The 71,208-nt window shown below is 43.5% G+C and overlaps 4 protein-coding genes and 1 pseudogene across 13 annotated transcripts; 1 reads left to right on the top strand and 4 right to left on the bottom strand.

Moving 5' to 3' along the window:
- Window positions 1–7,419: 7,419 nt before the first annotated feature.
- On the bottom strand, window positions 7,420–8,121 carry LOC133912896 (large ribosomal subunit protein uL15y-like). The gene has a single exon (XM_062355865.1). The coding sequence runs from the start codon at window positions 8,044–8,046 to the stop codon at window positions 7,609–7,611; it is 438 nt and encodes a 145-aa protein (XP_062211849.1). The 5' UTR covers window positions 8,047–8,121; the 3' UTR covers window positions 7,420–7,608.
- Window positions 8,122–9,984: 1,863 nt separating this feature from the next.
- On the bottom strand, window positions 9,985–18,167 carry LOC133910679 (uncharacterized; annotated as a pseudogene).
- Window positions 18,168–36,850: 18,683 nt separating this feature from the next.
- LOC133912895 (protein DETOXIFICATION 29-like) lies at window positions 36,851–42,572 on the top strand. 2 transcript variants are annotated; one of them, XM_062355863.1, is made up of 8 exons: window positions 36,851–37,358; window positions 40,293–40,834; window positions 40,956–41,042; window positions 41,137–41,193; window positions 41,311–41,549; window positions 41,666–41,784; window positions 41,923–42,009; window positions 42,108–42,572. In XM_062355863.1, the coding sequence occupies exons 1-8, from the start codon at window positions 37,158–37,160 to the stop codon at window positions 42,207–42,209; spliced, it is 1,434 nt and encodes a 477-aa protein (XP_062211847.1). In that variant the 5' UTR covers window positions 36,851–37,157; the 3' UTR covers window positions 42,210–42,572. The 2 variants fall into 2 exon arrangements, with proteins under 2 accessions (XP_062211847.1, XP_062211848.1); XM_062355864.1 differs by having other exon boundaries at window positions 37,228–37,358; window positions 40,307–40,834.
- Window positions 42,573–47,226: 4,654 nt separating this feature from the next.
- Window positions 47,227–54,827, bottom strand: LOC133912894 (protein DA1-related 1-like). 7 transcript variants are annotated; one of them, XM_062355856.1, is made up of 19 exons: window positions 54,391–54,820; window positions 54,123–54,225; window positions 53,917–54,022; window positions 53,732–53,808; window positions 53,440–53,608; window positions 52,354–52,500; window positions 52,197–52,281; window positions 51,971–52,093; window positions 51,420–51,507; window positions 50,728–50,781; window positions 50,174–50,339; window positions 49,375–49,495; window positions 49,213–49,296; window positions 48,982–49,101; window positions 48,536–48,748; window positions 48,386–48,445; window positions 48,157–48,275; window positions 47,953–48,011; window positions 47,227–47,840 (listed from the first exon to the last, which is right to left on the bottom strand). In XM_062355856.1, the coding sequence occupies exons 6-19, from the start codon at window positions 52,398–52,400 to the stop codon at window positions 47,515–47,517; spliced, it is 1,665 nt and encodes a 554-aa protein (XP_062211840.1). In that variant the 5' UTR covers window positions 52,401–52,500; window positions 53,440–53,608; window positions 53,732–53,808; window positions 53,917–54,022; window positions 54,123–54,225; window positions 54,391–54,820; the 3' UTR covers window positions 47,227–47,514. The 7 variants fall into 7 exon arrangements, with proteins under 7 accessions (XP_062211840.1, XP_062211839.1, XP_062211841.1 ...); XM_062355855.1 differs by having other exon boundaries at window positions 54,435–54,820; XM_062355857.1 differs by lacking the exon at window positions 50,728–50,781 and having other exon boundaries at window positions 54,435–54,827.
- Window positions 54,828–58,160: 3,333 nt separating this feature from the next.
- Window positions 58,161–60,632, bottom strand: LOC133912892 (type IV inositol polyphosphate 5-phosphatase 11). 3 transcript variants are annotated; one of them, XM_062355853.1, is made up of 8 exons: window positions 60,453–60,632; window positions 60,226–60,333; window positions 60,012–60,142; window positions 59,844–59,920; window positions 59,575–59,700; window positions 58,969–59,156; window positions 58,765–58,902; window positions 58,161–58,665 (listed from the first exon to the last, which is right to left on the bottom strand). In XM_062355853.1, the coding sequence occupies exons 1-8, from the start codon at window positions 60,516–60,518 to the stop codon at window positions 58,501–58,503; spliced, it is 999 nt and encodes a 332-aa protein (XP_062211837.1). In that variant the 5' UTR covers window positions 60,519–60,632; the 3' UTR covers window positions 58,161–58,500. The 3 variants fall into 3 exon arrangements, with proteins under 3 accessions (XP_062211837.1, XP_062211836.1, XP_062211838.1); XM_062355852.1 differs by having other exon boundaries at window positions 60,226–60,376; window positions 60,453–60,629; XM_062355854.1 differs by lacking the exon at window positions 60,453–60,632 and adding an exon at window positions 60,418–60,436.
- Between the last annotated feature and the right edge of the window lie 10,576 nt (window positions 60,633–71,208).

Below are 71,208 nucleotides of genomic sequence, written 5' to 3'. Positions count from 1 at the left end.
CCCTGATGATCCGCGGAGTCTAAGTACCGGGATGAAAAGTGCTCGGGCCGGTGCCAGGTCATCCCCGAGCACCCTAGTTCCCCGATGACCAGAAGAGTTGAAGTGCTCGGGAGAGAGTGCTCGGGGTTGCACGTGGCAGCCCCAGAGCACTCGGTTCCCCGAAGGTTCGTGCGAGAGTGCTCGGGAGAGAGTGCTCGGGGAGGTAAACAGTACCCCCGAGCACTCGGTGCCCCGACGACCCAGTAAGGCTCCCGAGGGGCCCACCGATGAGGTGTCCGTCAGTCAGAGGCCGAAGCCGCATTTAATGAGCGCGCGTGGTCTGATACATCCAACTGCTCCCGCCGAAGTGTCAGTCCCTGCCATGCTTTGGCAGGGGGGCGTGGGGCTATTAATTGCACAGGTCCCGTCCCATATCATCCGGTGTGTCTCGGGATAACGTTGCCGGGATCAAGGCGTTCCGCTTGTCACCCTGCCATGGCAGAAGAACAAGACAGGGTGGGCGTGCCGGATGCCTCTGTGGCTGCCCGGTGGGCCCTCTCAACGGCGCCCGCCGCTGGGGCGTCCACAGCGGCGAGCGATCGGGCGACGCGCCGCTTTTTTCCACCGCCCCTGTCACTTCGCCCAGAGGGAATGGTGACGCCTTTCTCAGTCGTGGCGTCTCGGAACTTGTGCCTCCTCTTTCCCGTTCGGGGTATGTCGTGGCCGGCGAGTGCATAAAAGGCCCCGAATCAGAGAGATCGAAGATAGACCAAATCAGAGACGCGACCAAGACATCGAAACATCGAAGGAGAGAACAAGCCCAGACACTCGACGGTGCCGCACTTAGAAAAAGAACACGGCAAGCATGCCTGAGCAGAGCTAGAACAAGGAGCCTCAAGCTCTTAGTTAGACGATATATTCCTGTAACCAGACGTTTTCCTTGAGGGATCCCCTCCGGGGAAAGTTGTTGCATCCATATAGGAGTAGGGTATTACGTCCCCGTGCAGCCCGAACCTGTCTAAACCCCGGTGCATTCGCTTCCCTTTGCACTAGGTCGATCATCCCCCACCACCAGCCGTTGCATTTATTTCCACTCCCATTTATTTCTCCGACGAACATATTCAGGATCACCCCCCCGGCCGAATCTTTAAAAAGGGGTCTCTCGGGATCCCTGCGACAGGAGTTAATCCTCCGACAGCGGCACACCACTGGCATGTGTTAAGTGTCTTGCAAACACAGCAACATGGAATTCACTGACTCGTGGGGAAAGCTGGACAACCTCTGTAGAGTGTAAAACTGTTATAACAGCCGTGCTCACGGATATGAGAGACTTGGATCCTCACATGATTAGAGGGTGGATGGTTCTGGTTCTGGTACAGGGAGTACTAGATGGTGTGGTTTTGGTTGTAGTACAGGGAGTACTAGACAGTTATGGTGTGCAAAGTGGGGAGCCTTGTATACTAGGTATTGGATTGTATGGGTTACATTCACATAATAATTGCTTAATGCTTTTGAGTCCAAATGTGTTTTCATTACTCACATTTACGCAATTATACCATGTGTTAGCCTATTCTTGATATAAGTCTGCATGTCATTACTTTCCCACACTTGCTGAGTACTTGATGTGCTCACCCTTACTTCCTCCTACAAAAATATATGCTGCTCAGTGGAAGACTTTGAAGATTTCCAAGACGACAACCTGGTGTTCTAAGGAGCGTGTCTTCCAGTCGGTGCCTGTGGAGTGTTTGGTCGCCATTGTTTTCATCCCGCTGTCGTCATTTAGATGCTGTCGTTTAGTTTAATATTTGAGGTTGTTTAGGTGAAGTCTTTTATTTGTAAGAAGTGAACGTTTATTTAATTAAAGTATTGCTTTTGCTACTTCACCTATGACGTCCTTATGTGTGTTAAATTCCTGAGCACACATAAGCCACACTTAGTTTTGTCCGTTAAAACCGGGTGTGACAATAAAGTTTTATCTAATTTTTCCGCATTTGTAGGTTCTTTTTCCGCAAAAACACAATTCTGAGCAGATTTATGAACATCATGATTGTATTCTCCGACGGACTTAAAGTCCTGGAGTCGGAGATGTGTCCATTCATGACATGCATCGGGCAGAATGACTGACTTTGTTGTTCATATATGCTTTTGAGAGCTAGCCACAAAGTTCTCGGATTTTCCATCAGATACTCAGACTTGGGATCCAGATGGATATGATGACTTATGTATAATGCGCCATATATAACATGATCTTGTAGCAGTGGTTCTCCCTCTTGGGGAGGTAGTAGTGCCACTATTATTCTGTGGGACACAAGACTAATCTTGACGTCTGTCGGAGGGTTAACTCCAGTCGCAGGGATCCCGAGGGACCCATTTTTAGAGATTCGGCCGGGGGATGATCCTGAGTATGTTCGTCGGAGAAATAAATGGGAATGAATGCAATGGCCGGTGGTGGCGGAGATGACCTAGTGCAGGAAGGAGTAAATGCATCGGAATTTAGACAGGTTCGGGCCGCACGGGGGCGTAACACCCTACTCCTGTATGGATACTATAACTGTCCTGAGGAAGTCCCTTAAGGATGTTGCTGGTTACAAGAATCTTGATCTATCTAAGAGCTTGGGGCTCTTTGCTCTTCAACCGGTCTAGTGCTGCTCACCTCTCAGCCTCTTTTTTCCGTCTGTGTTTTCTCGTCATCCATTCTTCTGTGCCGCCGGCTGCTCTAATACCCGCCGGCAGCAACGTGCCCCCTATGGGAGGGGGGCACGAGTTTCGAGACACCATAAATGGAAAGGGCGTCATCATTTCCTCTGGGCGAAGTGACTGGGGGTGGAAAATACGGCGCATGCCCGGTCATCCGTCACCATAAATGCTAGGGCAACGGGTGCCGTGGAGAGGGCCCACCGGGCAGCCGCAGAGCGATCCGACGTGCCCGCCCTGTCTTGTTCCCCTGCCACAGCAGCGCGGCAGGCGGAACGCCTTGGTCCTTACGATGTTATCCTTAGACAGGCCGGATGGCACGGGACGAGACCCGTGCAATTAATAACCCCACGCCTCTCCGCCAGAACGTGGCAGGAACTGACGCTGAGCGCGACGGGAGCAGTTGGAGGTGACAGGCCACACACGCTCATTAAATGCGGCATCGAGCCTTTGACTGGTTGACACCTCATCGGTGGGCCCCTCGGGGGCCTCCACCAGGGGACTTTCTGGGTCGTCGGGGTACCGAGTGCTCGGGGGTACTGTTCACCTCCCCGAGCACTCTCTCCCGAGAATGCTCCTTCTAGTCCTCAGGGAACCGAGTGCTCGGGGGTATTGTTCACCTCCCCGAGCACTCTCTCCCGAGCACTCTGGCACGGATCCTCGGGGAACCGAGTGCTCGGGGGCTGCCGCATGCAGCCCCGAGCACTCTCTCCCGGAACTTAGCTCTCCTGGTCGTCGAGGGACTAGGGTGCCCGGGGGTGACCGTACACCTCCCCGAGCACTTCCTTCCCGGCACTTGGATTCCGTGGATCATCGGGGAACTGGGATACTCGGGGGCCACCGACTGTGGCCCCGAGCGCCCTCTCCCGGGACTTGATCTTTTCTCATCTTGCAGGAGAGACCCCGCGGGATGGCGCTATGTGGCGGATGGCTGGCCTGGCCTCGAAATTCGGGGACCCCCGGTTCCTAATACACCGACAACGTCCATAGTCCATGTTGGATAATTGTGACCGTCAAGTGTGAGTTCATCGAACTCTTTGCCGGTCTTTGTATCATACATGGATTTTGACCATAGATTTGATTAATTTACAGTAGGTAAATTAAAAATCATTATGGTAATGTTGTAATAATAATGCAAAATTTGTAAAGTCAAGTTGAAACTTGAATTACATAGTGTAGACCTCAAATTATGTAGCTAACACGTTGAAGATAATCATGAGATGTGGTGTATATCTCACAATAGTAGGAGGCATAATTTGACATTTGTCAGTAGATGCCTATGTTTCTATTACTTTGTGTTAACACTTTAAAGGTAATCACCAAAATGGTGTAGACCTTTATTTAATTCATATTCAAATTGGGTACGCACATTGAGGATAGTCACTATGTGCTAAACATAGTGTAGATCACATAGTAGTACTTAGGTACTACCTTGTGTATGGCCAATATGAGATATGAATTAAGGTAATCACCTGAAAAGGTGTAGACATTTGTTCCAAATTTAATATTGGGTGCGCATTTTAAGGATAGTCACTATGTGTTAGATATAGTGTAGATCCCGCAGTAGTATTAGAGTACTACCTAATGTATGGCTAATATGCAAAGGTTTGTAACATTCTGTTATATCAAGTGGAAGAGGAAATAATCTTATTTGCATTAATAATCAAGCGAAGAACGATAAGAATACGCGGTCTCCAACGTCATCAAGGTTGAAAGTATGGCATCAATGAGTACCGGATGGCCTTCGTGCCTCTGTTCTAGATAGCCAGAATCGATTTCTTCTCTGTGTTGATGCCGATGAACGCCTTGTAGAGCGCGAGTGCATCGTCTTTGTAGCACAGAGTAGATCGTCTGTTTGTAATGAATGACGAAGATACGGGGGCTCCTGAGGATTGATCGCAGCAGAAGACGATGGAGTTCATAAGGAGAGTGGAATCACAACCCATCTCTCTATTCTTGCCGACGGTGTTCTTCTATTGTGACCGATGTCTCGGTGGAGAATATTCGTGTTGATAACGTGTTATAATGTAGATAGTAATTGAGAGAGACAAAGAAGTAGAGAATAAAAACAATGAACTCTTATATTTATTGATCATTGTGTTTACATATTTATACATGATGAAAAGATATGATGAAAGAATGTCTATTGAAAAGACATCTATCTTCTCAATAGACACAAGTAATTGATCACATGGTTATCTAGAAGTGTCTATTCATAACATGACTAAAACCCTTAATTAACAAGATCTCCATGTGGAGGCCACGTGTCACACATGAGCGATTGCCGTCTCGGCGAAAACATTGGGCGTGTTTGGTTTGGCTGCTCCACTCATGCAGGACGCGCACGTGCAGCCAGACGGAGAGAGACTAATGTTTGGATGGCTGCACCGGTGGGAAAAGCTGCACCCGCTGGTGCAAATGCATCCGCTCAGCCAAGCCGGCGGGAAACGTCGGATTCGACCGTTTCTCCTGGGCCTGGCTGGCGGGATGCAGCAGATTAGCACTAATGACGAATAATTAGTGAATATTAGCTCATATTAATATTTTTTAAATTAGATTAAAATTTAATATGATAAATTAATTATTATAGAGTGTATTTATGTTAAATAAACATCATATTAATACTTGTTTTTATTTCAATCTAATGTAACGTATACTCGTGCGGGCAACCAAACGCAATCTCTTCTCAGCCAGACTGAACACATGCAGCCAACCAAACAGACCCTACTGTATCTCCTCAGCCTGTCTCAACTCAGCCTGCATGAGCCATACGAGCCAGGCTGAGGACGTTCGGGCAACCAAACACACCCATTGTGAATGCGGCTTGCCGGTCAAGGCATGGCCAACGCTCCAGACGCCAACCCTGTGTTCAGATGCTGAAATCTGTGTTTGGTTCATGTGTCGACCAGACCAAACCTGCACAGCTCGTAAGCATCGAGTGCCGCTGCCGGCGGCGACCCGACAGATGGATGGGGGAAAGCAGACGCACGTCCCCCGGTGAGCGATTTGAACCGTTTCCGGGTGACACTGCTGGGGTGGAGAAAAGTTCTCGCAGGGGTGCCAACCTATCAAGCCACTCCGGAGCTGGCATACCAGCTGTGTGGACGCTCCATGCCATTCGTGTGATTCGTCTCGTCGCCGTCGTCGATCGGTCACCAGAGTTGGCGGTAACAGGAATATGCATCATGATTCACGCCTGTGATGACTAGTTCAATCTTGAAATACAAGTTTGAAACAGCAACAATAAATCATCAAAGCATGAAACTATACAGCAACGGAAGAGTCTCAGATTCGACAGGAACTTTCAAAGAAACTTCAAAATTATTTCAGAATATTTTCGGCCAGTGATGGAAGGCAATTGGACTCAAACACGAAACAGAAGTTAATGCAAATATGCATGTCATGCAATGGCTACAAGGCAATGCAAAAGTGGCCTGCTATGTAGATCTCCATCATAATAGCGTGCCACACCGTTTAGAAGCAGCAAGTACACAAAAGCATTGTCCAACTTTAACTGCCATATCCTTGTAACATGAGGCGCGTATTAGATATACACAATGAGCCAAAAATATAATCACCATTCATGGGCATATACTTTTGATACCAAAGTTTCATAGTTCAGTCAAATATCAACATTGGCTATTAGGCAAAGCTTACAAGATACCCACGACATATAACAAAACATAACATGTGAAACGACTCATGAAATTTCTTTAAAACAAGGCTATGACAATACAGGAGTACATAAATGCATTAATTAACATAGACAATAGAAACAAAAAGGAATGTAAAAGGACTACAAGGCATCATAGTTTGGTCTATGCAATGCAAATATAGCATATTATCAGGCTTTTCATTAAGGTTTTGAGTTTTGAGTTAGGGTTTGAGGTCATAAATGGGATATAGTGAGCTTCAAACTGAGGCACTGGTTCTGGTCCAAGAAACAGGAAATTGGTTAAGATAGATCAATGAAGTACCAAGGTGTATCATGGCCAACAAGCAGTTAATAGCAAAACCTAAAACTCTAGTAACTTGCAACACCAACCTGCGTGTTGATCACATGAGTTTACAATCAAGAGCAATGGTAATCGTAGTAGTTCATAACTACATATTTCCTAAAGATCACCATAGCAAAAATAGTTCACATAACCTACCAAGCAACAGAACTAAAAAACTGAAATTATTTTCAAACATGGGATATATCTCAGCCAAAAGATGCTAATATATCTAAAAATATTTTAACCAAAAGTTTGTCCACACGAGTTCGAGGTGTACCAACTTACAGGCTACAACAAAATTAAGTCCTTATGATCAAACAAGCGCTACAGCACAACCAAAATGCATCAGTAAGAAACAATCTGCAAATAGCATGCCATCCAGAACATACGAGACGTCATAAAGCTAGGCACAGAACTCTACAAGCAGCAGAATTATCTAAAGAATTGTTTGTTGCAATACGTTCACTAAGGCTGTCTAATAACAGAATAGAATTTTAGGTCTGTCTAAACATGGATCATTTCTTCTAACTTTCTAAGCTCCAGTAAGTACAATCGACAGAACCAAGGTCGCATCAGAATGACATGAAGATTTGGCTTACCTATTCACACGGTACAGCATTGGTCATATCGACCATGTAACACTCATTTCACATCGTTTCTAAGAGCACGACAATCTAGTAATGCAAGCAAAATAATAGATGAAGTAGAATACGAATACCAGAACATGCATCGCGGAACAATCGCAACAAATCACAACTGGTAGCACAGATAGATAATTGATATATAACTGAAATATTAGATACGAGCGGGCATCACAAAGTGCAAAAAATTTCATACGCCACTGTCAAGTCTTCTTAGCACAAATAGTTGAAACAAGAAACCACTACTAGTTCAGGTAAAGATCTCAAAACCAAGAGACGACCGGGAGGATCAAACCCTAGGCGGTGAGCACGACGGCGCCGCCGGCGGCCTTGATCTTCTTCTCGGCGACCTTGGAGATGAGCTTGGCCTTGACGACGATGGGCTTGGCCGGCAGCATCCCCTTGCCGAGCACCTTGAAGTAGCCGAACTGCGTCACGTCCACCAGCGGGGCCTTGTCGGCGCCGGCCGACGCGGCCATGTCAGCGGGCACCATCGACCAGAGGCGCTCGACGTTCACGGCCGGGCAGTAGAACTTGTTGCGTAGCTTGTGGAAGTAGCGCATGCCGACCTTGCCGAAGTAGCCCGGGTGGTACTTGTCGAAGAGGATGCGGTGGTGGTGCATGCCTCCGGCGTTACCTCGACCTCCCGGGTGCTTGCGGTGCTTGCCGATGCGGCCGTGCCCGGCGGACACGTGGCCGCGCTTCTTCCGGTTCTTCCTCAAGCTCGTTGTCATGGCCTCCGCCGACTTGGACTCACCTTTGGCAGGGAGGAGTGGAGGCGGACTGGGTGGTGAAAAAAACCCTAGCGCTGGCAGCGGGATCTTATAAAGCGGGTGTGTTGTTCGGCGGCCGTTGGATCGAAAATGGGGGAGCCGAAGCCGTTGGATGTGGCAGGTTTTCTAGGGCTTTTGCTTTGGTGCTACTGGCTGTGATGGGCTATTGGGCTGGACTGGGCCTCATTAGGTTGGGAGAGAGATCATCTGACGTAACTGCAACGCTTGAGGTCGCCGCTAATGCGTGAGACTCACTGAAGACTGAAGAGTTGGTCCACATGTCTCACCGGTGCAGTTACGTCAGAGGAACCACGTCCCAATACCATTGGGCTGGAGGCAAGAAAGTTTGGGAATGAATTATGTAAGCACCGAGGAGGCTATCTTCTGATATTTCAATGGGGCAAAAAAGTTGTCACCTTCAACCTGAGAATGGAAATCCTGTAATGTGAACTTCTGAGGTAAGCAAATAACAACAGAACAAAACAAAAAACTAATTAGTCCTAGATCAAATTACAACAAGAAATATTTTTCCCATTCGAAAAGATAAAAAGAAGGAAGGAAAAAATACATGAGAAGAATGACATATATTCCCCCTTTGGATCAAACACTATTACGAAATGGTTTGGTTGAAATTTAACCACCAACAATCTTAATACATCCATGATTCAATGCATGTGACTCGACTGGCAGGAGAAATCAAATTCCGGGATTCCTTTTATGCCGATGACGCTATGGTCGTTGTTAATCTGTAAGGTGACTGAATTTCACATTGTCAAGAGGATCCTTCTAGTCTTGCAGCTTCGGAATTACAAACAAATTTAGAGAAATGTTCAGCAGCACCAGTCACCTGCTCCTGCTCGCCGGAGGATTTGCAGGTGACCACAGAGAGTTTTTTTTCTTTTGAGAGGACAACATAGAGTTTTAATTGTTGACAAAGTAGCGGCAAGCTGCCCAAATGGAGATAAAGTTTAGTTGTGGTCAAGTCAGGCCTTCAGCCATGTTGATCTTTCAATCGTTGGCTACGAAAATGCCTTAATGGGTGGTAAGTTTTCGACAAAAAAGCATAAAAGTTTTAGTTGGTCCAGAGAAGACGGCATGATTATTTGTATTTACAGCATGTGTCTTGTTCTGGTTTCCTAACAGTATCTGCATAGTTCTCTATTTCAATAACCAAATGTATCACTGGAGGGCGCCCTGCTCCCTTTCTGAAGTAAGAAAATCGCATTTCCCAGAACAACTGCAGCATTTCCACACCTTAAATATGTGAAAGCAGAGCCGTTGTTCACACTGATACAAATGATGCATCCAAAATTTGCAGTATGCCTTACATCCAAAATTTGACACACTGATTCATTCAAACATGACTCACATACAAATTAGAACATTAGTTCTCTCAACTTATCCACAAATTACAATTTGCTAGGTACATGAATTGCTTACAAGACATGTAATCGCGTTCTGATATTGTTACAATGTTCAGGTATTGCTTGACACACTGTAGGGAGGGAATCAAATGAAGTCGGAATCGCGGGAGAGCAGCCCGCCACCCCTACGACGCCACTGGAAGTGATGGGCATAACGCTGCCTGTCGCTTCCGGACAGCCCAGGATGGGATGGGCAGTCTCTGCGCTTGCCGCGTCTCGGCTCCATTTCACCATCTTCAATTGTGTAGCGGTCGCGCCTAGATTCGTCTAGCGCTCTACCCAGGGCCGTCTCTAAGAATTTAAGGTCCGGATACAAAATACAAAATAAGGTTTTAAAATTGAAAAATTCATATAACAAAAACATACTTTCACTTAATTATATAATTTCAATGTATGTTATTTCTTACCATACTTAGGAATATATCAAATATTAATGGTAAAAGAGTAAAGATAGTACTCAAGCAATAAACTGACCTTATGTTCTACTGAAAAGCATTATCCTTTTACTATTTCTTGAAATGAAATCTTCAATTATATCTTCATACTTAATCTTCTCCAAGACATCATTTTCAAGTGCTATTATCGTCAATCCATTGAGTCTTTCTTGTATCATAGTAGAACGCAAGTAGAACTTCAACAACTTAAATTTAGAAAAGCTCCTTTCCGCAGATACAACAGTCACGGGAATGGTTAACAAAATTCTGTATGTAATAATGGCATTAGGGAAACAACATAGCTATTTCAAATACTTCAAAATATCAAGAGGGCCTATAGATTCCTTAAATAAGATCCTGGATGAACTTTTACTCCACATACAATTCTTTTCAGTCAATATCTGAATGTTTTCCACTCTTAAGTGCAGCCTCAAGATTAACAGAAAAAGAAAACAAACTCTTATCATCCAAGGAGCGCAGCTTATCTGAATTAAACAAGAAACCAAAAGTATTTTCGTACCCCTGATATTGTTCAAATCTCCTAGTAAGTGAAGCTATAGCTTGATCACCAACAACTATAAAATAATTGACCCTAAATGACTCTTGTGCAGATTGTGAAGCAATAGATGCATCATGAGTACTCTCATCAAATTGTCCTTTTCTTTTGATTTTACGCTTGGTGCGGAATTCTGGAGCAATATTCATCTCAAGTGCAATTTCTTTTGCAGCTTCTAATGCATTTGAAAAGCCGGTTTCTCTATACTTATTGAAAAAGAAAATCAACTCCTATACTTTCTCAATTGCAATATCAATAAGCATATCCTTTGCTTGTAGTTGCTTGCTGACCAAATTAATAGCAGATAATATTTCATACCAGATGATTATTGTCACTAAAAACTCAAAGCCACCAAGTCCATTATCCGCCAAGGATTTAGCTTCACTACTTGTCAATAGATCATTATCACTTTCAGTCACTTGTAGTAAAGCCTCCCTTATTTCATGAATCTGAAACCTTATAGCCTTAACACTATCAACACGACTCTCCCAGCGAGTAGATGACAATGACTTGAGAGTCAATCCTGTTATGTTATCTTTAAGAATTTGCCTTTTCTTAATAGAATTAGCAAATGTTATATAGATACATTGTATAACTCCAAAAAAATCTTTTGCTTTATCATAAGACTTTGCCATATCACATAGTGTTAAATTCAGACTATGACAACCACAAGCTAAATAAAAAGATCTAGGATTTATATCCAATAATTTCTTTTGTACCCCTTGATATTTTCCTTTCATATTTGACCTATTATCATATCCCTGTCCTCTCATATTGTCTACATCAAGGTCAAGATTCTTCAATTCATTTTGTAGAACATCAAACAATCATTGTCTAGTTGTATCATTTACATCCAAAAAACCTAAAAAGGATTCTTCAATGCAAACAGAATCTGAAGATGCATCAACATACCTTATAATCAAAGATATTTGTTCTTGGTGGCTTGCATCAGGCGTACAGTCAAGGATAACTAGGAAGTACTTCGCTTCTTTTACCTTTCCAATGATTTCAGACCTGATTGTAGTAGCAATCAAATTTATTAACTCATTCTGGATGCCAGGACCAAGATAATGAATATAAATTTCATCATTCATGATACGTTGAACATGCTGTTGGATAACTGGATCAAATTCAGCCAACATTCGAACCAATCCTAAGAAATTACCATTGTTATCTTGGTACAACCTGCTATTAGTGCCATAAAATGCTAGATTATGTTCTGCAAGAAATTTTACAATCAAGATAATTCTAAACAAAACTTTTCTCCAATAGTCCCTTTCTTTTTTAAGTTCTCGCTAAGCAACTTTATCAATTGTTTGATTCTTTTGCAACCTGAGACGCAAGTCATACCAAATAGCCATATTGATAACATGTTCTGCACTAGTTTCATGCTCTTTAAGTCTAGTGCCAAGATGATGTCAGTTATTGAAACCCTCATTTGCTAACTGACCTTTCCCATGCCTCTTTCTCAATAATTTGCAACAAAAACAAAATACTCTGTCAAGCTCTTTGCTGTATACAAGCCATTCTTTATCATGCTTTTCTCTATTTGAGAGAACTCTAGTGTATGATACTGCAGAAAACCTTCTAGAGAATTTGTCTTTAGAACCTTTCTCAATAGACAAGTCTCTTTTAGGACCTTTTTGCACCAAAATATCAATCATTTTAGGATCAAGTGCATCCAAAGTTCTTGGATCAAATATATCAGGCTGAAAAGAAGTATTGATGTCATTGTTACTTTCAATACTTGGTGATCTATCCAAGCTGGGATTAACTTCATTAGTATGTCCATTAACTTCATCGGCAATATTAGCATCATCACCTTGAACAATTTCTACAGTGTGCGCCTCAACTTCCACTGCAATGTTAGCATCATCACTATGACCCTCATCAATATTATCAGCTAGAGTTTGATATTCAGAATTAAATTGAGATTTTTTGACAACAAATCTATCAAGAGCACCCTTTTGAGTTTGAGCTGCTGCTTCTAGTCTTTGTTTCTTCTTACGCTTTTCATAACCAGAATCATACTTCCTATTTCTAGAAGATATGATGACGATTGAGAAAATAAACGTCTTCTTGTTTTATAAATCAAATAACACTAATAATTTAAACAGTACATGAATTCTAAGCTTAGCAAGATAAGAAAAAGATCAAAAGAAAAGAAGATCGAACCTGCGTGAAACGTGTCTCCCAGCACTAGTTCGTTCGCCGGCGCACCGAGGTGGTCAATGCTGTTCTCAACGGCGACGGACACAGCCTGCACTGAACGGTCATCATTGCACGCATATGTAAGCTCATGTCACAGTCAAAATCTATTTTTTTTAAACATGCATTGATGCATACCAATTGCCAAGTGATCGATTGACGATTGTGCGGTGCCTGACTGCCTGTGAATTGTGATTCCTGTGAATCGATTGACAGTGAGTCGGTGACCCAGCGGAACACGATCGGCATTTGGTAGGGCCCGTCGACTGTCCTGGTGTGTGGCGTCGTCGAGTCAACCTAAACGGTTGAACTGAATACCTGATGAAGCCAGCCGCCAGGTCGCCAGCGCCCCGCACCCAGCGCCCAGCGCCCAGGCCCCAGCGGCTACGACCTGCATGTGCATAATGCGTCGCGTACTCGCGTGTCGCGTCTGCCGGTCGGCGTCGAACGTCGGCACTTGGCACCCAGAACCACAAGCCCTCAACTGAGAAATGAATAGGCCAGCACCCAGCAAACATTCAACTGGGAGCCAAACAGACCACAGGAAGCAGACATGCGCATGTGCCGGATGCTCTTGCTCGGCTTTTATTTTCTCCGATGATTATTGTTTAAGTATATACTTAATACTTAATTAGGATTTGGGACCCCAATTATTTGGAGGCCCTGTACGACAGCCCACTTCGCCTCTGCTACTCGACGGGCTTGGCTCTACCCATTCACAAGCAGAAACAAAAAAATCCAATGCCTCCTAGGCCTACCGTTGGAAGTCGATGGGGATCCAAATCCATATGAACTATGAGCAAGAGCTTGCCATTTCTCCATGAGTTCTATATCTATAGGCCAAAGCAGACCGTGTCCTTCTAAGGAATAAGATAGATACATGTACCGTCTGAGATTCCATGTAATTATTCAGCATCTGTGTTCATGGCGCACCAACCATTTAAGAAGCTTTTCAGTCCGTCAATTAAAACTAGTACCGTAAATGGCTGTGCATTTTGGTACCTTGGAAGCCATTTCTTAAGAATCCAATAGCGTAATCTATCGGGAAATATAAGTGTCAAATATTTTCAGAGCTGCCTCTGCTTTGAGCATTTGCTTCTAGACAGCAGCAACAACTCTCTGCTTCCTCCCTTGTCCTAATCTTTTTTTTTTCTCCTATAAAGTAAATAGTTGCAAATGACCATCCATAAAAAAATAATTAAGAGTTTATTAGATACGAACCCACCGCTCGTGAAGGCCCAGCCTAGTCCAGGCTTGAGAGAGCCAGACCGCACCGCGGAGCTGCAGACTGGGCCGGTCCATTCTCAACCGCCGAGAGAGGCCGAGCAGCCACTCTTTCGCACCCGCCTGGCGTCTCCGCCGCGCACTGCATCGGCTCGCCTCGTGCCATGATCGAACAGTTGGGAAGACACATGCACGTCATACAGTAAATATATCAATAATCGAAGATATTTATGTAAAGACGAAGATACCCATAAGTAAAGACACTCAAACAGACATTCAAGCAGAAATGAATAAAATATAACTTCACGTGGGTTTCTATGGCTTCACGTTTTATCGGCAGACGCATTCCATCGGCAGGCGAATCTATTCCATACTATGTAATTCTTGACTACTACCTAGACAAAATTAAATAAGGAGAAAAAAAACCCTTCTCGCGGCTATAAAAGGCAGGTTCAGGCAGCAAATAGAGGACACCAGACATTAGCCAACAGCCTTCAAGCATCCTCCAGAGCACAGCGAGAGTATCCATAGCACTTTCTCTTATTCCCAGTACTAGTCAACTTATAAAATATGCTATATTGAAGGAAGAATTATGCTACCATCTCTGTAAGGTAATCCTCCGTGTGTAAGTAAGTTTTTGGGTTCCCGAAAGGAAAAATCATTTGTAAGTTATGTTTGTGGAAATGAAGTAGTGTTATCTTTGAAAATCTCTTGATCTTCTAGTTTGTCTATATGAGATGAGTTTTTATGCTATGTACCCTATAGGAGAAACATCTTCGGTAGTTCTCAGGTAATCTCTGCATCTGGTATAGCCATAATAGGGAAATGAGAACTCTGTATCCGTAGAGAAGTGTTCCCTTTGGGTGGAACTACCTGGGGTGATGATAAAAACTTATCACATATATTCATAGTTAGGGATATCCAGGGAAAGTTTTGCTACTCTTGAAATAAGGTAGCAATAAGAATGGTGAGTACCGAATATGATTTTTACGACTATTGTGTAACCAGCTGAATTGTTGGTTTCGCCAACCTGCAAAGATCCTGAATAGCATCACTAAATACTACTGAATAAAGAAAGGTTGCTTTCAATATTGAATATATTATTATTATTATTGTTCAAAATAGTATTTTAATAATATTAAATTAAGTTTTTACTGTTCACAATGATTTTAATAAGAACCGCAACATACAAGGACGGTGGTATGTACGGTATACTATAATTCTAATCTAAACAAGTACTGCATCTAAATAAAAAATGTCTTAGGAAATGTAAATAGCATGATTACAATATCTGGTCTACTAAGTGCAATATAGGTACTTTTTCTTCCTCTCCGCTGCTGACCTTGCCTCACGCGCCCAATGTGCGCTCTTACACTTCCTCCCTCTCTCCGCCTCACAAGCATCCGCTATCATGCGATTATTCTCCTCCCCCATCTTCTGTCGATCCTCTTGAATGCGCTTGAGCGTAGCCTCCCTACTCTCATCGGTAGAAGCGTCTCCAAGCGGCGTGAAGCTAAGTGTGAAGGAGGAACACATCCTCTTTCGACTGTTCAATACCCAGCCACTATAAGAGGTCACATAGTGATAAAAGCAACTAAAATGAAAATCAAAATATTAAGTGGTAAATATTAGTTATTTTTGGAGTAGTTAGGCCATAAGCTATCACCTAGTGGCGGGTGTTTCCCTAGAGTGAATCGTACTCGTAGTTATGGCACATAAAGAACCTCTTTTCGTAGGTGTAAGAGAACTCAGAGGACTTCATGATTCTATAGTAAGTAGTGGTTATATCAACTGAAAAGACTACTTCTGAAAATTCAATTTCTGAAAATCCTACTTTTGAAAAATCTACTTCTAAAAAGCTTACATCTAAAAAGGCTATTTCTAAAAAGCCTACTTCTGAAAAGCCTCCATCTTAAAAGACTATGTTTGAAAAGACTAGGTCTGAAAATACTACATTTAAAAAGGCTAGGTCTGAAAAAAGTTGGTCTAAAAAGGCTATTGATGAGAAGACTAATTCTGAAAATGCTAGGTCTGAAAATAGAATATATGTTTTATTATCACGGTTGGATGTGTGTGGGTAACACAAATTTGACGATAATATTACGCTACGGTAAAATGACGTATGCTGCTACAACATATCTCTAAAAGGATCATGTATCTAGAAACTGGAACCACATCGATCAATGGAGGCTAGGGACAGGAGGGGCGAGGAAGAAGGGGGTGGGGCGACTGACAGTGAGATAGGAGGGTTTGTTTAGTCCAACTGAGTACGATGAGCCTATCTATAATTTTCCTTTGTAAGATAGGAGTGATTTTTGTCCTCTAAGTCACTTAAGGATTTACATGCAACTAAATAAGCTCTTGCCCAAGTGCTCATAGGTTATGATTACATCATTTAGATGTACAATGGGAGCATGAGGGGCGTTGATTCTTCCGATTCCTCTTGGTAGGGTGAGAATTATATCAGAAGCCCAGCTATACTGTGGGACCTCCTTTGGGTCGACATCTGTAACCTCTCTAGCGTAGAAGATCATGCTCCTTGAGACCGTATCGCCATGGGTCTTAGTGAACATGATGTACCTGGACAACCACATGAGGTACACCTCCAAGCGGTAGGAGATGTTCTCGTCACCTGCCCGTAGGTGGATGTTGTCCACCTGTCAAAGGAAAAATATTACAAATATGTGAAAGTGCATCTAGATCCCTAAGTGGGGTTTGGTGATAATGACAAAACAATTAAAGAATTAATTAGTTTTATGAAGTATGAACAGGTGTAATTCAATCAAGTGAGAATGTGTCGCATTGTGATCCCCCAAAAGGAAAAAGAAAAGCGGCTCATGGATCATATAGTTTTAAATTCAGTTATCTTTTGAAATTGAGTTTAAGACGACGTACTATTAAGGGGATACAAAATTTACTTGTGTTGCGTAGAAATAGTGCTCAAAAGATCTAACAACATATGAGACAAACCTCAAACTCTACACTTACATATATGTTAGCCCTTTATGTTGTAAAGATGTGGAAATGTGGAGTGTCCATATTTTGTGGACTGTCCGCATTTTTGCGGAAAGTCCACACTTTTGTGGAGTTTAGGTTAACTAAGGGTGTACGGAAGGTGCACACTTTTGTGGAGTCTCTGTATTTTTGCGGAGTCCCCACATTCTGAAGTTGTAACAACTAGTTTTTAAGAGTTGGATATAAATACCTCATCACTCCCCCTTTGGGTGGCTGCTGCTTTACTTGAAAAGGTGAACAACTTTAAAGTCAAAAGTACTCTCCCCCACCTTGCTTTAGCTTGAGATTTGTAAAGTTTTGAGAGTTGGATTGGGAAAGAGATCTAGTGCTAGAGAAAACAACTCCAATCTTTGAGCACTCATTTTTTTGGTCAAGCTGGTGATTTCGTATTTGTTACTCTTGGTGGTTCGCCCACCTAGATGGCTAGGCGTTGCTTGTCGAGCTCCAAATCTTGTGTTGAGTCCCGGGATGTTTATTTTACCCCTACAAATTGAGTAAGTAACCCTAGCTTGATCATTGTGATCGCTTGGGTGAGAAAAGGGTTGGAAGAGACCTAACTCTTTGTGAGCTCCACAATGAAGATGTATGCACTTCTTTGTGGAGTGGTCGAACTTTGGTGAATAAATTCTTGTGTCTCACTTATCAATCTCTTGTGATTTGTTACATAATCTTGTATCTGTTGATTCTTAGGGCTTCGACCCAATCTATCTCTTTGTAAGGTTTGAGCTGCAAGTATCTGGAGAAAAAGGTTGGAACACAACCTCTGTTGTTTGGTAACTCGTGGACTTGATTCATGTTGTTGTTGCATAGGCACATTTTCAAATTCTCCAAAAAAATATCCAGAGTATCCGCATATTTCTGCGAAACATTTGCATATTTGCGAGAGTCCATAAAAATCTGCAAAGAGTTCGTATTTTGCTGATCCGCTGCGTTTTAGTTTATAAAATTTTCAGGTTCTGCCTATTCACCCCCACTAGGCGACATCTGATTTTTTTCAATATGTTTATCAGTTCATAATGTAAAATATTTGATAAAATAGTACAAGACAAATGTACTACAAACTAAACGAAAAAAAGCCTTTGTCAGGACGTGCTTCTCGGACCCCGAAAAAGCCCTAAAAAGGCTAAGTCATCCCTCCATTGAACTATGGAGAAGCGTATCAGAACCTCGTCATGCCATGCCACGCACATGTCCCATCAGCAGGGAGACGTCCTCAAGCATGGGCGCTATCTCGCCGCACGGGAGGTGAAACATGTGCGTCTCTTAACGCCACCTGTCGACAAGGGCTGCAAGCAGGGCCCCATCATAGCTGAACCATGCAGGCGCCTCTGAGCCCCCCCCCCCCCCACAAACACGTCCACCTTCACCATCCGACATAGCAGAAGTAACCCAACAACACACAACCTGCAAACAAAATACATTTAGTGAGCAATACCGATAACATGTCATATAAAACATTACATTAAAATGGTACAAACCGTAGGATCTAGCGCACGACAAGTTCATCTGGCACACATGGTCGTAGTACCGAGAGCTCCTAAGCTTGCACAACGATGTGGTACGAACGGTGCCTAATGTCGAGTTGAGGGTCAAGCAACTTCAGTTGTGCCATACCTACATGTTCACATGTTATTTACAATTTGATAAGCAAAATAAACACAGAGTAACAAGTAAGCATACAACATATAATATTAGATAATAGATTATTCAAAGCATACACAAATATGTTAACGAATCATAACTTAACACGTTACAATCTCAAATATAGTGATAGTCTCACTACTACAGCAGTAAACTACAATATTGCACACACAAATATCCACAACAGCACGAGTTAACAACAATAATCAAACTTAACGAGCATGAGGATATCTCCCATTTGCAGCTGAGCTAAAAGGTCCTGTGTCACACCCCAAAAACTCTAATCTAGTCATTAAGCATGCATATGCATCATGACATCATATTTCATATTTTTGGTTTTATTTTATGTGTTACAAAAACTTTCAAAAATGTTGTATCATTAAACGCCTTATATTTCCACCATATATATGAGTGGGAAATTGTTTAAAGGTAGTTAGATAGCCCAAAACCATTTAGGAATGATAGGGAGAAGAATTGGTAGAAAAGGGGAAAAGGAGAAAAAACTTTCAGCACATGGGTCAGCCCGCGGTTTGACCGAGCCTTCCTGTGGTCTGACCGCTAGGACTCAGAGCGGTTGCTTAAGACCCCATCGACCACCTCTCACTCCCTCACTCGTTCATTCTATCCCCACCCAAGAGAAAGAGGAGGGATCTCTCACCGTTGCTCCACCTCGAGCTCCACGAAAGCTGAAGATCCAAGGAGAAGGTCACCCACGAGTTCCCCATGTCATCTTCGAACTCGTCCCCCAAGCACCCCCCCCCTTCGCCAGAGAAAGCCACAAGCTCTTGTTCCACCTCTAGGCTAGTCGGAGCACCCCAGAGTCGATTTCCACATCAGAGCTTCCCAGAGCTGGCCAACTCTTAAGAAAGCTTTCCCACACCAAGATGAAGCTCCCTAGCCCCTTTCCCTTTGTTTCCCCTAAGTTCCTCCACTCCCTATAGCTATAGGATCGAGCTCCATCTAGTCTTGGACGTCGATCCATAGGGACCAAGCTTTTGGCCTCATAAATGCCGCTCAAACCTCCTAAAATGGACCCCCTAGTTACATAGAGCATTTAAATGTAGGCCTTGACCAATGGCATCATCGGAATCTTCACCGACGAGCTCGCCAAGTACCACCGGTCGAGCACAGCGGTTTGATCGCCGTTCCAAGAGTCGAACCACCTCTCGGGCTGGTCTGACCATCGGGAATCAAACTGCCACAATTCCTAGGAGTCTGATTGCCCTTCCCCATGGTCCGAATACCACTACCAGTGATCTGACCGCAGTTAACTCAGACAGACCCATTTTAGTGCAGTTTACCATTTTGCTAAAACTTGTTAAATTTATATTAAATTCTTTATAGCTCCAAAAATTATGAACCTATTTTTTTTGGTTTCCTAATAATGCCTCTACCTATTAAATTAATTAATTTTCTAAGATAAATTAATTATATTAAAGCGTCATTAATTCATTACAAGTCTAAAATTGGTGAGATCAATTTTGTTAGTCTTCTTATGATATGTGCTAACTTGGAAAAATATATTCATGACATGTCATATTCCATCTTGTTCATGATCATGCATCATGAAGTTTACTTCATGGCATTTCATCATGTTTATTGCGATGTATTTTTCCTCTTTTAGTGATCGGCGATCCGAAGAGTGATGAAATTTCTTGAGAAGGTTTTGTGGTTTATCTTGATTTGAAGCAGAGCACCAAGGCAAGTGCCTATCATATTTCTCCCGTATTTTGGTGAATTGTTGGTCAATCTGTTATATATTGCTATATGTTGTATTTGCATGTTTAGCTAGTCGATGTAGAAAATCTGGTAGCACCTATATTGCTGCATTTATTTCTATCTTTGATGATCTCAATCCTTATAACCCAGGGATAACCATGTTAATATCTAACTTAAAATTTATCCAAAATACTTAGTAATACATAGGTCAACGGGTAGAAGTCAAGTAGTGGAACGTTTCATCGTTCATGAGCTATAGGCATAATTGCTTTCACGATGAATATGCATGTTGGGATGAAGAGTTGGTGAGAATGAGACGAGATGTGGACGGTGCTAGGGGTAGGCCGGGAGAGGAACTGGAATGTCATAGACTTCTTGCATCGTTTAAGCACCGATCGTTAGTGTCGTTGGCTTAAGCTTCTTTCCATACTACCACGTATCCAAATGGGGTAAGGATGAGCCAATTATCGTAAGTCACCGCATTCATTTGACTCATGCTCCGGGAGTAGATCTAGGTGACCTCTGAATACTCGGTCATGGGAATAAAGTTCAGGGTGGGTACTTGAACGGTTGTCATGTGAATCATCGCTTGCAACCGACGGGTTGTATGGAGAGTGTGCCGTTCGGGTAAAGCCGTACCCCCTGCAAAGTGTAAGATCAATTCGAATTACGACGCTCTTGGTCATGTACATATTTATGTCCATCCGCATCAGTCGTATAGTTCCGATGGTGATCGTATGTGGTACGTTGGGAAGTGGCTAGTGAAGGTTTATGACGAGGAGAGTATGTGCATATGTCAGTTATGGTTATGTTCTTATGGGTATGCTAGGATAGTCCAAGAGTTAGGATTTGTAAGTGCTCAAATATTTAAGCTGTAAGTTCAATTATCTTTCACATAGTTCAATTTAATCCTATGAATCCTATGGCCTATTTCTTGCTAATTCATCCAAATGCATTATCCTTAGAGTCGGGGATATATATATATATATACCCATATGTGTAAGTCTTGCGAGTATCTTAGTACTCACCGTGCTTTGCTAATTATTTTGCAAGTGAAGTTAGGTGACGACTACTTATACCCCACTAAGAGCGGTGTGGTGATGAGTAGTTACTATACTACTACTAACCTCGACTGGTTGCCTTGTGGGTAAATAACATCGTCGATCTTCATTTTCTTTTAGATGTTTATTCCACTACGAGTTGTGTATATTTACGCTAAATAATACCTTATCTTTTGTTTAATGTATTAACTTGTAATCACGTGAACCCTTGTTTAATCATGATATTATGATGTACATGTTGATAGAGATATGTGTGGATAATAGCTCTCCAAGAATTATCAAAATACACATATCAAGACTGTCGGGATTAGATTCGGGTTAATCATTGGTGGTTATGATTGTTGTGATGTGATGTGAGTTAGCACATGGTGCGTTGAGAGACAACCGTATGCTAGATCGTACCTTATTAAATGATCGCCCTAATGATTAATTCAAATAAAATTTGGATGGTCCTCACAACCTTCTTCCACGGGGTTGACACTTGGGCACACCAACGGTGCATTTCTTGTAAGTGTGCTCTGTTCTGCTGAACTTGCTGCACCATTTCACATGACGGATGACTTCTACTTCGTCCATATCATTACGGAGCCTAGTAGTCCTACAACGTCTCTTTTTTAGCTTCATCTTCTTGGGATAGGGGATGAACACACAATCGGGCCCAAGTTCCTTCGTGAAAGAACTATAAATTTTGAAACCATATACATCATTGTTCCAGGTGTTGAACAAAGCTTTCTTCTTGAAGTAGTTGGAAGCGTACCTCTGAGTCTTTATACTGTCACAGCACACACAATAATCACATGCGAGCATGGCTTGTGTAGTAGCATCAGCTTGTAGCAGCTGCAAACACATCTACCATTGAAGAGGATACACTCTTGGATAACTGCCTCATGCTTGCCCCCTCCTTCCTTTATCCCTGCAAAGAACTTCGTATTTGTGCTATGCAATTCCCATGTTCTTCACCCAGTGCATCTTTGTCTTCTTCATCTTGTCTTCATGTACTTAATCATCTTTGTCCCATAAATAAATGATCATCATTTAGCGTTGGGTGCGCTATTGCATAGTGCTCCCTGAAATACTTGCAGTTCCCTTAAAATATGAACTCTACAATCCCCACCAGCGGCAACCTCCTCACACTTTTCATTACCTAGTTGTAAACCGTTGCTAAATTTGTAGCCATAATGTAGTACCTAGCCCCATTTGTGTCGTAGAGCAGAGTTCATTTCTCCTTCAATTCGTTCTCAATCCACTCGCTAAATGACCTGGTAGATGATCCAGTCCTCCGCATTATGCCAGTTTTATTATCCGTTGACAAAGACTTAAGAGGTACTGGTTTGTCCTTCGGTCCTCTTACGGGCCTCCATGCATGCTTCTATGTTTTCTTCTTCGTCAGCTCATTCAGTGTCTTCCAAAGAGCTTCAAACTTCTGTTGCAGGTTCTGACCGTACAACCTCTTGAATATGTTCATGAGGTTCTTATTCTTGAATTGACAGAAGAAGTTTGCACCCAAATATCTCATGGACCACCTACTCTATAGATCTGGCTACACATGTCCTATCTTTCCTTTGTCCATTCCATTATGTAGATCCTGAATATCATTGAGCATCCCTGCATGTCGATCATGTATAATTCACACGTTTGGTCAAGCACCCACAATTATCATTCTAACACGATACAGGAATCAATATCAATTGTTGGTGTTCTCACTCTCCATAAATGCAAAGCACAACGGTAACACTTGGTTGTTCCTATCAACCCCAATAGCATTCATGATATGTCCCATGTATATGCCGATAAGGGAAGTGTTGTCGATGCAGAGGATAGATCCACAATGGTCGAAAGCTTTGATAAATAGTCCTTGGGTTCCTTCGAGTAATGGTTTGCAGTAAGTGTAGAAGATTATCATATGACGCTTTGTAGATCTCGAACCTTATCTCAATCGCCTTCCTCTTTGCCCTCCATGTTTTGTTGTATCTGATAGTGTTCTTGTACTCCTTCTCAATTTGCTTGATTATGAATCCTAGTTCGTAGTTCAGGTTATTCATAATCTGGGCGTACATCATATTAGCGATAAAGGCTGAGGTGATGTTCCTGTGGCTGGGCTTAAGTTCGTCCATTGTGCAAGTGTGGTCCACCACAATCGAAACCTCTCAATACTCAACCAACTTTCCCTTGAAGTCGTGCACCCACCACGAGCAACCCTCCTTCACATATTTGACATCATATTTCTTCTTGCTTGACTTGACAACATAAAATTGTCGTTGAAGTGACATCGTCCATTGAGTCACAACATCTTTCATGGTATGACTAGTAGGATATCTAGGGCCCCCAGTCACCTCATTCTACGTATACTCCCAGAGCACTTGATTCCCCTTATTCACCACAAGGTTATTAAAGTTATAATTATTCCAGTTCACAGGAATAGGAGCATCGTCCTCATTATCCAAAATATCATACTCTGAATACTCATCAGCATTAAGATCCTCCCACTCCATCTATTTAATTAGAGAAGAGATTCGTTCTCTCTCGTCTGCTTCACTGGTCGGTTCAATCGGATAATCTAATGAATGTTCAACATCCGGATCAACATCCTCATTACCCTCATCCTCATCATACTCTTGATCATCATTCTCCTCCTCTGCGTACTCTCACCTTACATCTCCCTAACTGCCTCATTATTCTTCTATTGCATAAGCAACATAGGTGACCAACCTCTTTTCACAACATCATGTAAGTACATCCTCCAAACTTGATCTTCTCTATACGGGTACACCTCCCAGCAAACACCATCTTTTATACGGTTATCCATAATGCTAATGGTCATCTCTTAAACCTCGGGACCTAAACCATGCATCAACTAAGCGTATAAGTGTCCAACACTCTTCTGCATAGGTCTAGAGATACACTTGTCTATTGACCTCAAATACAGACAATACTTACCTTTTTAGACCATATAATATTTCAATATCCCCATAAAAATCATAAACTACCACTTATCCGGCATATCTACCAACTATTAACAAAAAAACCATAACAATATTATGATAGAACATAAAAAATTACGTAAAACTACATCTACAGTAATGCAACATTCATTAAAAATATAGCACAATAGTTATTCTATATTACAACAAAATATCACATGTCACTACATCAAACACTTCTAAATCTTGCATCTACTATCTCAATTATGTCTACACTATGTCTAAATCCTACATCTAATACCTAATATATGTTTAAATTCTACATCTAATTGCTAATTAATGCGTACAAATAGAATCTAATTTCTAAGCTATATCTAACCATAGATCTACATTCTAACTTATGTTTAGTGACTATCTTACCGGGTTTGTAAAAAATTCTGATCTAATCTCTAACCTATGTCAAAATCTACTACTAATGTCTATCCTATTGGGTTTGTAAAAAAAAAATAAAAACATACCTCCTTCCTTTGACGGAGCTTTTTCTCCAATTTCCCCTCCGTTCCCTCCCCTCCTCCTCTCCCTTTCCCAACGCTCTCTTCTCCTTCTCCCTCTCTCAGCTGCGCTCGATGTAAACGATGTGATGACATCGGAAGGAGCGATGCGGTTGGTTTTTATATCCAAAAGGTTTCATTCGAACAATGAGCGACACCTTTTAGATGGACTCGCCAGGTGTCATGGCAAGGAAGATCTCATTCGTTCAGTTAGTAAGAACAAGATCTCGTCGAGCGACATGGCTTATAAGGTGTCGCTTGTTCGTGGGTGAGACTTTATTCTTGCCCGATAAAAAAAACGATGATAGCCTATTATTAGGATCTTTTAAAACGACCGTATAATTTAACAAAGATTAAATATATATAAGGTCATCTCCAACATTAACTCTAAAAATTCATCCATTATAACACTATTACAGCATCCCTAACACTATTACAGTATTACATTATTTTTTCATCTTCAACGGTTACCCTATTTCTTACCTTCTACTACTCTCCTTCTTTCATCAGACCCATATGCCTACATTATGAACAGTGTTGCCGCTCCGGTTTTTATCGGCAAATTTGCCTAACAAAAGACTCGTCCCACAACCCTGTAGCAGCTGCAAAAACTTTTTACCATTTGTATTGGACTGGTATACGAACGTATATGACCGGTAAAACAGTTTGAACGTGAATACGACAGTCGGCCTATTCGGATGAAGCTGGTTGTCTTGCCTGCTGCCAAGTTGAACAGGTCTGAATGCGTGTCTTATTGACCACGACACGGCAGCAGATTCCCTGCGTCCCACGTACGTGTATCTCCATCGGGACAAATGCTGGCAATCTCCTCGATCGTAACCAAACGTAACCACAAAACAAATTTAGTGCGTGACACCCAGGAGAGGAACATGAAAGGACGGATTTTGTGATAAAAAAATGCCGGAGACAGCTTCGCTTGCCGCATCAAAGTGTATATTCCCTCATGATCCGCTGAGCACGAACTCGATCTGTATATTTGTATGATCCATATGCATAAATATTCACATGGAATATCGTCAGTGGCACCCAAACTGACAACGCATCTCATCTGTGACGTGTTTTTCTTTCGTTGTGAGAATAGATGCAGCTCATCTACTAAAGCAAATTCTGTGAGACAGGTTTCACATGTAGACTCTGTCTTTGGGTTATACATATATTTCACTACATCTGCACGCACATACACGAGACATTAGATCAAAATTCTTCTTTTAAAATCCTACAAAATTTGCATCCGCTGATCTACTACTCCCTGCCCGAAAAGTGATTATCTGCTATTGGAGTGGAGTACTACTTGAGAACAGACATGCTCTGCTCTGCACACCCCGCAGCTTGTTCGACCTGCCTCACTCTCACGACGACCGTAAAGGACACGCGCGCAGTGTGAACTCCGGAAATGGGTAGGCATCTCCGGTCACGTCGGCTGCTGGCACTTCTCCATCCACTCCGCAGTGACTACACCGGGTCAGATATGGCAGCCTCGGCGATCCTGCAATGCCCCCAGTACTGGAACGGCACCGGATTCCACCCAACCCGAGCCAACACAACAGGCCGTGGCAACAGTCGAACTACTCGCGGAGCTCCGTTTTCGGTGGCGTGTCTGGCAACAGAAAAACGTTTGGTTTGGCAGAAACGCACGGGAAATTAAATTTGGGATCGAGATGAAGAGTGACAGATCGGGTCGCAACGGCGGGTGAGTTATTTCCGGACGAGGCAACAAGGGCCAGTGTCAAGGTTGCGGTAGCCCATAGGAAAACTTTGTTATGGTAATAATCCTGCAGCGCATACCTGAGCTCTGACAGTGGCATGCTCCGCCCTTTAGCTACCTAATCACGAGCTCGATCTTGTCGCCCCTCTAGTTCTAGTAACACACATATTATATATATATATATATATATATTTGTGCTGCCAAAATCCGAATTAGCTAGCACGACTGCCGAGACCAGTCCCGTGATTGACTGGCACGATGCCGCCGAACGCCGCCCTCTGACGCATGGATTCCTACCTAACCAGGCGGCCGCACCTGCCTGCCTGACCAGTCGACCTCGGTCCCCCAGCCGCTGGGCCCCGTCCCCACCAACTCCCCGATGAGCTGCCGAGCCGATCGATCGCCCCCGGCCCCGACGCGACCACGTAGCAACTGAACCACCGACGTCGCCTAGTGCGTGCCCTCAACATATTATCTTTCGCCTCTCGCCTTACTGCTAGCGTAGAAAATGAATAGCTGATATGTTAATTATTCGATATTTTTATCTATTAAAATATAAATATGAATATTTGTATTTGTCGGTATATTGAATAAAAGGTGCTAGTAAATGGGTACCGTGAGATATATAATGGTTAGAGACGTATATTTACTAAAACTGATCGTTCCCGAGATTAGGGTATGGTTCCCGTGACCAGTATAAGGCATACGCTATCAGTCTCCTTGTGCCATCATATAACTCGTGACCGGTCTCAGTGGTCGTAGAGCCGGATTTGATACAATCTGTCATCGCATTTATTAACATCCACTTAAGTATTTTCCTTTTCTATACGCCAACTTCAGTGGACAAAGTCATAGACGGTGCAGAGGAGCATTGTCCTATCTCGTAGCATTAAATGCTGTGGAGTGAGATTTTCGCAAGTCGACGCGATGCCGCACGATGGACGGGACATTGTCAGCATGCCGATCAAGCAAGTTGTCAGGGATGGTTCTCTGTAATGATGGTTTGGGTTAGATATTAGGATGAGCATGATCTTCTATTTAGACCTACATGCAAGTTATCCTCCTCCCTACTATATAAAGAGATGATGACCTTGTTTGTAAAGGAGGGAGATCAAGTCTGGCAGCTAGCTAGAACTACCTTTGTAACTAATTGAGATCCTCCATAACACAACACACATGGTGTAAGGCTATTATCTTCTGGGAGTCCTGAACCTGTATAACTCCCTATATCCCTAAGTCCATCGTACACGCACACATCAATTCCTGAAATACTGTTCACGCACCCGATGTCCAGCATACCCTAAAATTATTGTTAGGGACTAACCCTCGACATTTGGCTCGCCAAGTGGGAGGGCGTATTTTTGTTGTTTCATCAAGTTTGAAAAGCTATCAGGTTACCCATGGTTGGATCCACGACAATCGCTGAGTCTCATTCTGAGGATCCCGACCGCCGTCAGGTATTTGTCATGGGGTACCACCCGGATGAACCCGGTGTGCTCCAAACATGGGACACCGAGACAGAGTCCAGGAACTCCGAGACCTAACACGAGGTCTGCATGGTGGACCATGCAGTAGGGGGCGCTGGAGGTCCTCACGTCCCAAGCACCAGTGGTGAACCCTCAGCTATACACCCAGAGGGAAACCAGTCCGACGCTGAACATGCAAGTGGTTCGAGATAGCCCTCACATCCCCAGCGCCATCCCAAGGTGCCCCTGCACTGGGCCCAATCTACAGTGGCGTCATCGCCTAGGCAATCGTGTCATCCAAGCACTGGGGGCTCCCCCCTCATGACTTATAATCGCTCCGCGCCCAGCATCTCGACTACAAGACCAGGATGTCAGTGTAGAACCTACAGACCCTGCGAGTTCTCCTCAGCCACCCACCGGTACTTATACCAGAGGGCTTGCCTATGGCACCATGGTTGCGTGATCTCGCCCTCTTGGCTGAGACTACTCAAAGCCAAATTGCGTCAACATGCACCGTGCCCATCACAAAGGCCAATCAGGGTCATGGATGCTAAGGGTCATGGCAGGGCCCATGGTGGAATAGGTCTCGTGCTCCCTCAACCACAGGGGGTACTCGTGGACCACCGCCATGTTGGGACAGCCAACCTTCCGACCTGCGTGACTCTCTGCGCCAACGTAACCTCCGCGGCATGATCCAGAGCTAGGTGGCCACTACAGAGCAGGAGGACTGGGCTAGGCAAGAGCAGGAAGGGGGCAAGCAGGCCTACCACACGCCTTCCCCTGCAAGGAGGCATCGGACGGCTCCACCCTGTCGTCGAGACCCCGAGATCATCGTCTCTCCGCCCAGGAGCGTGCCGCCGCCCAACAATAAATGGCTCCCTGTTACAGGACAGCGTGCAACACCCTATCCGCTCGTTTATGGGAGATGCGCTGGCCAAACAACTTCTGATCGGTCCTAACCGAGAAGTATGACGGCTCGACCAACCCAAAAGAGTTCCTGTAAATCTACACCACCATGGTGCAGCCTGCGGGAGGCCATGGGAAGGTCATGGCCAACTACTTCCCTACTGCATTGACCAGTTCCACCCGGTCCTGACTGATGAACCTCCCCCATGGGTCGGTTCACTCCTGGGAGGACCTGTGCGACTAGTTCTTCACCAACTTGCAAAGGACCTACACCCGACCAGGGGTCGAGGACGACCTATATCAGGTCCATCAGTGATAAGGAGAGTCAATGCGAGACTTCATATGGCGTTTCATCGAACATCGGAACACCATTTCGAGGATCACAGGAGAGTCTATGATCATAGCATTCAAGTGGGGGGGGGGGGGTCAAAGACCAGAAAATGGTGGAGAAGCTGGCCACCCGTGTAATCCAAAGCACAACCAAGCTCTTCGAGCTTGCGGACAAGTGCGTGCAAGCCGCCGAGGCTCGAGAGCTGCAGATCGATGCCAGACCGCGACCTGCTTCTGACCAACCCGCCTCTCCCAAAGGGGTCAGCCAGGAGGACAAGAAGAGCAAGCGCAAGGTCGGACCTCCTGAGATCTTGGCAGTCGAGCAAACCTGCCTAACAAGCTAGTGCTTCGAGAAGAAAGATTGGGAAAAGGGTCGGGGCTACTGCCCGATCCACCGTACAGACGCTCGGTTGCCCGAGGTTGCTCGAGGCCTCATCGACAAGGAGCTCGAGGAGCGCAAGCACAAGCCCGACAAGGACAATGAGGATGGGGCTGCCCCTGACCAATTGGCACTGGGATACTAGCATGCCGATCACATGGTCCACCATATCTTCGGAGGTGCCGCGACATATTTCTCTAACAGGGAATACAAGTTAGTGGTCTAGGAGGTGTGGGTGACCGCATCAGACCAGTGCCCACCCTTGAAGTGGTCGGAGGTCCCATTCACTTTTAGCCAGGTTGACCACCCCACATGCATCAGACGCCCTGATCGCTTCCACATAGTGGTTGAACCCACGGTGCAGAACATCCAGCTAGGCTGCGTACTCGTCGATGGGGGAAGCTCATTGAGGCCGTCTCCACCCTTCTTTGGGATGTGCTCCTCGGCTAAACTGCTAGGGAAAATCGAACTACCTGTTACCTTCGGCTCATCGGACAACTTTAGAATCAAAAGGGTATTGTTCGATGTGGCCGACTTCGAGACCGCATATAACACAATCCTCAAACGACCAGCAATGGCCTAGTTCATGTCCATTGCGCACTGCTCATACCAAGTGATCAAAATCCATGGGCCAACAAGGGCCATCACCATTGTTGGCAACGCCAAAACGACCCTGCACTTTGACAAGAGGAGCCTCGACATGATCGAGCTGACTCCCAGATCGCAGCCCATGACCGTTGAACCCAGCGGGGACAGGTAAATGTCCATGTCGTCGCCAGCCCAGATGATCGGCTCAAGGCAGTGAGTCTGGACGACACTGACCCGACCAAGTCAGTCCAGATAGGGATCGCACTGGAGTCCAAATAGACACTCGCGCTCATCACCTTCCTCCGAGCGCACGTGGACATCTTTTCATGGAGTCCATCTGATATGCCCGGATTCCCTAGGGATGTGATCGAGCGCAAGTTATTTGTGCGAGCAAACGCGCAACCAGTAAAGCAAAAAGTGTGTCGATTCATAGCCAACCGGAAGGAAGCGCTTCGTCAGAAGATCGGCAAACTTCTGGAAGTAGCCTTCATCCGAGAGGTGCAATACCCAGAATGGCTGGCTAACCCAGTTATGGTCCAAAAGCATAATGGCAAGTGGAGAATGTGCGTCGACTTCATCAACCTTAACAAGGCGTGCCCAAAAGACCTTTTCCCTCTTCCCCGAATCGACCAGCTAGTTGACTCAATGGCCGATAGTGATCTATTATGTTTCTTAGATGCTCTATCGGGGTACCATCAAATTAGTATGTTAGGCAATATGAGGAAAGACGGCTTTGTTACACCCTTTGGGGTCTTTTACTATGTAAAAATGCCTTTTAGCTTAAAAAGTGCTGGTGCCACTTACCAACGGTGTATTCAACTCATTCTCTGATCATAGCTCGGAAGAAACGTTGAGACATACGATGTGGTCATCAAAAGTAGGTCCAAGACAGACCTAGTCGTAGAACTTCAAGAAACATTCGATAATCCCTGAAAGTACTGCATGAAGCTGAACCCGAAGAAGTATGCATTCGGGGTTCCGTCAAGGAAATTTCTCGGATTCCTCGTGTCTCATCGAGGAATAGAGACGAACCCTAACATGATCAGGGCCATCAACCAGATGAGATCCCTGACCAGGTTAAAGGAGGTTCAGAAACTAACATGATGTACTGCCACTCTGAGCATGTTCATCTCAAGGCTAGGGAAGAAAGGACTGCCACTCTTCAAACTCTTGAAGAAAAACGACCACTTCTAGTGGACGCCAAAGATAGAAACGACATTCTAAGAGCTCAAAAGGTACCTATCCTCCCCTCCCATCCTAACCGCGTATTGACCCGACGAGGAGCTTTTGCTCTATGTTGCCTCAACACCACATGTCGTGAGAGTAGTCCTGGTTGTCGAGCGGGAAGGTCTCCAGCGACCAGTGTATTACTTCAGTGAGTTCTTATACGACACAAAGGCTCGGTACCCGTAGGCTCAGAAAATGCTTTACACCATCCTAATGGCCTCTCGCAAGCTCAAACACTACTTTCAGGCTCACAGAATCAAGGTGATTTTCTCGTTCCCATTTAGGAAAATTCTCCATAATAGAGATGCGACAGGAAGAACAGCAAAGTGGGCAGTAGAGCTCGGGGGATTCGATCTCTAGTTCACCCCCCGAATGTCTAACAAGTCCCAGGCGCTGGCCGATTTTGTAGCTGAGTGGTCGTCCTTCGAGCCCGAGCAGGTGCAGCGACTAGAGGCAGAAGAACCCTGGACCATACACTTTGACTAATCGTTCACACTAAAGGGAGTCAGAGCTGGAGTGGTTCTAACCTCACCTACTGGTGACATCCTCAGGTACATAGTTCAATTATATTTTTCAGCTACTAATAACACTGCTGAATATAAGGGCCTCTTGTCCAAAATGTGAGCAACCTCTATACTTGGGATTAAATGACTATTAGTGATAGAGGACTCGCTAGTAGTCGTGAACCAGGTGCAAAAGGAGTTTTAGTGCTCTGACTCGATAATAGCGGCATGCCTCACTGAAGTGAGAAGACTAGAGTGACGCTTCATCGACTTTGAGGTCAAGCATGTCCCTCGCAAGGACAACTTTCTAGCAATGAGCTGATCCGTCTAGCTTCTTCTCGTGAACCTGTCCCGGTCGAAGTCTTTAAAGAAAGACTCTCACGACCATCCACTGCGGTATCGGGCCAAGGTGAAGGGGATGCGCCGCTTGGAAACAGAGCACCCGAGGTAATACTTTTGGAGACAACGCCTCCTTCGATGTCGTCGACCTCGGGTGGCCATCATCTGGTTGCCCTGCTCGATTCAGGTAACTTGAAAGAGGGGAGCACAATGCTCTCTAATATTCACGGAGGCATATGTGGTAACCACGCTTCATACTGCACCCTGGTCGGAAAAGTATTCTGGTAAGGATTCTATTGGCCCACTTCCCTACAAGATGCCTTCAGGCTGGTGAAACGGTGGGAGTCGTGTCAATACTACGGTCAAAATACCAACCTACCAGCCTAGGCACTGCAAACTATACTTGTCGGTGGATGAACACCGCAAGCGGGGATCCTGAGGGACCCCCTTTGAGATTCGACCGGGGGGCTGATTCTGGATCTACCTCGTACGTGGATTTAAAGCGAATGTGTGAGATCTGGGTGGGACAGAAGATCATCGGCTAGTAAGAGTAAATGCTCAAGTGATTTTAGACAGGTTCGGGCTGCATGGAGCGTAATACCCTACTCATGTGTGTCTGATGTGCTATTAATGCTCTTGGAATGCCTTTCTCTGTATCTCTGTGTTACAAGGGTTTTTTTGTCTAAGTCTTGAGCTTTGGTCTTCAAGTGCCGATCTCTCTGAGCTTCTACTTGGCTTCGATTTCTCAAAAACTAGAACCTCTTAAAAGCTTGGCTTGACTTCGACCTCTTCAAAGCTTCTCTTTCTACAGAGTGCACCCCCCTTTTTATCCTATCGAGGGAGGCTCGGTGTGCCCAGAATGGAAGCACGAGTTCCCATGAGCCATAAATGGAAAGCAACCGTCATGGGGATACAGTTTGATGTTACAGGGGTTGAAAGTGCGCCCTTCGGCTGTTCCCGTTGCCCATTACACCCAACTTTAGCAGGTGCGGGGGGGCCACCGGGCAGCCACCGAACAGCCCCGCACGCCCACTCGGTCAGAGCAGATTTGACACAGCAGGGGGGCAGGCAATACGCCTCGAGCCCAGCGACGATATCTCCAAGACGTTTCCTTTATGGGCCCCGCAGGGTGACGTGCGATGGGACCCATCGCATTAAATGTCCCGACGCCTTCCTGCTAGGCTATGGCAGGGACTGACGTACTCAGTACAACAGGCGTGGGGGGAGTGATTGGATGTGATCGGTCATGCTCCCTCTTAAATGCAGCATCGGGCCTCCCTCCGATTGACACCTCACTGTGAAGCCCTCGTGGGGTCCACCGGCAAGGGGCTTCTCAGGTCCTCGGGGAACTCCGGGTACTCAGGGGCTAACTGTTCATGGCCCCGAGCACCCCTCCCGGAACTGGCTCTTCTCGGCCCTCGGGGGGATGGCGCCATGTGGCGTTGTGCTGTCCTGGCCTTGGGACTCGGGAACCCCTAGTTCCCAGATCACCGATAATACCACTCTCTTGACCTTTGTCTATCTGGGGGCTCGATATTGTGGTACCATTCCCTAAAGCCCCATGCGGTTTTGAGTTCCTGTTCATGGCAATCGGCAAATTCACTAATTGGATTGAGGCCAAGCCCGTCAGGAAGATCACCGCCACAGCCGCGATTAAGTTCAAATGATGGCTGATAGTGTGGTTTGATAGTCGAAACCGCATAATCATGGACAATGAAACTTAGTTCGCCAGTAGTGCTTTCTAAGACTACTGTGAAGAGATCGGGACCAAGTTCTGCTATGCATCTGTGGCTCACCCCCAAAGCAACGGACAGGTCAAAAAGGCGAATGAGATGATATTGCAAGGGATCAAAGCTCAGGTCTTCGACCATCTTAAAAGCTATTCGAGACCCTGGGTGGATGAACTCCCCATAATACTCTGGCCGTTGTGAACGACCCCTAGTTAGGTCATAGCCAAAACCCCTTTCTTCTCAGTTTTTGGTGTCGAAGTAATGCTCCCCTCTGAAATGGCCCTTCAGTTACCTCAAGTCAACAATTACTCGGATAACAATCAGGTGGCATAACGGGAGGATGACATAAACCTGATCGTAGAGTTCCACGATCGCGCTCTAATTTGAGCCGCCCGTTATCAGCAGAGCCTCAGACACTACCACGACCAAAAGGTGAGGAAGCGAACACTGGTCATAGGCGACCTCGTCCTTAGGTAAATCCAAAATAAGGTCGGTCGGAATAAACTCTCCCTAAATAGGAGGGAACCTACAAAATAGTCGCCATCACCAGACCTGGCGCGGTTAAGCTAGCCATGGAGGACGGTCATGAATTATACAACTCCTGGAACATCGCTTTGTTGCGCAGGTTCTATGTGTAGGGTCGCTCGAAGATGGGCTTGTCTTTCTATGTTGTAGGACCTTCCAGATGAGCATGGAATACAGTTTGTAGGTTCTTAAATTAAAAAAAAAAACTCAGCCTCTCTATTTTGTAGGACTTCGCAACCAAGCCACAGGCTCTCGACATATTGATTCTCCGACCACAACAAGCAACCACGCTTGACGGCCACTATAGAACTTAGTGACCAAGATGCCGAACGACTAGGAAGCCAGAGACAATGACCATAAGTCCACAAGTCCTCGCTAGCGCCGAACGCTACTCACCCCCAATGGACTTGTCGAGCCGTGTCTTGTTCCATGCACCATGAAACTGACTAACGTGGCCTTCAAATTGCTCAAAACCTGAGGCGACGCACAGAAGGAACCAAGAGTCCTTCAGGTCCAACGGTAATTAATATATCTCTCTCGTACCCTCTTTTTTTTTCCTCTCGGGACATTTAAACCTCTTCACATGACACGAAGTTTAGAGTTGCACTCTGGGGATTGACGGCGTCAATGACCACTCCCTAGGTAGACTACGTTCGCCCGGAGCCCAAGTAGTGTGAACAGGCTAGGCCACTGTCATGAGGAAGCTCGGGGGCTATTGTCGGTATATTGAGTAAAGTGGTACCCTGGCAAACAGGCCTCGCGAGGGATATAATAGTTAGAGACGTATATTTCCTAAAACTGGTCAGTCACGCGACCAGGGTATGGTTCCCACGACTGGTACAAGACATATGCGACCAGTCTCCCTACGCCATCACATAAACCCACAACCGGCCTCACTGGTCGTTGGGCCGGATCTGGCACAACCTATTCAATCGTATTTATTGACATTCACTCAAGTGTTTTCCTTCTCAGGCGCCAACTCCAATGGATGAAGTCATGGACGATGCAGAGGGGTATTGTCCTATCTTGTAGCATTAAATGCTATGGGATGAGACTTTCGTAGGTCGACGTGGCGCCGCACGACGGACGAGACGTTGTTAGCAGGCCGATCAAGCAAGTTGTCAAAGACGGTCCTCCGTAATGATGGCTTGGGTTAGATATTAGGATGAATAGGGTCTTCTGTTTGGATCCACATGTAAGTTTTCATCCTCTCTACTATATAAAGAGATGAAAACCTCGTTTGTAGAGGAGGGATATCAAGTTTAGTAGCCAAATAGAACTAACTCTGTAACCAATTAAGATCCTCTATAACACAACACACATGATGTAGGGCTATTATCCTCCGAAAGACCCGAACCTGTATAACTCTCTATGTTCATGAGTCCATCGTACGCGCACACATCGATTCTTAAAACACCATTCACGCACCCACTATCCAGCATACCCAAAAATCATTGCCAGGGACTAACCCTCGATAGTATTTGTATTCGTCTCTAAAATGGGTATTAAAATGGATGTATTTGAATTCGTTTTCATGATTTGGATTCAAATGTAGAAATCCGAATTGCTTTGAATTCAGATATGAAAATGGATAATATATGTATCTGCCAACCAGAGAACCAAACTTCACAAAGGTGAATGAAATTTATATATTCCGCTCCAATCAAATTTCAATCAAGTTTGACCAAGAATTTAATTTTTTGACATTATTTTTTCGAATGAAATTTCTAAAAATTCGATAATTCTAGTAATTCCAAATGTGAACGATTTTTTTGCGCACCAAACTAAAATATCTTGTTGTTAAAGTTGTATGATATTTTCATATAACCAGATCGAGTAGATATTCGAATACGGATTCGGATTCGAACTATCCGATTCATATTCATATTCGAGGATATTTATATTTATATTTATATTAAAATATAGATAGCAATGTAAAAAAATAAACTATTCAATACATATTCGGTACGTTTACATCCCTACTCCCTAGTGAGAGTAGATGATACATGTACGCTCTTGTCCAAAGGATTTCAATTCCGTTTTACAATTTTTTCTTTATTAGTGAAAAGACTGAAATTTGCAAAATTTCGGTAATTTTTGCTCTCTACTATATAAGTCCTACATATCAGATAAAAAATTCTAAAATTAAATATTTTGTTATCCTTCAAAATTCTAGAAATTTTAACGAAATTTTAGTTCATGCTGTCCTACTCCTACCTACCCTTACACTTGTCAGCATCTACAGCTGCTGCTTGGGAATGCTAGCCCCTTCCTTAACTCGCACACTTGTAGTACTCCAGCGGCTAGCAGCGCTACATACCAGAGAAGCCTATATGTAACGAACAGGCCTAGCTGCTACTTCGCTTCTCTCCATGTCCATATATCATCGATCGATAGCAGCTTCTAACTGCTTATCCGGCTAGCGCCACAAACGGAAACCGTGGCTGGCTGTTAGATTTCTTCTTCTTCTCTTACTTCTTCTTCTACAGGTGTTCATATGTGCATGCAGTTGAAGAGAAATTCGAATTGATCGCCTGGTGGACAATCGATCTATATAACCGGTCGATCGATTCCAGAGACGTCTGAGCCTCAAGCAACAATGGGGAAGCTGGTGGTGAGCAAGAGCTGGCAGGAGTCGAAGCTGTTGTGGCACATCGCGTTCCCGGCCATCCTCACCGCCGTCTTCCAGTTCTCTATCGGCTTCGTCACCGTCGGCTTCGTCGGCCACATCGGCGCCGTCGAGCTCGCCGCCGTCGCCGTCGTCGAGAACGTCATCGAAGGCTTCGCCTACGGAGTCCTGGTACGTACGCACGCCAACTGGACGTAATAAACGTCTCCTGTTCTTTGCATCCTGGACACACATTCTCGTTGGGAAGGGAACGAGACGGCCGGCTACCTAATCGCGTCAACATTAATTAACCTTCAACTGTTGCGAGGGAAAGCTGAAACATATGTCCAGGCCATTCTTTTCTTAAGAAGAGCACTTAATTTGCACTAAATTTATATAATCTAGTAAATCTATATAACCTCATTTTCAAACTACAATTAATTAATTTCGGTTAAGCAGGCCATGTCTGTGGGCTGTGGCTAGGTAAAATGCATGCCACTAAGAAACTAGCTAATTCAGCAGGCCACGTCTGTTTGCACGTCTACGTCGATGGGTGAGGCACGCACTGCACGTAATTTGTTCCTTCTCGTGGAGCGTTCGATAGACGAGGTAGCATGAACAAGTAGTTAACCGGTGGAGGAACATATATATATTCGTAACCCTAAAAGACAAAAAACATTCATTATTAGCTCGATAATGCGTGCGCTTTAATACCTCGTGAACCTTTCAGGAAAACTAGTACGTACTTCAGGATTACATATTTTTAGCTCAATTCATAGTTGATCATGTTATAATTGAAATGCATATTAATTTTTGAAATCTATATACTATTTTATAATATGTATACATTTATAAAGATATATATATATTCATCTCTAAACATATATTAGAAAGGAAGTATGTATACTAATATATATATATATATATATATATATATATATATATATATATATATATATTTGTGTGTGTGTGTGTGAAGTAGGGTCGAAGTGCTTTAGTTTTGACGAATCTACATGTCTTCATTCGCGCACTTCATTTTGTCCGTGCATGCATGGATCCACATTTGAGTTGGTGTCGTTTCCTTTGGTTAGCTAGGTACAGCTAGCGGTTAGCGCTGTAAAATTGTAGCTGGCTGCTTGCAACAACCTGGATCGATCGTCATCAATCGTGATCAATCGAGCAACTACCTGATAAGTTTTTTTTTTCTTGCCAAGGCAGTGAGTAGGGATCACATGCACGAACGGAGAACACATATATCCTATATAATCTATTTAGTTAGACGTATTTGTATATACGGATCTATGAATCCGTTTATATAAATAGTATCACAGACGATTCTAAAATAGAATTATCTAAGAAAATGGCAACGAATAATTACAACAAAGCGAGACACTGCAGTATTGCGGGTTCGACTCTTAAAAAACGCATTCGTAATATTTCACTTAAAAAATTATGTGACTTGCGACCGCACCTACATAATAATATAAGAGACTGGTGTGGGTATGAAAAATATATTTTTAGATTTTTTAGCTATAAAAAACTTAGTATAATCGGTTCCAATAACGAGCTGTCTTTACAAATGATTTGTATAGACTCTTTTCCACAGACGATCGAAAAAAGTGTTTCGCACGAGATTTTCGAACAATCTGTATAAATTATGTTTCTACTAATATAAGTATGTATGAGCTAGCTATATATTTAGTGGCACATCGAAAGCCAGGTAAACCTAATTAACTGCATAAACTACACAAGACATGCTCAAAAGCAAGCAAGATTGCGTTTCCAGAAAGTTATTTTTTTTTCTAAGCTACCTCCAACGTTTTCTACAACTTTCTATTTTTATTAAAAAAATTACCGTAAGTCTAGAACACACTTTCCGGAAGTTGACAGAAAAGATAAGCATACATGTTCGGCCTATCAGGAGTGAATCTTTAAGGGGGAGTGCGGGGTTCAAGCCCTCTTACTCTTGGGTGCTCCACAGAGAGAAGAGGAAGAGGAAGATAAAGAAGTGAGGGTGAGGGAGGAAGAAAGAAGAGATAACCTCTAGCAGTCCATTATGTATCTGTCACTATGGTCAATGTTGCTCTACCACGGTTCTAGTAGGTTTCTGTGGCTGCACATCGCGCTTTTATTTGTCCTGCTGTGTTGTGCTAGCTGTGCTGTGTGCACCATCAACCACGCATGCATCATCTTGCTGCAGCTGCGCGCCAGGTCAAATTCCCGTGCACAAAGCTGCACAAAATACGCAAGCTAGTGTGCTGTCTGGTGTGCATGCATTAGCAGCAAATGGCCCAATTTGTGTTGACCAGCGAGCGAGCAATCGAGCCCATCGATGGCGACGACACGTCCAAGGGAGCCATTGTCGACCCGGTGGTCGTTTTCGTTAGGTACCGGGAGAGTAGGTAGATGAATCCGATGAGAATTAGCTCGCGCGATCGATCATATCGGCTCCACCCGAATTCTCTACTGACAAAAAAAAAAGTTATGGACTTTCTTGCCGCAAACAAAGAACGGGACCAGCATTTCTCGTTTCTTTGACCATTTTTTCCTCTCTAAGCGCCAACGAAAGCAACTCTATCTTTTCTTTTTGTGACAAGAAAGTAACCAACCATATATATGTCGTCGCACTCGATCGCACCTATATGTATAGCTTGTTATTTAGTTCACTCCTAGCATTTTTATTTCTGTCACCTAGACATGGGCAATCTTCAAAACACGTATTTGCTGGTTGATTTTTTTCGCAGTATATATATGTTAAAAGCCTAATAATTGTAATACTATGAAGGTATTGTGTACGTTGAAATATACCAGAGATCAAATTTGAAATAGTCTTATTACATAGATTCAAAAAGTTTCCGAAAACTAGCTTACTCTAGACGAAAGAAACTCACTTGCTTTGGACTAGCGGGAGCATTAACTAGAGAGATTAAAATTTTGCGGACATCGGTAACTGACGGTATTAACTAGAGAGAAATTCATTTGGTTTTGACTAGAGGGAGTATCAACTAGAGAGAAATTAAAATTTTACCTAAATCTTTAGAGAAACCTTGTAAATTTGAAGTTAATTTGAGCTTTCCCACGCACACAGAACTAACTGATGTGGTGGCATGCATGGCTGACATGCAGCTTGGCATGGGCAGCGCGCTGGAGACGCTGTGCGGCCAGGCGGTGGGCGCCGGGCAGGTGGACATGCTGGGCGTCTACATCCAGCGCTCCTGGGTCATCTGCGGCGCCACCGCGCTGGTTCTCACCCCGACCTACCTCTTCACGGCGCCCATCCTCCGCGTGCTCCGCCAGCCCGGGGACATCGCCGACGTCGCCGGCACGTACACCCGGTGGGTGCTCCCGCAGCTCTTCGCCTACGCCGCAAACTTCCCGCTGCAGAAGTTCTTCCAGGCGCAGAGCCGGGTGTGGGTCATCACCTTCATCTCCGGCGCCGGGCTCGCCGTCCACGTCGTGCTCAACTACGTTTTCGTCACGCGCCTGGGCCACGGGATCTTCGGCGCCGCCATCGTCGGGAACGTGTCCTGGTGGCTCATCATCCTCGCGCAGTTCGGGTACCTGGTGTCCGGCTGCTTCCCGGAAGCGTGGCGCGGGTTCTCTGCGCTCGCGTTCAAGAACCTCGCCGCCTTCGTCAAGCTGTCGCTCGCGTCCGCCGTCATGCTCTGGTTGGTACACCTATCCACGATTAATCAACTCAAGCAGCAGTTTAAAGTATATTAGATTCTTGTCGTTTGAATACTTAACACACTCAATAATCTGCTCATATTTTTACGCAATCTGTTCCAGCTTGGAGCTCTGGTACTACACTGCAGTGATCATCCTTGTGGGTGTCCTCAGGAACGCACAACTTCAGGTTGACGTCATGTCGATCTGGTAAGCAACTCAATTATTCTCCGACAAGCAATTGAGGCTGGCATGCCATTTCTTTAGTAAATGGTAACCAATCATTTCTTGTCAAAATTTACAGCATCAATTATCAGCTCTGGACCCTGATGATTGCACTAGGCTTCAATGCAGCAGTGAGGTAATTTGCACAAGAACTCGAGTGTACACTGGGCACAAGAAGACCAGTATCATTCAGTTCAGTGCTTAGTCAAACTGATGTCGAATTCCAATCTGCCAACGTCTTTTTTTTTCGCAGCGTGAGGGTATCAAACGAGCTGGGCGCGAACCGGCCAAAGGCGGCCAAGTTCTCGGTGATCATTGCGGTGTTGACGTCCGGCTTCATCGGCGCCATCTTCATGGCCCTGTTCCTCATCTGGCGCACCGAGCTGCCGCGGTTCTTCAGCGAGGACGAAGAGGTGCTGAGGGAGGCCGCCAAGCTGGGCTACCTCCTCGCGGGCTCCATCTTCCTCAACAGTATCCAGCCCGTGCTCTCAGGTATTGGAATTGCTACTGCCAATTCAAAAGCAGAGCAACTGGCAACTGATCAATCCATCCAAACATTCTTACATTTCTAATGAAAACATATGGACAAATCTTGAAATGCTTTGCAGGTGTGGCGATCGGAGCAGGATGGCAGTCGCTTGTGGCGTTCATAAACATAGGGTGCTACTACTTCGTTGGCCTCCCACTGGGGGCCCTCTTCGGCTTCAAGCTAAAGCTTGATGCATTGGTGCGTAAAAAGAAATGCAAAATTGAACGTAGAGTATATAATGTGGATGAGTAAATGGAATGTACAATACCATTTCCAATTGATCTCTGAACATAACATTCAGAAACTATATGCAGTGACATGTGTCTAAATCTGCAGGGAATTTGGGTGGGCATGTCAGTCGGCACTCTGCTTCAGACCGCTATACTTCTCTTCATATCCTACAGAACCAAGTGGGAGAAACAGGTGCGGCACTAAACCTTAACGACGACGCTTAACGTTACTGTCAGTCAAATTAATTCAGAAATCATTTTACATAAATGCATGAACTGTAAATTCCGCAGGCTATGTTGGCTGAAGAGAGGATCAGGGAATGGGGAGGAAGGAACGACGCCCTGCCATCGACAACGCAGGTTGCGCTGGCGGTCGACGAAGTAGATCGGTGATCTTATCGTTCCGGCGAACTTGCAGCTGTATATATACATGCAAGGTAGATCAGAGTAGATTGGTAGGATTAATCTGTACAGATTGATCGAATGTAGCTCAATTTTACACTGTGGGAACCTCCCCTTATTTTTTTGTTTTTGTGCCAATCTTGACGACCTTTGTGCCTTTTTGGTCGGAAGATCATCTGGTCATTGCACTACTTAGGTTGATTTTCATTTTTGGACATTTGGAGAAAATATAACTATAGATGTGTCCTTATATTTCAATTTTTATTCAACAGAATATGTGTGGACTAAGCAGCCTGGGAAATTAAGTTGAAATGTGTCTTGGTTTACTTGTGATGAGTGATTGACATTGTCATTTATTTGGTTTGATGATCTTCGGTTTTGCATGAGCTTTGATGTGATTTGAATTGATTTAGGATTTCATTTTAGGATATTGATTATGGACTAATTGGAATTAGAATTGGAGCTATGTGTTTGCTTGTCTCATGGTGTGCAGGTGATGGATGTAACTTAGGTATTGACGGCGGGATGATCGGGGTCAAGCGGAGTGCTTACTGCCAGACAATTAAGGAGGCCGAGCGGAGTCAAGAGTAATCCTAGATGAACACGTGAAGCTCAAGAAGGTAGATGGAGACAGCATGTTAACAAAGTCAAGCGAAGGGGATACCCGTAAAAGTGACAAGGCGGCCCGAGGGATCGAGAGCGGGAGAGACTTGTCGATGGTCAGGATTGCATGACAGAGTACACAAGTTGACATCAAAGCGTTTGCTTAAGATGTAAGCAAGCCGGTGAGTCACGCTTTGAGAAACGTGCAGGCGGTTTCACGATAGGACTGGAGGAGTACATGGCACCATCGCGAAGCTTGCGTCTAGACAAAGCTAAGTAATGAAGGCACCGCGGCCGTTCGATGAATGAAGAAGAGAATGGATCAAAATGCCATCGGTGGTAGGTAGGAGTGTACTACAAGAAAGAAATATTTTAGAAAAAAATTAGAAAACTTAGAGGTCAAGCTTTCTAGACCTATAAATAGAAGGGTATAGCTATGTAAAAGTTTGAACCAGCCATTTGAGCTCCTTGTGCTACCCATACGAGAGCATTATGTTAGGGTTTTAGTAGAGAGGAAGATGAGTGTATAGGCTATATATTAGGTGAGAGTTTTGTGATAAAAATATTTGTAATCTGTCTAAAATAGTACTGACCTCTGCTGTAATAAAGTTTATTCTTCTTCATGTTATTGTACTCACCTCCTTTTAATTTTCTTCTATTGTTTCTCTTGCAAGTTTTCGGTGTTTCTTTGTGATTTTCGTTTTGATTTTTGAGCTGAATTTTCAGCACCTTGGGAGGTTGCTCTTCTTATTGCTAGAGGAATAAAAATTCACATATGAGTGTACATTCATGAGTTTTGAGTACGCTTGTATCTAGATCATCAACTTGGAGAGGTTTCTTGTCTGGTGATTTTTTATTTGAGCTGTAGTTTTTCACCTTCGTAGAGTTGTTCTTCTTGATACTAGTGGTTTAAATACTCACATACTCATGCATTTGAGTGGGTCTTGAATACTCTTGCCACTAGATTATTATCTTGGAGTTAACCTTGTCTGGTGACCATTTTTTCTAGTTTTTTTAAAGTTACGAGTTTTGTGTATAAAGACATATGGAATGATCTTGAATGTAACATATGGTTCATATCCCATCTATGAAGTCATGTTGCCATAAAACTAATCTTCTTGCTTTATTTCTCTGATTCTTTTATTTTTTATTTAAATATTTTGAGTGTGTTGAATGAGAAATAGAAAAAGATCATCTATTTAAAAAAATTATTAAAACACATATTCACATCCTATAATCACCATTCTCAGTATTACACAGCCACCTAACCAGATGAAATCGACCAGTACGTGTGGAATAAGCAATCAAAGTCGTTCTCGACACTGGTGTCCACGTCCATAAATTGCTCTCTTACCGGTCGAAGAGGTGTTGCACTTCCCTTTCAACCAAAAAAAGAAAAATTGAGCTCATTTGTATCGAGCAACGAAAATCTGCTCCGGTTCTGGCGTCTCAATTAATCGATCGATTCTTCACGTTTCTTTTGGAAAAGGACATCTCTTCTAGCTCTTCCAAGCCTTGAAATGGAAGGGATGAGGGTTACAAGGGAAGATATCTCCTTGTAAACCTTTATTTTTGTACTAAAAAAATATCCAGTTAATATCGCATATGTGAATATCCATCCAGCCCTGAAGATTTATTATATGCCCATTATTTTTTGCCTAACCAACTGCATTGTATATATAATCTAACAGTATATACTTCTTTTTTTTGCCTAACCTACTACATTGTATATTATTCGCCAAAATTTGAACAAGAACTTGCAGGACAAGTGTGCTTATTTGTCTACGCCAACTGCCCTTGAAAAGCTCCGATTCATGCTAAATATGCACCAATTGATCTATGTGAAACAATTTTCTATTTCTTCCCTAGATCCATCGACCATTATATCTATATAGGACTGAGAATAGACGAAAGCGACTCGATGTAATCTGCCTTAGTTTCCGGCTTTGTTCATCTCATCCTCTGCTTTTGTTCACGACCACATCCGCCGGTTCTCAGTTGTTGACTTTGGATGTGGCTGTTGGATTTCTTGGAGGGATCTTTTCCCCTTCTATGATATGGTGACCAAGAGTTATCAAATGAGTAGGTAACTGCTTCAATCTCACAGATCAAAGAGATGGAGTTCCTGCAAAATGCCTGAGCTGATTTTTCTCTAAAAGAAATGGGAGCTGGTCTCCAACATGCCGATTCTTTATTGTTAAGCTTTTGGAGTTTTTTTCAACCAATTAATAAACCAGTTGTATTTTAGTTTAAAAGACAATTACTGGAATACCTGTTCTATATAAAGCTCTTTTTTATGCACTTCATAATAAGCCAAACATGGTCTCGGGAAATTGTTGGTAGGAACCGAAGGTGCACCGGTGATATTCCTGCCGGAGAAGAGATTTCAGAGGCATAAATTTTCACAAAAATGCTAGAGCCGACGTTGCTATATCTACCACACTAGAATTAAAATTGCTACTACTTGTACTACTTTAGAGATATTGGTTGCTATAAGAGTAGGATACACGGTCAACAATATTATCTCTTTATTTGCATACTACCTACTTAATTGTGGTCTGATTTAGGACACTTGAAGGGTTGAGCTATACCTACTCATCTCGACATCGACTAAGACATAATCTTAACATCAAGGAACCAAATTTTTTAGGACTTGTAATTACGTGAGCATGAGGGTAAAACTGCGATGGCACTACCGCTAGTGACCGGTGTGATTGGTAAGGATGGATGGGGAGCGATCTGACTTTCATTCAAGTTAATTAACTAACTAGTTAAGAGTAGATCTACGGATATCTACAGATCGCTCCATGCCCATCCTAGTGATTGGTCACAGCCACAGAGCGCCAGAAGCTAGGCCTGACTTGGTGTGATGCAGCTTTTTTTTTTCTTTCTACTTTTTGTTTGATTTAAAGGCTTGTTTGGGGGAGTATCAAAATCCTTTGTGTTAGAGTATCTTAACTAGTCTTACAATCCAAGTCTATACTCTAACATTTTGGACCTTGAAAGTTTCTCAATCAATCCATCTTTGCCTGGAGGAGGTCATCGTCAAGTAGAGGTGGGGGTAGTCGTCACCGCAATGGTAAGCAAAGGTGTCGCCACGAGCGAGTGCGGCAAAGGTCCTTAGGGATCGCAATCTGGGAGTCTCATCGGAGACTTTCCCCACACTACTAGGGAAGTGGTTCCTCCAATATAACTGCACGAGTGACTTCGTTACTGACACGTGGGGTCTACTGAGAGTTAGCCCATATGTTAGCGGCCACGTCACAGTGCAGTTGCGTCAGAGGATCTCCTTCCTACTACCAGTTGGAGGAGGACTGGATGTTGACTCTGTTGATAGTAGGTGCCTTTGCACGTTTCACCCACCTGGTTTCAAACTCATGAGAATGTTTTTTGAACAGCGCTTCCCCATGGTGCAATCTTCATTGGAGAACCAGGGGGTGCGGGACGGGGGCTCAAACCCCCGCTGGCTCGACCGCAACCTCGGACGTTGCCACTGAGCTCCATGCTCATCCGTAGCGACCTCATGAGAATAGGCCGAGATCCCAATCATTCCTCGGCCTTCCAAACAAGGTCTAAGGGACTTCTTAAACCCCTGGCCTATTAAGCTGTTTATTCCTTAAAAAAAGGTGCCTGTGATCTTATGGGCAATTTGGTGGGCAAGAAAAGGAAGGAAATTCATGAGGAAATTGACTCCGTAGGTCCCTGTCCACAATTGTTTTTTTTTTTTCAACCGTTTTATCGCCGGTCTTGATACGGCGAAGCAGAGGCCGGCACCAGCTCGTCTCGTCTCCCATGTCAGGTGAAGCGAGCGGGCTGTTTCTTGGCAGCAGCAGCCGCCGGAGGGCTTTGCCAAGATCATGGTTGATGCTGCTGTACCGAAACATGATGCAAAAAAGGTTCGATTCGTGCTGTTCGCCGCCGGGATCATCGTGGACTTGTTACTGAGGCTAGTGTTGGCCAAATAAAGCCTGTGATGTTGCAACGACGGAAGCACTTGCCTGCAGCGAAACTCAGTCGGGCTGGGGACTGCTATCTCAGGAAGATATCAATTTCCTCAGATTGCCTGGAGGTTATTCATCAGAATCTGAAGGCGATCAACAGGTGCCCTTGTGCGCCATCATACAAGAAATTAAAAGCAAAAGAGAGAACAAATGAGGATGATTCTTTCAACCATGAATATAGGAATAGCAATGCAGAGGGTCATAATTTAGCTAGGCGTGCTTGTAATATGGAGGTCGATCGACACATCGTGTTTAGCTCACCACCACACTCTATTGATGTATATGTCTCAAGAATGAATGAATAAAGCGCCCACCTTCCCCTCAAAAGGAAAAAAAAAACTAAGCTAACGAGTTTTTACGGATAGTAAGCAAAAGAACAAGAAACACCGGAGGCTTCCCTGACACAAAGAAAGGCAAGAATTGGAAAGAGCATCCAAACACAAATCCTTACATGTCCTCTTCTCTTCTTTACAGGCTAAAGACCACTTAACTTCATGTGCCAATTGTGTGAGTATAATTGTAAAGAAAAACATAATATTTCTGCAACTGACGGTATAACTAAATCCGTACTTCTCTTCTCTTCTATACTTTGTTTACTGTAAACAATATATACCCTTTGGTATGTCTAACTTAAACCAAAAGTCCTCAGAATTTATACCCATCCTCACAATTTGAGGGGAAAAACCGCTTCATCATGGAAAAGACCCAGTCAGACCAATATGACGAAGCGTACTTCTCAAACCGTACCGTTCAACAGCTCGAATGCCTGCTCGAAAACCATCTCCATAAGCCACAGAAGAATCTGTTTCAATCTGGTACTTGAAGAACTCTCCTAGTTTCTTTTCGAAGTCAGTCTTTGCACCCTTTTTGGATGAGGGGGGCATTGAAGATGATGATGGTGCAGCTGAGCTGGTTGCGACGTTGCTACCAGAACCTGATGTGATTTCTGACTCAAGCCACAGATGAGCTAGAACCTGACAGATGCCTTCTTCAACTTCTGGACTCAGGGTTCGGTATCCTATCAGAAACAAGGTATTAAGATAAGTAGACGCAACAGTGATTGATGTTCTAGAAACATAAAGTATGGCGAGGATGCTGCAAATGAAAATAAACAAGCACAACCGAAGTACCTTTAAGTCGGAGGTAAGCATGCATCATCTCATGAGCCAGAATTGAGCCAGTTAGCAGTCTGCATGCAATAAGATCAGTGAAAATGAAAACTTGTGCGCATTCAGAGAACAAGGAACTTCATACTAGCCGATAGATTGGTTGTAGAACCAACGTCCATCAAGGGAAACTACAATTGTTATTAGTTTGATAAATAATAAAAATACCTTGGCAACCCATATAGTATAAGAATTGCAGTCACTTCACACGATCGAACAAGTTTGTATGGTCCTGTAATCATATCTATGATCCTGTTTCCTGGACCAATTATTGGTCTTCTTAATATCTGTATAATATCATGGTGTTATTCCTTTTACATGTAATCATAAACGCTGGTGAAGTTCACAGATTCAGTAGATCAATAAAGCAAAACAAGGAATTGTTTTAAGATCTTACAGTTCTGACAATCTGCTCTTCAGATAGGCAGAGACCTCTGGTTTCAGAAAGGTGGTGTCCCTAATCAACAAGGGTAAAAGAACGATATTAATCGTACACTAACACACTATGCTAAGTATAATACACTAAAACGGATAGCATGCCACCTACATTTTTCTCTGCTTCCATGGCTTCATTTAAAGCTTGTCGCTCAACCAAAAGTAAGGGAATTTGTTGGTCTACTTTCATGTTCAAGCCCTCATAGAATTCCTGAATATCAATGTATAGTGGTTGGCATTCATTGGTATCCATAATTGCAGTATGCAGACACTCCAAGCAGAGTCTCCGGCCATCATCTAATGTGATGTACTGACTGTCCTTTGGCTGGGATTGACAATAAACAAGGAAAGAAGAAAATGATGTTGGAATCACCAAAGTCAGCAGTCGTGCAGATGTGCACTATAGATGGCATAAGATAATAGAATCCAACAAATTCACATGTAAATTTCTGAAAATAGGCACGCAAATGCAAGCTGTTGAAGTATTAAATTAAGTGACATACCTTGTTTGATAAACCTATCACTACATATATAACTGTACATAACCATAATACTAACCTCCATTCGTTCACAACTGCAGCACCTAGGCGTATCATCATTTTCATGGGAAGGACAATACTTCTGCATCCAGAAAGGATGGGCCCGGTATTCAATGAAGCCATTTTTATTTGTCGGAATCTGATTGCCAAAATGCCACCAGCAGTAAGAACAATTCAATGGATAAAATCATGAATTAGCTACTGCTAAAATTTCAAGCTCATTTATCAAATTGAAGTGAAGAATGCTTACAAAGTTCTTGCAAACATCACATTTAGGATGGAAAAGCTCCTTGTAGCAGGACCTGTGGTACGCATGATCTTCATGCACAGCAAACTTCCAAAAAGAAAGGCTTATGTTAATATTTTGTCAAGTTGAAGCATGTTAGGTCGAAGACATTCTAGGGATTTATACCTCATACTCCGATATTGGTCTATCGCAAGAATAACACCTGAAGCACTGAGGGTGCCAAACAGAGTCCATACAACTGAGAAACCGACCATGACCAATTGGAGTTTTGCATCCAGCACAAATCCTACAGATGGTGGTGGTGCAACCATAAATGTAAAAGTTACAGAACAGTAAAGCTTCTAACAGAGCAAATGGAGAGAGAGAAACAGATAATAGCATTCTACCACTAGAACAAGGCTCGGAGAACCTGAGGAGAACGCTGATTCAAGTTGCAAAGTTTATATCCAGTCAAGGTAATTCTAAATTGTTAGATGTATATACTTGTCAGTTGTATTAGTCTCTTGTATATGGCCTTCTTTGCATATCGACCAATTATATATCTGACCTAAGTGGCCTTTGGAACAGATAAGTTTGCACCTAGAACATGGTCTCAAAACAAATGGAGCTTCTTCCAACATTTCCAGAACTCAAACCCTACCCTAGATTCCGAACTCATAGTTGGTTTTGCCTTTTTACTTGTTTGTGTGAGACCAACAAGTTATTGCAGTGGATCCAAGTATAATACATCCGATGCCTACTGTCTCAGGATAGTTTTTCTCCCAATTATCACAAGTGCCATAATGAACTGTCATTCACCCCATTAGTGTGACATGCAGCGTGCGTTTATGCTTATTAGTATTTTGGAAAGATAAACAACGAAACAAGTTTTTCCTAATTGGAATGTAGGGATACATGAAGTGGCAGACTGGCAGGAGCAACTAGTGAAGTATCAAGTATCATAATGTACTATTACGAGAAAAACCTTAATCCACTTGAGGGGAAGATATATGGGGGCAAGCTACTTGCTGGAGCACTTTCTGAGTGAACATCTTCAATTGGAATAGTCCGACGAGGAGGAGGTCCATCATTCATACTTTCTTGCAGAGCCCTTGCAAGCTGTTCATCTTCATCTAACTGATGATCAGTATCTGGTTCATAATTAAAATAAAAAAATGACAAAGCATTAAAATTTATGATTCTGACCAACTGTACTTATTTGCATATGCTCATTTTTCAATCTAGAACTTCTATACGCTATTATTTCGGTAATTACTAAAGAAGCAAATTTAATAATAGAGGAAAACCCTGTCCAAAAAAATTTGTGTCGTTTTTTGTCCCTGAACTTGAGGACTGCATATTTAGTTCCCTGGACTTGTATATGTGGTAAAGACAGGTCCTATTTAATTGGTAATAAGAGATGTGATGGCATTTCAGGTTGTTAATTTGACTTTGCAGTCATTATGTAAAATAAAAAAACAATAATCTGAGTGAACATCTTCAATTGGAATATTTGATGAGGAGGTCCATCATTCATACTTTCTTGCAGAGCCCGTGCAAGATGTTCATCTTCGTCCGACTGATGATCAGTATCTGGTTCATAATTAAAACAAGAAAAAGACAAAGCATTAAAATTCATGGCTCTGACCAACAGTACTTATTTGCGCATGCTCATTTTTCAATCCCGAACTGCTATCTGCTATTCTTCGATAATTACTAAAGAAGCAATTTAATATTACTGGAAAACCTTGTCCAAAAATGAATTGTGTCATTTTTGGTCTCCGAACTTGAGGACCCCGTATTTAGTCCCTGTACTTGTATATGTGGTCAAGGCAGTTCCACGCTCTATTTAATTGATAATTAGAGATGGCATGGCATTTCATGTTGCTAATTTAACTTAGCAATCATCATGTGAAATCAATGAAGAAGTGACCTTTTTGGATTTAAATGAAATTATGATGTCTTTAAACATATTGTACTAGGTTTCAATTAGTATTGCTTCGCAAAGGATATCATCAAACATTAGATCAAAGTGCTTTGTCATCATTGATCAAAGAACTATTCTTAGTTTCTTAATCACAAATAAAAGTTTAAGGGGTCTAAAAGTGCAGTTCTCAAGCTTAAGGACACAAGTAACAAACGTACAAGTTTAGGAACTCGTTGTGCAATTTATTCATCTCTACGTTAGATATGGCCAAAACATGCTAAGATGGGGGCAGAGTAATACAAACCAATGGCCTTTCCCTTCCTTTGATCTTCCTCTGACAAGGATAATGCAATAGCATGATCCATGTCTTCATCTTCATTGTCATGTGCACCCTACAGTAATTTTTAGTTAGCAGAAACAAGCAATAATTAAGTATACATATAGCAACATTCATTGCTATTTTTTTTTCTCAGGATTGAGGAACATGCAGCATGTTGTGAATCCTCAATTATGTTAAAAAAATGTTCTGGGTCCGAAATAATCAAGCACAAATTGTTCAGTTACTCACTACTTCTAGTTTCCAGGACACTCCCACGATTTTTTTTTCAATCCACATGATTATCCAGAACAGGAAAAGGCCATTTCAAACCGAGAAAATGAAGCCTTTTCAAACTGAGTGAGTAAAAGAATACGAGAAGTGCATGAGAAAATAACAATACATAACATTGAGGAAAGATTTGATGAACCATGATTCTCTTTTTGGGAATTTTTCTGCCAGTAGGTTTTACTTAAAAGCTGACTAATTTGCATCAGGAGAAGAAAAAGAACAAGATAAGAGGGTAAGATGCACAGTACATATGACTTAGTGTGCTGAGTTGAATAGCCTTCATGGGAGTTCCCATTGTAATGTCCTCTTGAAACTCTATTTACAGAACCTTTAAAAATTTTGCTCAACCAACCCATATTTGACCCTTCTACCTGCACTGCAAAATAAATTCATTCAGAATCATATTGAGAGAAACTTTTTTTGTTTGGAAAAAACGTACTTAGAGAAACTTGTGCAGATGATCTTTGGACTTACAATAGAAGGAGAAAGGAGAATTTTTAAGGTTCTAAAACCTTCATTCCCTGAATATATCTCTTTTATCTCTTTCCTTAGGGTTTGCCTATATCACATTCTGGTGTTTCAACCAAAGCAGTTGACATTTAAAATGTTGGTTCTATATCCAGCAGATTACCTCTCCCCAATTACTCTATTCCCTTCCACATGCCCACCAGCCACCATACCCTAATGGTGTTGACTCTCTCCTTCACTTATCAGGTCTCCACTGCCTACTCCTCCCCTTGCCCCCATGACACAAGCCTCCTCCACGCCACCTTTGACACTGGAATCAACACAAAACAAATCTAAGGAGGAAGTGGGAGCAATCGGCATTGAGTTGGCTTTGCTGAAGGCATGATGCAAGGCACCAGTGGCACTCGCCAAAGGCAGCAGTGAAGGTGCGTGGATCCTCAGGCACATTCATAAGTTAGAAATTCAGCGTTCACTGAAGACGTGACACAAGGCTTCAGTGACACTCGCTAAAGACAGGTGAAGGTGCATAAATCTTCAGGAATATTCATAGGTTAGAAATTCGACTGTAATCCCCAAAATTTTCATTCAAAGATGAATAGCAATTTCATTTTCCTTATTACTCTTGTAACATAGATTTCAATAGTAAGCACACTCGCCAGAGGCGTAGGTGATGCTGCAAGAAACTTCAAGCACATTCATTGGTTAGAAATTTGACCATAACCCCCCAAAAATTGATTTGACAGGTGTATATCAATTCTATATTCCTTACTGCTCATGAAATGTAGATTCTACTAGTAAACACTGATGTTCTTGGAAACAACTGATGCATACAAACAGAAAGACCTATCATGTTTCTAGCATTCGTCAGTCAAAATTTGGTCAGTATTACAAACAAGTTACTGATTGCACTTTGTTCTGAATCTGAATACCATCAACTGCATAGTAATGATTTGTCAACCATATGAACCAATCCACACTCAGTGTTGCACACAACATTATTTTACAAGGGCGAGATCGAAATGTAAATTTGTTGGTAGGCCACCAAAATGATGAAATATTAAATTCTGTATGTATGGCATCCCCAATGTAGAATGCGTACAAGTAAACCCCCCCCCCCCCCAAAAAAAAAAAAGATTAACCTCTATAATCCAATGGAGAAACAACTGAAGCTTTCAAAACGAACAGACAATCAGATAAAACATTCCCATATTGTATCAGAGCTTGAGCAAGGAAGTAACTGGTTTCTTACCTTTTGGAGAAGGTCAGATATGCTCTAGCGTCCTTGAATTCAGCCAAACAAAGATGGACATTGAAATGATATCTCCGATGTTATATACGCAACAAAGAAGAGACCAGCGACTGATCACCACACCATGTGTCTAGTCTCCTACACGACTATGTTTGCTGTTTATTTTCCCCTGAGTTCATAAAGGAAAATAATCAACAAGCTATATACAGTCTGGAGCCAAAAGTAGTTTCTACAAATTCGATAAAACAGATCAACATGTCTCATATACTACACATAGAGACACTCTGAGTACCTTGAACAACAAAGATGCAGATGCAGCAATCGCTGGAAAACCAGTCCACATCACGGTGCCATCATGATATGCCTCATCTAAATTTTCAGCGTTGGTACAAACAAAATCAGTAGAGAGAAGGCATGCCTTCAAAGGTGAAACCATAGAATAAACTAAAATGGCTCATGTCATTATCTGGTCCTTACCTCAGGACGTTTTGAAAAGGTAGAGAGGATCTTGAATTCAGAGAACATCAGTACTAATTGTCATGAAGTAGGCAATCACCGACAACCGAACTATTACGCTTAGATCCTATTCACCAATGAGCAACTCATCATGATACAAAAGAAGTCATGAAAGAAGACTGTTTGCAAAAAACAGAGTAAAAGGTAGTGCATCACGGTATAAATACCTTGAGCTCAGTCCAACGAGGACAAAATCCACATCAAAGAACCGCAGGGACCGCGCAGAGCTCACTGAGGGCAACCCCACCTCATGCCTCCCAACTCCCGCACCTGAACAGAAACAAGCCATTATGCCAATCCCCACAAAGCATCAAAGTACACCGCCTACAGTAACGCAAGGCAATTTCACCACAAAACGCCATCAGCAACCAAGGTAACCTTCTGCTGGACCAAGTAAATTACACCAAAAACAAGCCAAGATCGCCGCGATTTTACCAAAAGAAAAGAAGCCGAGCAGAAAGAACGTTCCCAAGACTCACCAACTCAGCAAAGATCCCCTCTCCTGCTCTCTCAGAATCTTGGTTTTCTTGCACCAGAAAGGCCGGCCGGAGAGAACAGGGAAGGCGACAGAAAAGAAGGGAGACGAAACGGGGAGAAACGATGGAAGAAGAAACAAAGCGTGACATGGACGTGAAGCGGAATTGCGGCAAGAGGCCAAGTCCAAGCGAAAAAAGAAAAACGAGCTGAGGTAACATCTCCCTCCCACTCCCATTCGCGACTCGCCCACCGCCCGCATGCGTCGCTGTCGCGTCGACTTCAACCCTCACCCCCACGCGCAGGGCCGGCGGGAGGGGAGGGGGAGGAGGAGGCCCACATGGGGCTGGAGCGCGCGGCAGCGTCTCCCTTACGCATTCCGTCGAACGCCCTGCGTACGCCGTACGCGTGTAGGAAACTCCTTGGCAGCCGGGTTGGAGTGGGCTGGGCGGGTGATTGGAGGGAAGAAAGGAGCGAGTGGGGTGACAGGTCGCTACCAGAGTTGTTTTTGCAGTGCAGGCCTGGTTGTTTTTGCAGCAGAGTACTCTCACTTTATGGTATTTAAAGGAATATGATGTTTCTCAAAGGCATAGGCCTGTTTCTTTTTCACCCCACGAACGATGCTTTTTGTAGGTTTATCAAGAAGTCTCTGGACCTCTTCAACCTCCACAATTCATAATTGCTATATCCATAAATTACTATAAAAAACTCAACCCACATCATCATTCTCATTACCCGTGCCTCACCTTTCGTAAAACCATTGTCACCTAAAAAATATAGAGTTAGAGCTTTGATGAATCTCAATGATTCATAAATCATAACTAACTTGTAAAAAGGACATCAAATTGATCGAATTAAAGCCCTAGTCCCTACGCAGCCAGGAGGGACACCATATTTAGAACAAGTAGCTTAGAGAATAACGTAGGTAGTAGAAATAGTATATCAAATTGATCGAATGTGAATCCCGTGTGTACAAAACCAATGAAAATTTTCTATATGGTCCCTCTTTGAGCTAAGGGGGACCCGATCTGAGCATACAAGGAAGCGGGAATTTTTATCGTGTCATTATTATGCAACACCAAACAAAACCCTATGTTAAGAGTTGTGAAAAATTCCGATAAAAGTATGACAGTGTATAATATACTATCATCTACTATATTATAAAATCTGAGGTTAAGAAACAACTTGTACAAGAAGAAACAAAAAGAGAAATTTCATCTATGAATAATACCTCTATATGAATCACTGGATTTTCTTTTTTTATTTCTCCCTATACAAGTTATTGTTTGAGCTCAAATTTTGCGATATATTAGATGATAGCATGATGTACAGTATGTATTTTTACTAAAAATTATGACTCCTAACAAGAGATTTTAGTGTTTACACAATAACTGTGACATAATACAATTTCTCAAAGCAGCGAGCCATACCTCTACATCGGCCGCCACTTTGAACCAGCCGCATGCAGTGTTGGTGATGCTCCCGAGGGCGACGCGCTTCTCCGCCACCTTGGCAACAAGTGGAACCCTACGGCACATCACTCGCTCGCCTTTTCAAAAATTGAACCTCGTTTCGGCTACTGTGGTTGCGTGTATAGGGTATCCTGTTTGTTTGTCCTGACTCGCTCACTCAAGTGTGAATAAAGCTAGCCAAATATGCTAGGCCAAACGGGCCAGCACAAGGAACACAAATTTTGACTCGGCCCGAGCACATCATAGAACGATCAGCCAGGTCATGCCTGGGTCAAGGCATCGGCATGGCGTGCGCATGGCCCGACCCGGCTGCGCCTTGCCCTGCCTTGCCCTACCGCCTAGCACAACATAGTGTGCCTTAGCCGTGCTTGAGCCAAACTAGCACGACATGTTGCTTCATGGGTCATGTCATGGGCTGGCACGGCACGACCCGAAAGACTATCCAGGCATGACGGGTCGTGCTCTAACCGGATCATACCTTGGTGTGCTTGTATTGGGCCGGCCTGTCAGGCCCAGTATGCCACATCTGAGTGCCAAGTCCCTATGGTGTTGGTGTGGTCTCTCTTTCACTCTCTGCAGACTTGCAGTTGAAGTTTTATTGTAGCTACATGATGGAGTATGATCTTGTTTGGTAGAGCTCTAGTTCTCAACTTCACACCAAATCTCATATTGGTAGGTTAAGATAAAGTAATTTAAGTCTCTATTTTTAGATACAAATAAAATAGCACATCTAAATACTTTTGGTATATCCACAACTTCAACTCCACAAAACTCTTGAAGCTTCACTTAACGTTCTACTAGCTTATATATATAACACTAGTAGCTTCACTTAACGCTTCTACTAGCTTAGATTGTAACTGATTTATAGCATTAGTGTTATTGTTTCTTGTTACATTATTTATGTAAAAAATGTGTAGTTGTATGACAAGTGGTTGAACTTTTATTCAATTTCGGATCTAGGGGTTGTTTGGTAGTGATTCTCGTAGAGGATTCACTCTCGAATCTAGCGAATCGCTACCAAACGTGTCGTTTTCCACGGGCTCCGACCCCGTATTTGGCTGAATCGATTCCTCATTATAGCTTGTGCGAGCGATTCAGGCAAAACAAGGCTTCCCCGGTGAATCCAACTAACGAGTTTTGTACCTAGGCGTCTAGTTCAATCATATTTACCAGCAAATACCATCTATCAAAACCAACTCGCACCCGGCCTCTCTCCCAGCTCGCAGCCCCCTCTGCACCCGCACCCCTCCCATCCATCTCTCGTCCCTCTCTCCTCTCCCCAAAAATGGCAACCTAGGTTTGAGGGCGGCCGCCGCTCGCCACCCTCATTCTGCCGCCGGAAGCCATCTCGCGACTGCAGGACTGCGGCCCGAAGCCATCTCTCCGCTGCTAGACCACCTCCCGAAGCCATCTCGCCGCTGCCGCTGGACCGCCTCCTGAAGCCATCTCGTCGCTACCACTGGACCGCCTCCCGAAGACATCCCGTCGCCGCCGGACGTCCGGATCTTGAAGCCCTATCGCCTCTGCCTCCGAATCAAGAAGGGAAAGCCACCGCCGGTTGAGCTCCTCGTTCTCCGTCGATTTCATCCATGCCTAAGGGCCGGCCCGAAAGCATTATGAAGAAGACAACATATGTAAGGCAAATACATCTCATATACAAGTTAAATACATCTTATATACAAGTCAAATACATCTCAAATACAAATCCAAATACATCTCATATACAAGTCAGCACAGATATATAGATAGGGATACAACGGTCAATTCACCCACCATACTCTCTTTTCAGGAATTGCAAATCAGTCAGCTAGCCAAACAGTTTCACTGCTGAATCTGATTCATCAGAAAAACACTTCCAGGTGAATTTGAATCACCCTCAGGATGAATTTGAATCTAGAGCTGTGCCAAACGGCCCCTAGTACATATTTGCCAGCTAAAATCTCCTGCGTTTTATGATGGTGTAGTGTATCTCCGAGTTAGAGTTGATGTCCATACACGGACACTCCCTTGTTTCATATTGCTGCGGGTCAAATTCGAAGCTTTCGTGAACCTTTCATGGAGGCCATAGCGAGTCAACCCTGGATACGTTTAATGCTGATATTGTGAGGTTGCAGCAGGGTTCCTGCTCTTGTATGCAGTTAGTATATATTTTGGAGATGGCGATATTTTGCAGGAAAGTAAAAAAAAACAAATACTTGAGCTAGTCTCTTTCGAGTTCAGAGTAATACATATATGACGAATAGCTGATGATTCCGGGTAAATGGTAAGAAAGCAAGACTGCAATCATATATAATTTGCATTTGTTTGCTGTGCATGTCCACCTCGGTCCATTTCTCGCTACATTATTCCATCATACCATGCCATATAATTTGGAGAAATATCAAATACTCTAGTAATTAATCACCAGTTCACCACCCTTCTGCAACTATACTATACGCATTTTTTTTCCAGGTGATAAAAGGGGAGAAAACACCAAGGGGTGATGGTTTACACCACATTTCACACCCCTACAGCTTTGTGCAATTCGACATTTTTACAAATTGTTCTGAGAAGAAAGTAATCACTGTAAGCGATGACTCTGCTATGCCAACTGGAGAAATTAATCACCGTCGCTGCGTACTTTGAGACAAAGATGGGCTTTCACAGGCTTGTGATCGGAGCTCTGAACACAGTCGAGGGATTCGTATGAGCTTAAGATTGCATCCAAACCTGAAGAGTTGTCAACCTTGAACAATATCCTGTCTGTCCAAGAAGGCACTCTTATCTGCACAAGTGAAGATCACAGGCACAAAACATTAGATTTTCAAGAGCACTGGCTCATGCCTACAAGTTGGCATCCGGAAGTGATGCTAATTCCTGATACCTTATAACTTGTATCGTAGCTGCTACTTCCGACGTTATATTTGTACGTTGGTTTAAACAACAAGGTCCCTTCACAGTACCCATCGAATACTTCACCCTTTTCAGCTTCTTGCAGAAGCTGATCTTTGCCTCTTAGCTTCTGAAGAACACATAAATATGAGGAACTGCTACAGTGTAAAAATGACTAATGTCAACAAACACTTACACTCTGACGATTCTCCTCAATCATCTTCCTTGCAGGCATGGAGCTTATTCCTTGTAGTCTATAATTCAGATCACCTAGCCACACTGTTATGTTGGCGGATTTGGCATATGGTATGCCATTCCTGGAGAACAGCGAGTGTGAAATATGCTGGCATTCTGAGTTCCTCTTTTCCACTTTGTCTTCGTGAGCTACACTTTAATAACACCTTGTTATTTCATAATGACATTTGACTTAGCATCAGAATCGCCTAAAATTCTTCAATTCAAGAAATTAAATGACGAAGCGTAACTTGCGCATTCTTTAACATGGACAGTTAATGCAATCATATTTTCATTGTCTGGAGTTGTATAGCACTTTCGTAGTTTGATGCTTGAAGTGTTAAAAGGAGGTAGTGGTGTATTGGTATGGATTTTAGTAGCACAAGTCACACTGACGAAAACAACAGCAGCAGCAGCGGAAGCCTTTTAATCCCAAACAAGTTTAGAATAGACTAGAGATGAAACCTAATAAAAGACACCAACAACGAGAATGTATAAGTAAAAAGATATAATATAGCAAAAATGGCAGGACACCGACGAAAACATAAACCAAAAATTGAAAAGCAACCTGCGAGATGGCAGGACACAAAAACCATCCGGATACCACTGAAGTTGATGTACATGGCCACAGCTCCTTTCTTTCTCCCAATCATACCCCCACAACCTCCAACTGCATGTTTGTCCACCTTCATCTCTATCCAAAATTACAAAAAACATGTTTATCCATCCAAATTAGGAACTAAACAAACTAGTTTGACCAAAGAAGAACCATGCAATTGGCATCAAGCAATCAAGAAAAAATTGGGCTACAGATATAATAGGATCAACAAGAATCACCTCTGATGTAGTTCTCCGAACTCCTTGATCCGAAAAGAAACATCTGAAGAGACTGCATGCTTTTCTGACCTAATAAACTGAAATTTTATGGGCATCAAACTATTTGAGAATACTACGAAAAGCTTTGATGTGTTCAATAGAAGAGAACAAGACTATAGAGTTTCTTACATGTGTGTCTCGGCCATGGTTTCTTGCAGAACTTGTGAAACATCACATTTTGGTGCTTCTTGCAACCCAACAACTAGCAAATCAAACTTTCTGTTGGAGCTCACCAATTTTGTTACATCTTCCACAGACATCTTCACCAACAGAACACATATCAAATCAAAGTAAATGGCCTAATCATCATCGAGAAGAAAACAATCGAGTTAGAAGTATGTACCTTGCCATTCATGTTCCATGTGATGATGCACACGCAGAGCAGAGAGTTGGTGGTGAATTCACAGGCTTTCTGAATCGGAATTGTCTTTATGCCTTCATGAGTCCCATCCTGATCAATAGAAACCATGCCATTACTGTGTAGCTCGCTTCTCCTGCAATTTTATATATATCAAGAAGTGCAAGTGAATCATACCAAAAAACAACTTTTAGCAAGTTCAGATAAAATACCACTTTGGAAGAGCAAAGCCGCTGCAGTTGCCCATGTCTAGTTACCGAATCTTTCTTTCTGATCATCTAACATGGGAAAGATAACCAAGGAACCCTTTCTGTACAACTATATTCTGAAAGTTCAAAGGTTCTAGGCAGAAAGAGAAGTAATTGGATTTGGATATGTGTACTTTTGGTCTCCACATTTCTTTGAGCATTTATTTGAATCTTCCATATGGTCTCAAAAATTTCAATACATTACAAGATAGTGACAAGTAGAATGCTGAATAACCAACCAATTGGGCCAGCTGGATTACATAGTTAGGTACTGGATATATTTGATGTGACAGTTAGATCTCGTTTGTCCTCCCATCATTAGCCGGCTGCTACTGCAGTCCATGTGTAATGGAAATGTAAAAGAGACTACGCACAGGAATAGGACCACCAAAGTTGCTATCGGTAGTCTGGTACGCTTGGTGATAAGGGCAACATTTTCTTACAAGTAACCTTGGCAGCCATGGATTCTAACAGACAAGTTCCATTTGGGAACATGCTAGAGCTGGACCTTTACTGAAGTTTCACACCTCTTCACTAGGTGGCTTTGTACAACCCTGGATTAAGGCATATGCAGGAAATCGAGCCGTATTGTGAAAGTGACACCTTCTCTGCATTCATCCTTTTCTCTAATTAGTTTTTTTTGGGCTCCACGATCGATCAAAAGATAGAGATTATCCTTTTCCTTGTCTTTGAAAATAAGTGCCTGATATGAGGTCTTTTAATGAACAAAAATGATTAAACTTGATATGTTGGTATCACTTTTATTCATTTATTTTCTGAAACAAAAATTGGCCCCTGGTGTGGCATGCACCAACAGTTTCACAGGTCACACCAAGGAAAAGGCTCATCTGGATCTTTCAGTTATTGGTAGCCTTCAGCAACCTAGCATACTAGTCATGTATCATGCAGAAGTCAAGGCATTCACCAAGCATTCCAACCATGAAAAGCCTGAAGAACCAAAAACAACTGTAGAAACTCTCACTCTCCACATGTGAAAGCCAATGGCAGGATCTTATAGGTGGCATCCACGCAAATTGTTGTCACCATTTGCCCCTTATACAGTTATACATGGCATTTGGAATAAAAGAAGAAGGTACACTGTGGTGCTATGTATGTACATGCTCAGAATACAAGAATGCTCCTCCATCAGGACCACCCTGTGGGTCCGCCCCTGATTTTCATAGTTCGTCTTCTAGGTGTCAACACACCAAGAACACCCATCTTTCTCACAACTCTTGGTGCACTGCTCTTTGTTTGATTCGACAACTCTAAACTGCTTGGCATTGGAAACGCCTACAATTTGACAGCATCTTGCAAAGCTGACTTATCTGCATACATGGCGTTAACACGCTAATGCACCACATTTCAATATGATATAAATGCTAGATTCTCCCATAGCCTTTTGGGAATCTATCTTATTGTAAGACCCCAGGCAATCGGGATCTCCTGTGCCTCCAGTATTAGTTTTTGATTACGTAGCTGATACACACAGTATAACAATCGTAGTATCACAGTCAAACTTTGATAAATCATAGAGAGGTTCAGGATTCAAAGGGTTACAACCCGGATTGCAAATTACAAGCTTGGCCCAGCGGCATCAAAATACACAGCTGAACAAAATCCCAAACCACAAGTAGCGAGGGTGCGAACGCGACTTTTAGAGACTACTCTTCATTCCCAGCTTCACCTCCGGTGAAGTCGGCATCGGCTTTTTCATCTGAATGACAGCAAGAGTGAGTACGGATGGTACTCAGCAAGCCCTATACTACTTCAAAGTGTTGATAGATGCATAAAGGGGTATTTCAAGGGCAAGGCTATATAGTTTTAGTTTTTCTTTGCGTAAAGCCGTTTTATGCAGATGATCAGTGGTATCGTCATGTAATGACTTTAAAACAGTTCAAATAGTTTGTAATCCAGTAACAAGCTGTATCTGGGGTGTCTCGATCCTGAGAGGGGCTACATCTCACTCCGTAGTCTCTTTTATCATATATGGTGTACCTCTAATACCACACAGCTTCTGGCAGATTGAGCCAGGAACCACATCACACGGACATCTAGTCCACACACTCACTCATCAAGACACACGCACCCCGAGTCTAGTCAAATGGGGTCATGCTTCGTATGTCCACAACCGTGGACACGGCTATTTGAATAGTTTTACACTCTACAGAGGTTGTACAGCTTTACCCACGCGATATGCTCAGCCTCCATCCGTTGCAGGCGGAGGAGCGAATCATACCGAGACTCTCCAAACACCTTTCCCGTTGGGCTTTTCCACAAGACACGCCAAGTCCCAGAGCTGCATGTTCCGAAGGCCAGCATCCCTTTTTAAGCCTAAGCCAGTCCCTGAAACCTCCAAACAGCGGGATAGATGGACCATTGGCTGCTCATTGCTCTCAGCCGCCTGGTATGATGCCTAACCCAGTCCTGTGTAAGAAAAAATCAAGTCCTACCTATACATCAAGGATTTCACAACCATCACGGAATTCACAACCATAAAGGATTCATGGTATATGAGTTATTATTGATAACAACAATCTTATCTCCGAGGAGAGGTGTTTTAAAAGCGACGTCTCCGAGAAGACATATTCAATCCTAAGCATACTAGATATCATGGCATCGTCCGACATTAATATAGTTAACGACAGGTAATCCTAGGGTGACATGTATTCTGGATGATAATATTCAAAGACATGGCATGTGTTTGATAGGATTAACTATTACAAGTAGTTTGTAAAAGCGTAATACATAGCACATGCGATAATAAGTCCGGTTTTAGTTGATCAGGTATATTATTTGAAAACATAGGTTCAATATGATCAAGGAGATAGGACTTTCCTTCTCCGAAATTTTCTTTGAAATCTTGATTGTAATCGGGATCCTCCTCGCTCCTGATGCTTCTTGCACGGCACTCGCAGAACTCTGGTTGCCCTACAATCGCGACTATGATCAATAACGATGAATCTAAAGAAGGATCAATTAACACCCAATGGAAAGCCAGATGATTCCTAATAGATATCATAATGTGACAGATGAGTAGATCTCGATTTTCGATGAATTTCTGCGAAAAAATCGCCGAAACTAGAGCCAAAACGGAGAAGTTATGGCTCACAGAAGATTTAATCAAAAATTAAATCGGAAGATTACGAAATGGCACTATTCAAAGGTGGGGCTCACGAGTGGGACCCACTGAATAGTAACTTGGCCCCACATGAACAGTGATTGGTGGACCCATATGAACAGTACAGGCTTGGGTCGAATGGGCTTGGATGGGCTGGATTCGGTCCTAGATGGCCCTGGGCCGGGCTTGGTATACACAATACTGGGCCGCACAGTACTAGCCCACTCGGGTCTTGGGCTGGTGGCTAATGGGCTAAGAAAGCTGGGCCGTCCACACGGCTTTTGGCAGCTGGGCCAGCCTGGTAGGCCAGCCGGCCATTGGGCCGAGCCGTGGCCCAATCAGCCAGGCCGAGCCACAGCCCGCGGTTGCTCCAAGCGCACGCACGTGTTGGGCGAGGCGAGTGGCGGAGGGGAGGGGGAAGTCAGCTGGCGGCGAGAAATTAACGGCGACGCGCTCCGGCCAAGGATTCACGACGACGAGCGGACGTCGGGACACTACACGACACAGCGGATTCAGAGGGGGCTCGTCGACGGCGGCCGACGGCGAGAGCACTCCCAGACGGCAGCTAGAGGAGAGTGCAGCGATGCGAGAGGAAGGCGGAGATGGAGAGAGGTGGTGCGACCCGCTGGCGTGGCGAGGTGGCGGCCGGCGCCCACCTTGTTTCTCGAGCATGGGCGTGCTCTACGCCGGCCAAGCGTAGGCGTGGGCACGAAAGTCGCACGGTATGGCGCGGAGAATGGGCAACAGCAGAGAGAGAGGAGAAAGGAGAGAGTGTGAGAAGTAGGGGAGTGTCGCGACTAACTCGGTGAGGCGGCCGCCGCGGTGGCACGCGACAGCGCGGCGCGGCGTCGCACTGGAGGAGAGTGGGGAAGGAGAAGGCGCGAGCGAGCGCCGATGCGTGACACGTGTACGGCGCGAATCACGCACGGGCGAACGCGGGCGGCAGGCCAGCGCACACGAGAACAGACTGCGCATGTGGAAGCTGGGCGGCATCAGGCTGCATCAGCCCATGCGCGCGAGGAGGGGGGAAGGAAAATGAGACCGGGTTGGCTGGTGGGTCGAGAAAGAGAGGGGGGGGGGGGAGAAATTGGCCCAGGAAAAAAGAGAAGGAGAAAAAGGAAAAGAGAAAAAGAAAAGAGATGGGGATTTTGGGAAATAATTCAAAATAGAATATTTTAAATTTGAATTTGAATTTTGACTTGGGATTAAGATCAACTCTATTTGGAATATTTGAACTTTGATTTGCATTTGGGTAAAGATCCTTGGGAGAGGCTTTGAATTTAAGGAATTTGAGCTAAATAGAATCTGAGATTAGATTTGAAAATTAAGAGACATTCAATTTCAAATCTCCACACAAAGAACTATAAAACTCAACTAATGCACAACTCACAAATATGAGGGTATATATATACTGGTATATACACATCCACATACCTATTTTTTTAATATTAGATAGCTTAATTAATTTTAAAAAGTTTTAATTTGGAGTGAAATATGCAATCAATTAGCATGCTTAACTCAGGATGTTACACTTATGATGTTCTCTTTGTGACAATTATGTATAACATTATGTTTTGCAAAAGAAAAGGAAACATATCTCAATGCAAAAGATAAAGTGTTGTTGGCATGATCGTAGTTTTTTTAAAGGCAACAATGCTACAGTTAATCATAATCTTAACTATACAAGGCGAGCATCTAATTAAGTCCATGCATATTGATATGGTTGGGTTGATTGGATCAATAGGGATAACTGGCGTAGTGTACTCGCCCTCTCAAGGAGGCTCTGAGCAGCTAATTTTTGTGGACTAACTTATTAATTCATTGCTTGCTTACAATGCTGATACGTCCTCCTTTATATAGGAGCTGGCTCCGTCAATCTAAACTAATAAATCTTATCTCTAAGACTAACTAATATATCTTCTCTCTAACTAATATAGCGTAGCTCGGTTGGTTACGTCTCCCGGTGTGGAGCGAACCCGTGCGGGCTTGAACCCTCATGTGTGCACATTGGGTGCGACCCATTTGCGATGTGTCCCAAGCCACTATGATGGCATCGGTGGGGCCCCTATGTGGCCCCGCTATTCTAACAAAAATCTTCTCTCTAACTAATCTTATCTCTAATTCGATGCTACAATTATGTCCTACTGTAGTACCAACCAAACTACCTTAAAATAACAAACTATATCTACATCTAATTTGATTCTCCTCCTACCTAAGATATTCTCCATAACACTACATCCCCCCCCCCCCGACTTGCATCTCGTCCTCGAGATGCTAGGCGGAGGCCAAGGCTGAAGACTGTGTTGAATCCGAATGGATGAGAGGCTGGCAAACGAGCATTGAAGTGTCATGGCCAGGACGACAGCAGTGTTGGCTGCAGTTGTCATTAGGAGAATGAATGACCATTGAAGGCATGATGTCAGCCAGCGGCAAGGCAAACACCAAAGTCTTCTCGACGAACGTGCACAGGTCCTTGGCGGTGAGCTATCGATGTGGATGTCAGTGCCAATGTGGGGAAGCACAACTGGACTATCGATGACAGATGGGATCTCCCAGTGGTTGGCGCATATGCCAATATCCATCTGCAAGAGCTGGATTCGTTGCTCCTCCTTGGTGTGAACTTTAGCCGCCTCAATCTCACTGCTTGATCCCTTGTTAATGGCCATCGGTGCCTCTGCCATGGCAGATTGCCACAACACCTTATCAATATTCAGTGGTGGTGGAGTAGAGCCTCCAGCATCGCCCATGTCAGAGTCGCTGAGCTCGTACGTGATCTACTCACTCAGCAGCTGATTGACAGTCATGTTAATGGAGCAAAACTATATTTTGATGTGTGCGATGTCTTTGCTATTGCGTTCGACGATGAGCAAGATCTGATCTAGCTTGGACGAGAAGTTGTCCCTAGTCAGAGGATTACCCATGACTGATCGGACGTGTGCGCAGGAAGAAGGCCGTTGCAAGCGAGCACCAGTGGAGCTCGGGAGGGCAGGACTCAGCCAGCAGCGGCGAAGGTTGGAGGCTGGTGAAAAGGCAGAGCAGGGGCGGACGGCACGGCTTGGGAGACGCCTGGCCGGGGCATAGCGGGAGGCGACAACTCAGTGGAGAGGTGGCCTAGTGCGATGATGAGCGGCTGTGCGGCGCAGGGGCGGACGACACTGGGGGGCAGGAGGCGCGGAGAGGTCGACTGGCATGGAAGGAGGGGCGTTCGTGCTGGAGGCGGGACAGAGATGACGGGGCAGACGGCATTGAGCAGGCCTGACGACGCTAGGCGGGGGAGCAATGGCCAGCCGGGCGGCATGAGCGCACCCGTGCGGGGGAGGCCGGGGGTCGGGAGATCTGGTGGGGATGGTGACACGAGCGAATTAGGTAGATTTGCTCGAGTTCAAGGTGGGCGGCGCTAGGATGGGTTCGGGAAGGCCAAGACGAGTGATTGGGTGGCTGATTTTGCGACGGATGCTGCAGCTACGGAAGGCTAGATGATATGGTTCGCAAGAAGGAAACCTAGCTCTGATACTAAAGATGATATGATTGGGTTGATTGGATCGGTAGGGATAGCTGGCAAAGCGTACTCGCCCTCTAAGGAGGCTTTGAGCAGCTGATTTATGTGGACTAACTTATTAATTCATTACTTGCTTACAATGGTGATGCGTTCTCCTTTATATAGGAGCTGGACCTATCAATCTAAACTAAGGCCCTGTTTATTTTCTGCTTCTGCTGCTGGCAGAAGCCAGAAGTTAGAAGAAATAGGGTTCTCGAGAAGTGGCTTCTTGAGAAGCTAGAAGCCTGTTTCTGAGGAAAATAAACTAAAGCTGAGAAGCTCGCTTAGAGATGCTTTTCTAAGAAGCTATGTGCTGAGAAGCCAAAAATTTGTTGAAGAAGCCAACAACCTATTTCCAAAACCAGCTTTTCAGACAAGCCAAAAGCACAGCTTTTCAGAAAAACTCAAAAGCAGAAGCTCAAACAAACAGGCCCTAACAAACCTTATCTCTAAGACTAACTAATACATCTTCTCTCTAACTAATCTAATTTGATCCCTAATCTTATCTCTAATTTCTCGTTAGAGTAACACCCTACTACAGTACCAACCAAACTAACAAACTATATCTCCATATAATTTGATTATCCTCCTGCCGATACTCTCCATATCAATATACACCATGGTTTCAAGAAAATACATGAATTACTAACTTAATACTATGTAGCAGAAAAAACTCACTTATTCATAATCTCCATCAGAAGATAAGATTAGTTGCTGATCTCCATCAGCAACTAATCATTCTTCATGTCCACTAGAAGTTCCATAATTTCTCTAAAATAAGTTATCATAACAGTTAAGCCTACCGTACACTCTCATCATGTGTTCACAAGTCAAGTTGGGAATCTCGTTCAGAATCATGATCTTCTTAGGATAAGTAAATATTTGGTAGTTCCAAAGGCCCAACTACCTTGAAAGAACTCTACTTGTTTGATGACTATTAAGCGAGATGTAGGTCGTTGAGATCTGACTAAAGTCTCTTTGGTCGTTTGAAAGGCTCAATTGACATGAAAGAAGTTATAAATGAGCTTCTAATATATCCAAGTGTGCGATAAGTGCACCATTTGCTCGAGGCCTCTTTCGTAACCGTGGGGATGGCCTACTCCAATATTAATTAACTAATTGAGATATGACAAGTGAATTTGTTCCTTCCTCATTTTGAGGAGCATGTTTTCATTTGATGAGCATCTTTCAACACTAATCCTAACAACATCACCCATGGAATTATCTTGGAGTGAATGAGGCTAATTGCATTCCAGTTCTTGACAAACTACATTCATTCAATACAAAATTAAGTAAACCCCTTGCCATCACATTCATGAGTTATACATCGTACTCCACAAGCTAAAATAATTTGTGATCCAAAGGCGAAAATTCGTCCACTAACCGCTCAAAAGAGAAAAAACTTGTTCAGGTTGGAGGAAGGAGACATAAACATGGGCATGAGCTTTTGAAGTCGGGAACCATCCCCAAGGTGTTACCTTGGAAGAAATTGTGCCGCAGTGCCCAACTCTGCTCCTTTCCCTCCTTCATTTCAGTCGGCCACACGTCAACTGCCACCGGAAGGTAGGGAGTGGCTGCCAGAGTGAACAATCATAGAGATGATGTGCCAAAACCCCCTCATCACCCTCATAAATGTCCTCATGATCACTGCAAAAGAAGGAAAAGCAAGGAAAATGTAGCCACTGCGGGAAGCAGACGAAATTCATAGGAGAGAGAGAGAGAGAGAAAGAGAGAGAGAGAGAGAGAGAGAGAGAGAGAGAGAGAGATTTGCAGAGGAAGAAGAAGAACAAAAGGAAGAACATAGAAGAGGTTGATGTGGATCAGATATATGTTCATTGCATAAAACCAATTCGAACAATACTCCCAGTATTTATACTCTTCACCCCTCACTAGACAACATAGCCCACACTCACGGCATACAACCCGGACACGAGTCCAACTCTCGCATGCACACGCCAGTTGGGCAGCACCGTCTTCATCAACTTGCCGGACAAGCTATAGTTGTGTATTTTCAGGAATCTACTTTCTCTTCTATAGAGCCAGAGACGTCCAAACTGCCAACTGCGACAATACTCCCCCCTTGAGAAACAGCTTGTCCCCAAGCTGGTGTAGGGGGATAGCGTTGCTGGACAACGTAGTAATCTTCCAAAGTTGTCACTGATTCCGGAAGAGAAGACCATTTGACCAGAACCTGTGTCGTTGACATATTCCCTTTCTTTACCAATTGGTGATCCAATATGAGCTCGGGCTGAAGGTTTACTGAATCCCATTCCTAGCAGTTAGGTATCTCAGCAAACACTAATGTATGATTATCCACAAATGGATTCAATTGTGAAACATGAAAGACCAAATGGATGTTACAAGTATCAGGTAATGCAAGATGATATGCAGCCGAGCCAATGTAGTTTGAGATGAGAAATGGACCAAAATACTTGAAAGAAAGTTTTGGACAAGGTCAATTGACCAGAGAGGATTGAGCATAAGGTTGCAACTTAAGTAACACCTTATCACCAATTTGGAACTGTTTGGGTGTGCGATGCTTGTATGCTTGCAATTTTATCTTGTTTTGTTCCCAGGCCAATTGATTCTTCAGACATTTAGAATATAAGTGCCTTTGCTGCAGCATGACTCACACATTAGAATTAGCTATAGTTTGAAGATTGGGTATGGTGCCATAATTTGGCTCAACACCATATAGGGCTTTAAAAGGAGTTATATAGGGCTTTGAAAGGAGAACAACTGAGAGAGGAGTGGTGGCTAGTGTTATACCAAAATTTTTCAAGTGCTAGCCATTTGGACCATTTAGTTGGTGAATTATGAACAACACACCTGAAGAACATTTCCAGCAATTGATTGATACGCTCAGTTTGACCATCAGTTTATGAATGGTAAGCCGTGCTTAACTGCAATTTAGCATCCATAAGTCTGAACAACTCTTGCCAGAAACTGCTGGTAAAGACTTTATCACTGTCTGAAACAATGGACAATGGGACTCCATGAAGCTTGACGATGTTATTGAGGAATACCTTGGCCACATGTTGAGCTGTAAATGGGTGCTACAGAGATAGAAAATGGGCAGAATATGTTCACAATAACCAGAATAACTGAATAGCCATTTGATTTAGGTAATCCCTCAATGAGGTCCATTGATAAGTTTTGCCAAGCACCAGCAAGGATGGGAAAGGGTTGAAGAATACCTGGAGACTTGCAATTCTCATGTTTTGCTTGCTAACATATGGCACATTGTTTGACAAAATTTTCTACAACAGATTTGAGGCCAATCCAAGTAAAGAGCTTCTTAAGCCTTTGATATGTAGTTTGAATTCTCGAATGGCCACCCACTGTTGTGGAATGAAATTCATCAATAATTTTGGTTTGAAGTGCTGAATTGGCTCCCAGACTTTACCATTTCTTCTAATAAGACCCCCTTCCAGTGTGAACCCCTGATCATTGTCTGAAATGAACAGTTCAATCAATAGCTGCACAGCTTGAGGATCATTGTAATAGGAATGAAGGACTTCTTGTATCCACTTAGGCTGGCAAACACATATAGCTTGAATGTTGAAGAAATGGCCTATCCTAGATAAAGCATCAGCCACTTTGTTCTCAGACCCTTTTTTATTGAAAGCTAAATTGAAAATCCATGAGTTTTGTCATAGCCTTCTTCTGCACATCAGTAGAGAGATGTTGATCATTGAGGTGACACAAACTCTTATTGTCAGTCTTAATAATAAAATTTCCTCTCATAAGATATGATTTCCACTTATCAACAACCATCATAAGTAGGTAATTGCTTGTTAGCTGCACCTAGTGCTTTGTTGAAATAAGCCACAGGTTGTCCTTCTTGGGTTAATACTGCTTCAATTCCAGAGTCACAAGCATCAGTTTCAAGGGAAAATTGCTTGTGAAAATTAGGAACAATCAAAATTGGAGTGGGCTCATTGCTGCTTTGAGTTGCATAAATGCCTCTTGAGCTTGAGCTGGCCATTCAAAGGACTTTTTCTTGAGTATATCTGTGAGGGGTTTAGCAATAAGAGCATAATGTCTCACAAACTTTCTGT

Source organism: Phragmites australis, chromosome 3, assembly GCF_958298935.1.
Source record: "Phragmites australis chromosome 3, lpPhrAust1.1, whole genome shotgun sequence".
NCBI lineage: Eukaryota > Viridiplantae > Streptophyta > Magnoliopsida > Poales > Poaceae > Phragmites > Phragmites australis.
Note: the sequence above shows the minus strand (reverse complement) of the source record. Positions and strands in the feature narration are given on the sequence as shown.

Bases quoted from the DNA above. Each gene is read 5' to 3' on its own strand.
- LOC133912896 (XM_062355865.1), bottom strand. From the start codon at position 8,046: ATGACAACGAGCTTGAGGAAGAACCGGAAGAAGCGCGGCCACGTGTCC.
- LOC133912895 (XM_062355863.1), top strand. From the start codon at position 37,158: ATGGGGAAGCTGGTGGTGAGCAAGAGCTGGCAGGAGTCGAAGCTGTTG. The intron at 40,835-40,955 runs GTTGGTACACCT...AATCTGTTCCAG, and splicing joins GCGTCCGCCGTCATGCTCTG to CTTGGAGCTCTGGTACTACA. The intron at 42,010-42,107 runs GTGCGGCACTAA...TAAATTCCGCAG, and splicing joins GAACCAAGTGGGAGAAACAG to GCTATGTTGGCTGAAGAGAG.
- LOC133912894 (XM_062355856.1), bottom strand. From the start codon at position 52,400: ATGGTGGCTGGTGGGCATGTGGAAGGGAATAGAGTAATTGGGGAGAG. The intron at 51,508-51,970 runs GTACTGTGCATC...AAATTACTGTAG, and splicing joins CTCAGCACACTAAGTCATAT to GGTGCACATGACAATGAAGA. The intron at 49,297-49,374 runs GTATAAATCCCT...TCTTTTTGGAAG, and splicing joins GACCAATATCGGAGTATGAG to TTTGCTGTGCATGAAGATCA.
- LOC133912892 (XM_062355852.1), bottom strand. From the start codon at position 60,487: ATGGGCAACTGCAGCGGCTTTGCTCTTCCAAAGTG. The intron at 59,701-59,843 runs GTGATTCTTGTT...AATTTTGGATAG, and splicing joins TTCGGAGAACTACATCAGAG to AGATGAAGGTGGACAAACAT. The intron at 59,157-59,574 runs GTTGCTTTTCAA...ATTAAAGTGTAG, and splicing joins TGTGTCCTGCCATCTCGCAG to CTCACGAAGACAAAGTGGAA.